The 72,089-nt window shown below is 39.5% G+C and overlaps 1 protein-coding gene across 1 annotated transcript; it reads left to right on the forward strand.

The window, feature by feature from the left end:
• On the forward strand, positions 204–25,344 carry NMI (N-myc and STAT interactor). The gene is given in 11 exon segments (XM_003359414.4): positions 204–329; positions 423–548; positions 7,769–7,858; positions 9,103–9,142; positions 9,145–9,197; positions 11,475–11,637; positions 14,537–14,643; positions 14,731–14,917; positions 17,323–17,429; positions 24,084–24,237; positions 24,240–25,344. Coding segments are annotated over 9 exon segments (924 nt in total). The 5' UTR covers positions 204–329; positions 423–548; positions 7,769–7,774; the 3' UTR covers positions 24,269–25,344.

Genomic DNA, 72,089 nt, shown 5'->3' on the forward strand with positions numbered 1-72,089 from the left:
CTGGGAAGTTGCAAAAGAAATGCACAAAAGTGGACCTTGCTGGCTGCAAACACTTGTAGATTAAGGTTATAAAGACCAGCAAATTACAGGGAGAGTTATACCATCGTGTGAGAGACTCTCACTTTTGTTTTCTATCCACTTTTCCAAAAATACGTCCTGTAATACACATACAAAGGAGTGGTTTTTAAAACATGTTCTAAAATCAGCATCTAGGGAAACTACAGGAATACTCTAGGAAGAGATTCTCAAAACAAAAACAAAACCACCACGTTTTAAATATCGAAAGTGAAAATAAGTATAACTTAGTGACCAATCATTGGAGACAACAGGTTTGGCATTCGAGCAGTGGCTAGATTGAAAGGCATTATTTGAGTAGTTTACTTCTCTTTTAATTCATTCTTTCTTACTTTTTTTTTTTAAAGCATCAAATTGTTGAGCCCGAGGACACCCACTTGAAAAAGGTACAAGGTACTTCCGACCAGGCAGCCCCAGCGCGCAGCCAGGGAGTTTTCCGGAAGCGGGTCGCCGCGCTTGGCCGCCCGAGGCGGGTAAGTGGGCGCCTTGTTCCCCCGCTGCCGGGCTCTTCTTAGTCATGGGCTGGACGGGCCATGCGTGGCATCCCGGCGAGTTCTGCGGGGCCGGGGACCTCGTGGTGGGAGGAGGGTGGGGAATGCCGGGCCGAGAGCAGGCGTGGCGGGGCGGGGGTGGTGGCGGGGCGCGGGTGGTCAGCGGCTCTGCGGGACCCCTAGCCCCAGCCCCACCGCCGTGCTCCTGCGCAGCCCGCAGCCGGGGTCGCGGGGACCGCCCTGCAAGCGAGCGGACGCGCCTGCCCGGCCCACGAGGCCTTCTCTGTGCCGTACCGGCCTCTGACCCAGTTTCCTTTGCTTTGCTTCATTTCGGAAATTGAAACTTAACACGGTTTGTGTTTCCCCACTGTTCTTCTAGTGTCTCTGGAGATGGTTCTTCGGAAAAAGAATCCCTTAATGAGATTTACGCTCTTGGCAGGCTCAGGGTTTGGCAGTCGTGCCTCACTTTTACGAATACGCAGGGACTTTTAGAAAGAGACATCCACAAAAGAAGGCGGTGTTTCCTTGTCTATAAAACAAGCATAAGGTTTTTTTTTTTAATTATTTATATCATCATTAATCACCACCTCTGTTTCCCCTTCACCTCGTTCCTTTCTTTTTGCTGCCAGGCATGCGTGTGGGAAGATTTAATTCTATTAGGCCGGGCACCAGAGTGATACGAGTATATTAGGGAAATAGGTAATAAATTGGTGGAGGCGGTTTGTATTAGTTTTTTCATTCACTGCCATACATTCCTACGGACTTGAAGGCTTTAAGAGCCCTAAGTATATTCTATTAAAATTCTATACGTTAGATGTCCAGTTGGGGGTCCTTGGGTTAAAATCAAGGTGTCTGTAGGCTGCCTTCCCTTCTGGAGGCTAATGGGATGAATCTGCTTTCTTTCTCTCTTCCAGCTTCTTTAGATTGCTCACCTTCTTTGGCTCCGTCGTCTCTTTCTCTGTCTTCAGAGCCAGCAATGTTGCATCTCTGATCATTCTTCTCTTGTCACATTTCACTCAGATTCTGCTCTTCTGCTTTCCTCTTTCTCTTTGAAGAAGGACGCTGTGATTACATTTGTCCTCACCAAGAATCCAGGAAAATCTTTATATTTTAAATCTACCTGATTATCAACCTTCATTCAGTCAACAGCCTTAATTCTCCTTTGTAAGTAACCTAACATATTCACAGATTCTTGAGGTTAGGATATGGGCATCTTTAAGGGAAGCCATTATTCTGCCCACCATCTGATTGCATAAAAGAAAAACTATTCCCATTCATGCCAAGAGGGAAAGTATCCAGATGCTAGATATGCTGTAAGAAGTTTTGAGGATCTTATGTAGTAGACCATTTATATGAATTAAATATATTATCGAGAGCCTTTACTACAAGGTCTTAAGAGTATAGACCTAAAAAAAAAAAATGCAAATAATGTTACAGCTTCTGTTTTTTGGAAGCATAATAAGAGAACCTCATATACTTGGGATGTACTGAGCATAACAGATATCTGGATCAAGATATCACACAATTCTATAAATATTGAGTGTTTTCTGAGTGTGAACTTGTGCTCTGAATGGATACAAGGAGTGGACATGGTCCCTGTCCTTAAGGTCATGACACAGTCATGGACAATGATGCAGATGCACAAATAATTAAAGTTCCCCCAAAGAGGTAATAGGGAGAGAAGTAACGTCCTTTGGGGGAATCAGAAGAAGCTTCAAGAACTTGGGGGGGGGGTTGGGATGAATGTTGAATCTCAGGTGGAGATTAAGGTTGGGAGGGGAGAAAGGATGTGACACTGAGGGACAGGAAGGAGAAGAGAAACCCTTAGAGACATCAATGTGGTTAAGGGACTTAGTCCAGGAGTTGTATAAATGGACTAGGAAGACTGGGAAGTAAGTTGGGGTTAGATTGTGTACGACCTTGGGTGAACACTATTGTAAGGACTATGCAGTTGTTGATGCAATCAAGAGCTACTAATATATCTTTTAAATTATTTTATTTATTAAAGTTGTTTTATTTTTATTTTTTGGGGAGGGGAGGCCACAGGGGTTGAACTTGTGCCACAGCAGCAACCACTGCTGCGGTGAAAACGCAACGTCCTTAACCTGCTATGCCATGCGGGAACTCCCATCTTTTTAATTTATTTTGTTTTATTTTATTTTATTTTATTTTATTTTTTGTCTTTTTAGGGTCACACCCATGGCATATGGAGGTTCCCAGGCTAGGGGTCGAATTGAAGCTACAGCTCCCAGCCTATACCACAGCCACAGCAACTTGGAATCCTTAACCCACTGAGCGAGGCCAGGGATCGAACCTGCAACCTCATGGTAATTAGTCAGATTTGTTTCTGCTCCCCATCTTTTTTATTATTGAACCCTCTCAAATTTACAGAAAAGTTGCAAGTAACAACTTTTCTTTTTCCTGAGTTATTTGAGAGTAGGTTTTCAACTTTATGACCCATTGCCCTGGAATTCTGAATGTTTATTTCTACAGAAAAGATGTACAGTGGTCAAAATCAGGAAATTAATGTTGATACATTACTGCCACCTAATCTTTGGATCCAACTCAAATTTTGCAATTTGTCCCTATGATATCTTATATGAGAAAAGGACCCAGTTCAGAATTATGTGTTGTGTTTAGTTGTGATGTCTCTTTAAGTGTACTGTCTGGGACAGTTTCTCAGTCTTTCCTTGGCTTTCATGAACTTGACGCTTTTGAAGAGGACAGGCCAGTTAGTCTCTTGTTTCCTCATGTTTGGATTCAGATTATGCATCTTTTGCAGGAATATCATAAAAGTCATGCTGTGTTCTCAGTGTGCCTATCACCTATCAGATGATTTTGATGTATCTCATTATTTACTTTGATTACTTCATTATGATGGTGTCTGCCTGGCTTCTTCACGGTAAAGTTACTCTTTTTGCCCTTTGAAATTAGTAAGTGCTTTGTGGGGAAGTATTTCTTTTGTTTGTTTTTGTTTTGTTTTGGGAAGCTTTATTCATAGCAGCTCCAAACTGAAAACAACCAAATATCCATCAATAAGAGAATGGATAAACAAATTGTGATGATTCACTTTTTTATTACCACACAGCAATAAAAAGGAACAACCTACTAATACATGCAATAACATGGGAAAATCTCCAAAACATGCTAAGCTTAAAACTCTAGCACATGAAATTGGATTTTTCTGATCATTTTACAACTATAGATGTGATAAATTCATGTGAGTAATAAAAAATTTTTTTTTAAAAAACAACAAAAAAACTCTAGCACAATAGGGAATTATATCCAATCACTTGGGATAGACCATGATAGAAGATAATATGAGAAAAAGAATGTATATATATGTATGGCTGGGTCAGTTTGCTGTACAGCTGAAACTGGCACAACATTGTAGGTCAACTATACTTAAATACAAAAGTTTTAAAAAACTGCTAGCACATATAAAAGGGTACGTTCTAAATGACTCCACTTATATGAAGTTCAAGAACAGGTTGTTCCCTGTAAGGAAATTTTAACTCAATTAGAAAGAATCATTTACTGAGTACAAATAATGTTCCTGTAACTCTTTGGGTACTGTTCTAGTAACATTCCTAAGGAACTAGAGCATACTTCAGAGCACAAAACAAAATGTCAGCCCTCGCAGGTTTTTGTATTCTTGTAGGTCAGCTTGACATATTCAATGCAAAAAGGCAAGCAGATATTTATCCCCGCTGAAGGTGTTGCTCTCCTTCAAGGGCTTGTCAATGCCAGGACTGGTGAGTGCTCAAAATGCGTAACCAAGTAATTGGGATTGCACTGGAATTTGGTTAGCAGTACTTGTGGGTAAGTATTTTGAAACTAACCAAATGGTTCTTTCCTCACCAAAATATCTATGTATCTAAGATATCTATGTATCTATGTATCTCTCTATCTATCTAGCTACACTGGTGTGGACTCACAGTTCTCCATTTTACTCAGTGAATCATTGTTTATTTTTATGCTTCATTGATTCCCAGATTTGGCCAGTGAGAACCTTATTAAGCTGGACTCTAAGCTCTTGTGACATATCCTCATCATTCTTCGAGCACTTCTTGTGTTCCGGCATCATAAATGCTTATCTTGTGCTTTCCTGTCCCAGTTCTAGAATCAGCCATTTCTCTGAATAGCCTTGGTTCCTGGCAGCTGAGAATAGTATTAGAAACCAAATTCTGGTGCTTGATGTGCTCATTGCTATTGTCTTTGTTTCCAGGCCCTTTTAGCAGATAGGACTAGGGAATATGACACCCACCCCCAGCCTCCTGCCACACACACACAAACTTCGTGTGTGTGTGTGTGTGTGTGTGTGTGTGTGTGTGTGTGTGTATTTTGGTTTTTTTAGGACCGGACCCAAGGCATATTCAACCCCACCATTCCCAGGCTAGGGGTTGAATTGGAGCTGCAGCTTCAGACCTACACCTCAGGCACAACAACGCCGGATCCTTAACCCATTGAACAGGGCCAGGGATCAAACCCACATTCTCATAGATATTAGTTACATTCATTACTGCTGAGCCACAAAGGGAACTCCTTAAATCTATATTTAAATGTTTGTACTTTTCTATCAATTTATCAGAAATAAGGAGATTATACTGCTATCTCCAGTTTCGATCCATAGCATTCATTCTATTTTTCTCCCTTTCTGTATTTACAATCATCTTACCTGAGAGTGAAAAAGTTGGCTCTTATTATCCCCCATATATTTACTTACTTGATAAATCCTGTTTATGTACCTTTGGCCATTGGGAGCTGCAGGCTCATCTTGGATATTTCCTGTCCCAGCAGTGTAGTCAGGCTCAAAGGAGCCCTAGTCCTTTTACTGGAGAATAGATTAGAAACTAAGATCTGCCCCACATTGGTAACCCCCATCTTTAAGAGATAGAACCTCTATAGGACAGTGGGGGCGGGGGGACTCTTCTTCCCCTCCCAGCTGTCCTGGGAGCTATTTGCTTTCCTGTAATAAAGACTTTGCTTGCTTGCAAAAAGAAAAAGAAAAAGAAACCAAGATCTGGGTGCTACATGACTGCTTCTTTTTTTTCCAGTCTTATTGAGAAATAATGGACATGCACCACTGTATAAGCATGATGATTTACAGCATGATGGTTTGACTCACACATATTATGAAATGATCACCATAGTAGGTTCAGCTAACATCTGTCTTGTCATATAGCTATAATAAAAAGAAAAGACAAAAAAAGAAAAAAAATTCTCCTTGTAATGAGAACACCTAGGATTTACTCTCTTAACAACTTCCCTGCAGATCATATAGTAATGTTAGCTATAATCATCATGTTATAGGTGACAGCCCTACTACTTATGACTAGAAATTTGTTCCTTTTGACTACCTTCCTCCAATTCTCCCTCCTATTACCCTCTGACTCTGGTAACTACAAATAGTAAGTGAAATAATACAGTATTTTTCTTTTTTTGATCTAACTAATTTAACTTAGCATAATGCTATGAAGGTCCTTCCATGTTGCAAATGGTAGAATTTCCTTTTTTTTTTTTTTTTTTTTTTGGTCTTTTTGCCATTTCTTGGGCTGCTCCCGTGGCATATATGGAGGTTCCCAGGCTAGGGGTCTAATCGGAGCTGTAGCTGCCAGCCTACGCCAGAGCCACAGCAACGCGGGATCTGAGCCCCGTCTGCGACCTACACCACGGCTCATGGCAACGCCAGATCCTTAACCCACTGAGCAAGGGCAGGGATCGAACCCACAACCTCATGGTTCCTAATCGGATTTGTTAACCACTGCGCCGCGACAGGAACTCCAAATTTCCTAATTTTTTAATGGCTGAATAATGTAATATATTAACATTATATATATCATTATATTTACTATGTAATATAATTATTACATTATAATAATATAATGTTATATATTATATTTACTATATGATTATTATAATTGTTAGTGTTATATAATAATATAATTTTTATAATTGTATTTTTGTGTTATTTTATATAATTATAATTACTTTATATAATTACATATTATTATATTATTATATAATTATATTACCTAAGTGTTGGTGTGCGTGTATATATATTTATGTACACACACACCACCACTTCCTTATCCATTCATCCATTGGTGGACACTTAGGTTATTTCCATGTGCCTTATTGCCTGTACTCATATTTGAAGAGAATGCTGCTTCAGTCAGAGGTTATTGGAAATAAAGGAGGAGTTCCCATCATGGTTCAGCAGAAACGAGTCTGACTAGTATCCCTGAAGATGCGGATTCGATCCCTGGCCTTGTTCAGTGGGCTGAGGATCCAGCGTTGCTGTGAGCTATGGTGTAGGTGGCAGACATGGCTCGGTCTGGCATTGCTGTGGCTGTGGTGTAGGACAGTGGCTACAGCTCTGATCAGATCCCTAGCTTGGGAACCTCCGTATACCTCAGGTATGGCCCTAAAAGACAAAAAAAAAAGAAAAGAAAAAAAGAAAGAAAAAGAAAAAAAAGAAAAGTAAAGGAGTAATTTTTTTCCTGTCCAAGTATGGTCTCAGGGGCAGGGTTTGTGAAATCTCCAGGTAAGAACCCCAGTACACATAGAGGAAGTGTGTTTGGAGGTCTTTTTACTCCAGTTACAGTTGGGGACTGTAATAGGGAAAATTAAATATTTAAATAAAAACCTTAGAAAATCTAGGAGTTCTCACTGTGGTGCAGTGGGATTGGCAGCGTCTCTGCAGCACCGGCATGCGTGTTCGATCCCTAGCCCAACACAGTGGGTTAAAGGATCTGGTGTTGCCACAGCTTTTGGCATGGGTCACACCCGAAGCTGGGATATGATCCCTGGCCCGGGAACTCCTTATGCCATGGGGTGGCAAAAAAGAGAGGAAAAACAAAAAACCTTTGAAAAAGTCTAGAAGACCAAAATAATAATCCTTTAAAATGGAGCAATAATTGATTGAGATGTGAACTACAAAGGAATATTAACACTCATCATTTTATATTACAGTGTTAAAGAGCAAAGGATTTTTAGAACCCTTTTATATATTTATAGATGTGAAAATTATTTGAAATATACTTTGTATATAAGCCACATAATAATAAAGACTTGGATGATAGGAAAAAAGATAGAGCAAAGAAGAGATGTTTCTTCCATAAGAGAACAAAAGTTATTTTTTCTTCTTGAATTTATGTGTTTATACTATTTTTAAATTATTTGTTTTTTTATAATATTAGGGAATCATGGCAACGGATGAAAAGGAAAAAAAACAAGATCTTAAGGAGGAATGGCCAGCTGAAGAAGTTATGAAAGATGAACAAAACCAGGTAAAAAGGGAAAAATACTAAGTACTATTAAAAATTAATTTATATAAGGAGTCCCTGTTGTGGCACAGTGGAAACGAATCTGACTAGGAACCATGAGGTTGCGGGTTCGATCCTTGACCTTGCTCAGTGGGTTAAGGATCTGGTGTTGCCATGAGCTGTGGTGTAGGTTGCAGATGCAGCTCGGATCTGGCATTGCTGTGGCTGTGGTGTAGGCCAGCAGCTGTAGCTCTGGTTAGACCCCTAGCCTGGGAACCTCCATATGCCATGGGTGCGGCCCTTAAAAAAAAAAAAAAAATTATGAGATTTCTGCTGTGGTGCAGTGGGTTAAGGATCTAATGTTGTCTCTGAGGCTGCAAGGGTTCAATCCCCAGCCTGGTGCAGTGAAGCTTCCAATATTACCACAGCTGTGCTGATGTAGGTCATAGCTGCAGCTCAGATTTGATCCCCAGCTGGGAAATTCCATATACTGTGGGTACTACTGAAAAAGAAAAAAGAAAATTAGCTTATCTCTAAGTTTTGCAGCAAGACATGTTTTATATGTCTTTCTCCAACATTAACTTGAATTTAGGAGAATACTAGGGTTTTCAAAATATTTTTACTTCCGTTATTCACGAGTTACAAGAAGAATCATGTTTCTCTTCTTTCTCTTATATAGCTTACAACATTAGCTGCTTTTTCCTTCCTTTCTCATTTCTTTGATTTGCACCTAGAAGATAAGAGCTTAGCAATTATCTGATCAGGCCCAAGGGGGAATGGAGGCTCAGGTAACTCAAATCACTTACCCAAAGCCATCTGTCTGGCATGTCAAGGCAGCTATACTATGGGAACCACAGCAAAATGATTTTTTAAAAAATTGCCCCAGCCTACTATAAGTGCAATTTAGAAGTCATGTTCTGGTCACAAATAGCCAAGGAGTTCATAGAGCACTGACCTAAGATTTAGAAGATACGTGTCTCAGTCATTGCCCTACCACAAACATTTCTCTGATTTTGGTTTGGTGTTTAAGGTGGTTTCCTTGTGTGTATAATGGAGATAATAATCCTTGGCAATGATAGGAAAATCTGACAGGTGATGATATAAAACCTTCAACAATTTATTATTCATGTGATCAGATTTACTTTGAGACTGTCAGTGTCTTTCTTTGCCTTGTTCAGAGTGAGAGAAATTTTGCTTCTTTCGAGTTCATTTAGAAAAATTAGGTCAGGGCTGTTTAAATTTTTGGTGTTATTTTGTTTTATTTTTAGAAATTAATTGATGAACTTGAAAAGGAAAATATTCAGTTAAAGAAGAGCTCCAAAAACTTGAAGCTGAGTTACAAGAGACCACCACAAACTCCCAGGTACCCCTTTAATTATTTTGTGTATCACATTTTTAACAGATTTCATTTTTCAGAAAAAGCAATTTAATTATACAGAATTCATTTCTAAAACATTATGGTCATCTGTGGCACCATTTGTAGCATTCCAAACTGAAAACCCAACTGTTCCTCCAAAGTAGAATGAATTAATAAATTGGGGTGTATTTGCACAATGGAATACTACACAGCAATGAGAATGAACAAACTACAATTACATGCAATAACGTGGATGAATTTCATAAACACAATATTGAGCCAAAAAAGGTAAAAGCAGGCATAACATGCTTCCATGTAAATAGAGCACAAAAGAAGGATGTTAGATGTTAGTATGGTGGTTACTAGAGGCAGGTGAAGGGGACCCAAGAGGGCCTCTGGGATGTTGGTCTTGTTCTGATTATTGATTTGGGTGCTGGTCGCAGATGTGTGATCACTTTGGAAAACTGCCTCTTGTTTATGCTAATGCATATTTGAATATTCACGTATATGTTAATACAAAAACCAAAAAAATGATGGTCATTATCAATCACTTTTGGATCAGATTCCTGGTCTTCTCACTAAGTTCTTTCATTGTTCTCCTCGTCCAAGTAATTTAAGTGAGTTTCACTTAAAAAAAAAAAAAAAGTTGGATGAATATCTTCACCATTTAAATTCTCTCTTAAGTTTTCCTGTGTTGAATTAGACATAACTTTTATTCCTTTTTTCTTCATAACAGTTCACACTGTTAAAAAATACTTACTTTAAACAATTTAAATACTAAAAGCATTGTCACTTTTTGTTTCTGTAATGGGGGATAGGGTATTGAATATCAGAAAATGAGGTTTCCTGTGTTTGTGAGACTTAGAGAAGTCTCTGTTAAGATTCTGTTTACTTCTCAGACTGGAGCCAGAAATATTGAGACCTGCAATTCAAAGGGCCTTGGGAACCCAGTCAGCTCAGTTGATCTACTTTAGAGAGGACTGAAACTGGGGTCCAGAGAGCATAAGTGAATTGCCCTCTGCCACAGTGTGCCCGAGACTAGAAGCAGGAACTCTCACTGTCACTCCAGAAAGCTCCTGACATCTCAGGGTATACTGGCTATTTCTACATTATTGGGAAACACTCTGCGAAACAACATTGCTGATCATTTTGAAATCAGACTTTTGGAATCAGAAATTCTACGAAAGTTACATGTAGAGATGTAGAATAAATATCAGATTAGATCAAATGACTCATTGGATATTTCTAATCTCGTTGCAACTTTTGCTTTCAACATATAGAATAACCTTGGGAAATAGAAATCCAAAAGCTAACTCATGGAGTTCCTATTGTGAGTTGCAGTGGCTAACGAATCTAACTAGGAACCATGAGGTTGCAGGTTCAATCCCTGGCCTCGCTCAGTGGTTTAAGGATCCAGAGTTGCCGTGAGCTTTAGTGTAGGTTGCAGACTCGGCTCGGATCCCACATTGCTGTGGCTCTGGTGTAGGCCGGCGGCTACAGCTCTGATTAGAACCCTAGCCTGGGAACCTCCATATGTGGCGGATGTGGCCCTAGAAAAGACCAAAAAAAAAAAGGAAAAAGAAAAAAAGACAAAACCTGACTCTTTGTGCATTTATGTGTAGTTGTTATGTGTCTGTTAATCTCAGTGAGTCTAAGCAGCTAAGTACAACCACTTAACTTCATCTTCCACACTACCAATCTTGTTGATAGTGTCCTTTCACATTTTTATAAACCCAAGTTTTGGTAAAGGTTAAGAAGTTGGTGGATGGCAGGTGTTTAAATGTGATGAGTTTAAGTCACTGAATTCAAGAGTCTTTCCTTTGGATAAAATGATCTGAGTTTGCTGTCAAAATAACTGTACTATACACTTCATTCTATTTCATACCTCTGGCAGTGACGGGAAACATACTGTGTGATGATTCACTTGTGAGATAGCCTATTATGGGCACCGTTGCTTAAAAGCTACTTTTCTACAGAAAAGATGTAGGCTTTAGAATCAAACACCAGACAATATTGACCAGTTTAAACATTGATTAGAAAAAATAAGAGATTACGTACTTACAGTTTCATCTGTGAAATAATACGAAAGGATCAGCATCTGACTATATGACTGAGTACTTACCTGGAAAATTCCCAGGATATTAAATAAAACCATACTCAGTATTCTGTGGGGTTCTGAAGTCAATGGAGAGTGAATTATTGGATGATCAAATCACATTATTATTGGAAGGACTTAGGTTATTTCTTGTCTTGATTTTAATCGCACATTTCTGTTTGAATTAGATTCACGAGGATATTCCTGAAACAAAGATAAAGTTCACATCCTTAGAGAATCCTGAGAGTGACAGACAGTTTTCAAATATCTCCTATTCATGTCAAGTGAGCTCAAAAGTCCCTTATGAGCTACAAAAAGGACAAGCACTTATCACCTTTGAAAAAGAAGAAGGTATGACTATTGTTCAAAAATTGGATGGTGTAACCTCTGGAAAACACTGCGACTTTCCAAGAGTTTTCATAGATGCTTAATGATTGCTTTACAGTTTTTCCATCTATCATTCCATCTCATCCTCCTAGCAACACCCTGAGGTAGGTATAATTATCCCCTTTTCACAGATGAGAAAACTGACTCTGAGATGTTAAGTGACTTAAAATGATCACTCATTCAGAACATGATGACTCTGGGACTCAAGGCCAGGTATTGTGATGTCCAATAGGAGCATCTTTCCCCTTCACCTGCTCCCTGTAAATGATAATACCGGGAATAATGTTTCAAGCTAACAGAGCTCTACACACTTCTCAAGAGGGGTCTCATAGACATTATCTCATTTTGTATTCAGATGACTCTGTAAAGCAATAGGATAGGAGAGTTACACAATGGAATGTATTCGCACAATGGAATACTATACAGCAATGAGTTCTCTTAGCTCTATTTTTGTTTTAGAGCTAAGAGAATGTGTTCTCAAGTGTTTGAGTGATTTACCTAAGGGCATAAGGCCTGTGAATAGAAGGAGCTCTGGAGTCAGAAATTCAGGTGAGATCTGATGTTTGCTGTGTCCGCCCTGGTGTGGGACCCTCTTGAGAGCTGGGGGCACCTAATGAGAAGCACCTGGCTTTGAGCAGCAGCTTTGCCCCTTTCCCAAAGTGTGATTTGGGTTGGGTTCTTTATAAATCTCAGATTTATTTTATGATAGGCTTTGTGGCAGTACTTACCTCGTGGAGTTGCTTTGAGTAGTAAATGAGAAATGTTGGAAAATACTTAGTGCAGTGTCTGTACTCATAACACTTAATAAATGTTAGCTGTCATTGTTCCATATTAGGATTTTTTTTTTTTTTGAGGGGGGTTGCTGCACCTGCAGCATATGGAAGTTTCCAGGCTAGGGATTGAATAGAGCTGCAGGTGCGAGCCTACACACAGCCACAGCGACACCAGCTCCGAGCCATATCTACCACCTATGCTGCAGCCTGCAGTAACATTGCATTCTTAACCAAGTGAGCAAGGCCAAGGATCAAACCGCATCCTATGGATATGATTCAGGTTCTTAACCACTGAGCCACAATGGGAACTTCCACATTAGGAATTTTTCAGATAAGGAAACAGAAGCTTATATAAGATAAGGAACTTGCTCAAGGTCAATACAAGTGATAAATTGCAGAGCTGAGAGCCAAACCTTTAGTACCCTTGTGTTTTCTCCTGGATCAGCATTCCTCTGAGGCAGGCCACCATCTGGGCCTTTATTCTCATCTTTGTAGAGTAAATTCAAGTTTGGTGGTCTTCACAAGCCCTTTGGTACTCAGATTCTGGAAATCTATGATTATGACTCCGGTCTCCTGAGGCCTGGTTTGTTGCTATAGCTTGAAAATCAGTGTTAAAAAGAAGGCCTTCTGGCAGGTCAGTGTTGCACATACTCTTTGTCCACCCTGGGTCCACCCCTGCAGCTGAGGGAAGAGTGGGGAGCCGTGTTGGCAGCTGGCAGTGGTAATTGGGTTACACTGAAGGATGGATTTGGGAAGCAAGGATTCTGCATAGGAACTGCCTTGGGAACGCCAGGATTAGGATTTTCTTCAGAAACAGCTGCATCCCTGCTTCCACCCTTGTCATGACTCTGAGGTCCTATTCTTCTAGGACACCTTTGGGCTTCTGTGCAATTAGACAGGAGTTGGCTTTTGACAGAGTCACAAAAGTTGAAACGCAAGCGGTCCCTCTCAGCTACATCAGATCACTGCGTCAAGTTTGAGGGGCAGGGGGTGGGGATTGGGAGGGAAAGATCATCATCTAAGTATTAGTTGATATTCTCTGCTGTTGTGCCTATTGTCATGAACCAAAAAAAATGTTATATAATTCAAGTTATAGAGTCATATCATGGTACGGCGAGTCTGAATTCCCACATGACAGTGCCCTGTTTTCTAACCCCGTTTCTGTCTTTCTGTGGTGTGCTATCTGGTTGTCATAAACACATTCAAGGTTTATAAGACCGGGAGTGGGCATCTCTTGTCTTCATGACAAATTGGAGTAAACAGCTCCAAATATCAACAACTGAAGTGTTATAAACTCTCATGTCACACAAAAATAAACACACACCTACATGCATTTTAAACTAACATATAGTTGCTGTTGGATTTCTAATGATTTTTGGCATAATTATATTACTGAGCTTCTTCCATTTGCATGGATAAATTAGACTTGATAGTTTTGTGATCAGTATTTCAAAGCTATTGACTTTTTAATGAATGATCTCAAGAGCATTTTCAGGAAAGTAAAATTCGTCATTAAATATGACCCCCGCATCCAGCCCCTGCAAAAGGCTCATTCTTTGATATTCAGGCCTATGCAGTCTTTGTTATGTAATCCTTAGTAAAGACAGGGACAAGAAGAAATGTTTATTTCTATGGTACATATAACATATTAAGGAGGAATGAAAATGATAAATAAGATTGTCAGAATAACACTGACCTATGAAAGTTTTTCCAGCTTACTCACATGCAAGAAATTTCTGGCTGTGCTTTAATACATGGGGGGAATTTGCTGATAATTCTGTCAACAGTGGAAAGGAAGGGCATGTTGTGGTACTGAAATATATGAATTTCTGAAGAATTATCAGACTTACCTCTTGAGAGGTCAATCTAGAACTTGAGAATTTCTGCACTGTAATTTTTGCTGATGTATTTTGACATGAACATATCCTATATAGTGGCAAGACCATTATCACTTAGAAATCCTATGAAAAATTTAAAAATTAGATTCTTTAAAATGAAAGAAAATTTAAAATATTCAGAATAATTTGTTGTTAAACCGAACATGGAAAAGTGTACTGAAATATTGGAAATATTCCCAAATTATTTTCCAGTTGCCCAAAATGTGATCAGAATGGAGAGCCATCACGTGCAGATGCAGGGTGTCAAGGTGAAGGTTATGGCCAAGCCGGTTTCATTAAAGTCTGGAGTCAGATTCCAGGTAACACGGTGATTAAAGCTTTTTAGAATTCTGCTAAACACGGGTACTTTTCTTATCTGTATTTCTGAATGTGAAATGATTTCCCAGGTTCACGTAGAAGTGTCTAAAATGAAGATCAACGTTACTGAAATTCCTGATGAACTGCCTGAAAGTCAGATGAGAGATAAGCTAGAACTGAGTTTTTCTAAGTCCCGCTACGGAGGTGGAGAAGTGGAGAGCGTGGAGTATGACAGGCAGGCCCGGAACGCTGTCGTCACATTTGTGGAAAGTGGAGGTATTCACGCGCTGGGAAAGTTAAACAGAACTCTAACATTCAGATTGTGTTCTGCTGTGTCTGAAAGTATTCCTTTTCTCCGTCTCTTATTTGGAATGGTATTAGGCAGCATCAAGACAGGATTTTGTTTAAAACTTTATATAATGGTAGAGTCCTGAGAATGATTTCTTTGAATGCTGCTGAGGTTGGTGATTATAAATAACAAGTCCCTGTCGCGGCTCAGAGGAAACGAATCTGACCTGCATCTGTGAGGCCGCAGTTTCCATCCCTGGCTTGCTCAGTGGGTTAAGGATCCAGAGTTGCAGTGAGCTGTGGTGTAGGTCACAGACGTGGCCCAGATCCCGTGTTGCTGTGGCTGCGGTGGTGTAGGCCAGCAGCTACAGCTCTGATTCGACCCCTAGCCAGGGACTCTCCGTATGCTGTGAGTGTGGCCCTAAAAAGACCAAAACAAGCAAACAAACAAAAACCAAAAACCTTCAAGTCCCTACGTCTTAGTGCAGTCTTATCAGGCGCCAGGCATGGGCCAGATGCTTTAGATATGTATCTCCTCTGATCCAAAGCACAACTCTGGGAGTTCCTTTCCTGGCGTGTCGCAGTGGAAATGAATCCAAGAACCATGAGGTTGCTGGTTAAATCCCTGGCCTCACTCAGTGGGTTAAGGACCCAGCCTTGCTGTGAGCTGTGGTGTAGGTCGAAGATCCAGCTTGGATCTGGTGTGGCTGTGAAGCAGGCTGGCATCTGTAGCTCCGATTTGACCCCTAGCCTGGGAACCTCCATATGCCCTGAGGTGCGGCCCTAAAAAAGCCAAAAACAAAACAAAACAAAACAAAAAAGCAAAGCACCACTCTGGATATGTTATATACCGTTCTATTGATGAGGAAACTGAGGTTTAGGCAAGGTAAGTAGCCTACCCAAGATCATACAGTGGATGTGTGGAAGAGGAGTGTTTTAAAATGTATATAGGGAGTTCCTGTCGTGGCGCAGTGGGTTAAAAATCCGGCATTGCCACAGCTGTGGTGGGGCCCAACTGCAGCATGGGTTCAATCCCTCCCCCAGGAACTTCCATGTGCCTCAGTGCAGCCAAAAAAGTAAATAAAGTAAAATAGAATAAAAGTATAAAACTGTCTCTTCCATCCCACTTATTGTGATTGACAAGGGTCTCTTAGGTGGAGGGAATTGATTGCAGGAAGTCAAGGGGGTGAGTAGAACAGCTATTCCCTTTTTAGGCAGAAATGGACTTTTTATCAAATCATCTTAGGAAGGTTTACATTCTTATGATTAAAATAGAAATTCTGCTTTTGGTAATATGTTCAAGTGATTTTCAGTGTAAAAATCTCTTGCTCTAGTTGATCTAGTTCTTAAGGCTTCTCCTGGGTTTGCACATATGATAGAAATCCATTTTAAAATGTTGGCTGATAGGTTTTTTCATAATAAAATATATCTTTTAAAATAAAATTAGAATAATAGAGAACAACATTAATTTAATAAACATAGAGACATTTCTCTAACTTTCCAAACTTCCCTTTTTATTTATGGTTAGTTGAGTATCTTTCCACATTTTTTTGGAATTGCTAGAAAATACGGTAATTCTATGTTTAATGTTTTGAGGGAGCACCATACTGTTTTCCACAGTGGCCCTCTCCACCCATATTGCTGATTCAAGGTGGACTGGTATGAGGAGGAAAAAAACAGTGAGTGGACATTCTTAAGAACTGTTTCTGTTAAACACTATGCAGTCTTGACACATCACCTTTTTCTCTCCAGGAGAAAAATGTGGCTGTGAATAAATCTGATTATTTTTTGTGTTGGAGAAAATGTATGAATTTTTTGTTATTTGCCTTCACTTTCTCTAGATGACATTCAACATCCCCCATCTTTGATGAACATCATTAGGAGTTCCCTGGTAGCTCAATAGTTTAGGGATATGGCATTGTCACCGCTGTGGCTCAGGTTGCTGCTGTGGCTCAGGTTGCTGCTGTGGCTCAGGTTCAGTTTCTGGCTAGAGAACTTCTGCATACCATGAGAGAGTATTCTAATTGTAGTTTTCATGTGTATGTCTTGAGAGATTGGGCAATACTAGACCGCATTAGGATCGCTGGGTTACTTTTTGCAGATGGTTATCGCATTTTATGTAGCTCGAGTTAGGTCTATCTGAGGACATTGCAGCCCACTGTACATTGATTGATAGCTCAAAAAACATCCAGCTATTTAAATTTCATTATCCTTTAGCCTTATATTTTTCAAAATTATGTATTGTGAAGTCTTTAAGTTGGACCGTAGGGTTTCTTAAAAATTAATCACTTAAGTCACTGTTTATTGTGATATTCTGTTTGAAGGAAGTTTTAACTTTGGTTAAAATGATTATGATATAAGAAATAAAATAACATTTCAAAATTGACTTCCAGTTGCTGACAGAATTTTGAAAATGAAAGACTACGCTCTTTATATAAATGAAAACTGCCATAGAGTTATGGTGGCTCCATTCATGGAAACACATTTGGAAAAATTTCAGGTAAAGTCATTTCTTTTCTTCCATTTTGGGAGCTTACTGCCTGCCCCTCCCAACACGCACAAAAAATAAAAAGGTATGAGTTTTGTTACTTTTTGAATCTTATTATTATGGGGTATCAAAATAGTATCTTCATATCTGCTTGGTGTGGAATGAATTTATCTTGTTAAAGAATATTTTAATATAAAACCATACCTTATTTAGTTTACTGTACACTTGTTTTTTTAAAAAAAAACTGAAGTCATTTGGCTTATGGCACAGTATTTTTGTATGTGGAGACATAGATACATTTTTCTCATGTGTCAGCTATCATTAGGCATCAAAAATGACTCTTCCTGCTCCTTTTCTCTGAACTCATTGTCTTTAGTCCAAACCTGCTCCTTCCTTTGTTCCTACTCAAGTATTAAATGGCATCACTATCTACCCAGTCCACCATCCTGAAAGCTCTGTAATTTTGGCTTTGCCTCACCTCCAACACTCATTTGGTTACTCAATCCTGTCACTTCCACCTCTGACTACCTCTCTAATTGGTCTTTCTGTCTGTAGAGTTCTTTCCTTTCCTCTATTTGTCACAATGCCACCAGGTCATTTTTCTGAAACTCAGATCTGACTAACATTCTCTTGCTTGAAAAATCTTCCTGAAGCCCCTTGTCACTCCTAAGATAACATCCAAAATATTAAGCAGAACTGGTAAGATATAAAGTTTTGCAATTCAAAACTCTTAGGAAACCTTTCTTTTTTTTTCATTTTTTTATTACTCAAATGAATTTATCACATCTGTAGTTGTATAATGATCATAACAATCTGATTTCACAGGACTTCCATCCCACAGCCCAAGCACATCCCCCCACCCCCCAAACTGTCTCCTCCAGAGACCATAAGTTTTTCAATGTCTGTGAGTCAGCATCTGTTCTACAAATGAGTTCAGTCTGTCCTTTTTCCAGATTCCACATGTCAGTGAAAGCATTTGATGTTGGTGTCTCATTGTATGGTTGACTTCACTTAGCGTGATAGTTTCTAGGTCCATCCATGTTGCTAAAAATGCTGGTATTTCATTCTTTTTGATGGCTGAGTAATATTCCATTGTGTGAACTTACCACATCTTCTGGATCCACTCCTCTGTTGATGGACATTTAGGTTGTTTCCATGTCTTGGCTATTGTAAATAGTGCTGCAATGAACATTGGAGTACATGTGTCTTTGCGAGTCGTGGTTTTCTCTGGATAGATGCCAGGAGTGGGATTGCTGGGTCAATGGTAGTTCTATGTTTAGTTTTCTGAGGAATCTCCATACTGCTTCCACAGTGGTTGCACCAATTTACAATCCACCAACAGTGTACTAGGGTTCCTTTTTCTCCAGACCCTCTCCAGCACTTATTGTTTGTAGACTTTTTGATGATGGCCATTCTGGCTGGTGTAAGGTGGACCTCAGGTGGTTTTGATGTGCATTTCTCTAATAATGAGTGACGTTGAACCTCTTTTCATGTGTCTTTTGGCCATCTGTATGTCTTCTTTGGAGAACTGTCTGTTTAGATCTTCTGCCCATTTTTTGATGGGGTTGTTTGTTTTGTTGGTATGGAGCTGCAGAAGGTGTTTGTAAATATTGGAGATTAATCCCTTGTCAGTCGATTCACTTGCAAAGATTTTCTCCCATTCTGTGGGTTGTCTTTTTGTGTTGTTTAGGGTTTCCTTTGCTGTGCAGAAACTTTGAAGTTTGAGTAGGTCCCATTTGTTTATTTTTCTTTTTATTGTCAATACTCTGATAGGTGGATTGGAGAAGATGTTGCTGTCGTTTATGTCAGAGAGTGTATGGCCTATGTTTTCCTCTAGGAGTTTTATAGTGTCTGGTCGTATATCTAGGTCTTTCATCCATTTAGAGTTTATTTTTGTGTATGGTGTTAGGGAGTGTTCTAATTTCTTTCTTTTCCATGTGGCCGTCCAGTTTTCCCAGCACCACTTATTGAACAAGCTGTCCTTTCTCCATTGTATAGTCTTGCTTCCTTTGTCATAGATTAGTTGGCTGTATGTGTATGGATTTAATTCTGGGCTTTCTATCCTGTTCCACTGATCTATATGTCTATCTTTGTGCCAGTACCATGCAGTTTTGATGACTGTTGTTTGTAGTGTAGTCTGAAGTCCAGGAGCCTGATTCCTCCAGCTCCATTTTTCTTTTTCAGGATGTCTTTGGCTATTCTGGGTTGTTTGTGCTTCCAAACAAACTTTAAAATATTTTGTTCAAGTTCTGTGAAAAATGTCCTTGGTAATTTGATAGGGATTGCATTGAATCTGTAGATTCCTTGGGTAGTATAGTCATTTTGATAATATTAACTCTTCCAATCCATGAGCATGGTATATTTTTCCATCTATTTGTGTCATCTTTGATTTCTTTCATCAGTGGCTTGTAGTTTTCAGAGTACAGGTCTTTTGTCTCTTTAGGTAGGTTTACTCCTAGGTATTTTATTCTTTTGGATGCGATGGTAAACAGGATTGCTTCACTAATTTCCTTTTCTGCTTTTTCATTGTTAGTATATAGAAACGCTATCGACTTCTGTGTATTGATTTTGTATCCTGCAACTTTGCCAAATTCGTGGATAAGCTCTAACAGTTTTCTGGTAGAGTCTTTAGGATTCTCTAGGTATAGTATCATGTCATCTGCAAATAGCGATAGTTTTACTTCTTCCTTTCCAATTTGGATTCCTTTTATTTCTTTTACTTCTCTGATTACTGTGGCTAGGACTTCCAGAACTATGTTGAAGAGTAGTGGCGAGAGCGGACATCCTTGTCTTGTTCCTGATCTCAGTGGGAATTCTTTCAGTTTTTCACCATTGGAATGACGTTTGATGTAGGTTTGTCATATATGGCCTTTATCATGTTGAGGTAGGTTCCTGTTATGCCCACTTTCTGAAGGTTTTTTATCAGAAATAGGTGTTGGATTTTGTCAAAGGCTTTTTCCATGTCTATTGAGAGGATCATATGGTTTTTATTCTTCAGTTTGTAATGTGGTGTATCACACTGATGGATTTGCGGATATTGAAGAACCCTTGCATCCCTGGGATAAATCCCACTTGATCATGATGTACAATCCTTTTAATGTATTGTTGGATGTGGTTTGCTAGTATTTTGTTGAGGATTTTTGCATTGATGTTCATCAGTGATATTGGCCTGTAGTTTTCTTTTTTTGTGGAGTCTTTGTCTGGTTTTGGTAGCAGGGTGATGGTGGCCTCATAAAATGAGTTTGGGAGTATCCCTTCCTCTGCAATTTTTTGAAATAGTTTCAGAAGGAGAGGTGTTAGCTCTTCTCTAAATGTTTGTAGAATTTGCCTGTGAAGCCATCTGGTCCTGGACTTTTGTTTGTGGAAGTCTTTTAATCACAGTTTCAATTTCAGAACTTGTGATTGGTCCATTCATCTTTTCTACTTCATCTTGGTTTAGTCTTGGAAGATTGTACTTTTCTAAGAATTTGTCCATTTCTTCTAGGTTTTTCATTTTATTGGCATATAGTTGCATATAATATTCTCTTATGTTCCTTTGTATTTCTGTGGTGTCCGTTGTTACTTCTTTTTCATTTCTAATTTTATTGATTAGAGTCCTCTCTCTTTTTTGCTTGATAAGTCTGGCTAGGGGTTTATCAATTTTGTTGATCTTTCAAGGAACCAACTTTTCGTTTCATTGATCTTTTCTATGGTTTTCTTTGTTTCTATTTCATTGATTTCTGCTCTGATCTTTATGATTTCTTTCCTTCAACTACTTTAGATCTTGTCTGTTCTTCTCTCTCAAGCTGCTTTAGATGTAAAGTTAGCTTGTTTATTTGGGCTTTTTCTTGTTTCCTGAGGCGGGCTTGTATTGCTGTAACCTTTCCTCTTAGAATGGCTTTTGCATCCTATAGGTTTTGGAGTGTTGTATCTTCGTTGTCATTTGCTTCTAGGTATTTTTTAATTTCCTCTTTGATTTCTTCAGTGATCCATTGGTTGTTTAGTAGCATGTTGTTAGTCTCCACGTGTTTGTGTTTTTTGCAGTTTTTTTCTTGTTGATTTCCAGTCGTATAGCATTGTGGTCAGAAAAGATGCTTGATATGATTTCAATTTTCTTAAAGTTACTGAGGTTGGATTTGTAGCCCAGAATATGGTCAATCTTAGAGAATGTTCCATGTGCACTTGAGAAGAACGTGTATTCTGTTGCTTTTGGATGAAATGTCCTATAAATATCTATTAAGTCCATCTGGTTTAATGCTTCATTCAGGGCCTGTGTTTCCTTATTGATTTTTTGTCTGGTTGATCTATCCATTGCTGTAAGTGGGGTGTTAAATCCCCCACTATGATTGTGTTATTGTCAATTTCTACTTTTAAGGTTGTTAGCAGTTGCCTTATATATTGTGGTGAAACTGTGTTGGGCACGTAGATATTTAAAATTGTTATAACATCTTCTTGGATTGATCCTTTGATCATTATGTAATGTCCTGCTTTGTCCCTAAAATATTCTTCATTTTAAAGTCTATTTTGTCTGATATGAGTATTGCTACTCCAGCTTTCTTTTGATCCCCGTTTGCATGAAATATTTTCTTCCATCCTCTCACTTTCAATTTGTATGTGTCCCTAGAAGTGAAGTGGGTCTCTTCAAGACAGCATATGTATGGGTCTTGTTTTTGTATCCATTCAGCCAGTCTATGTCTTTTGGTTGGGGCGTTTAGTCCATTCACATTTAAGGTGATTATTGATATGTATGTTCTTATTGCCATTTTATTAATTACTTTGGATTTGTTTTTGTTGATCTTTTCCTTTCCTTCTTCTCTTGTTCTTTTCTGCCTATAGAAGTTCCTTTAGTATTTGTTTAGTGTTGTTGAATTCTCTCAGCTTTTGCTTATCTGTGAGGGTTTTGATTTCTCCTTCAAATCTGAATGAGAGCCTTGCTGGGTAGAGTAATCTTGGTTGGAGGTTTTTTCCTTTCATCACGTTGAGTATATCATGCCACTCCCTTCTGGACTGCAGAGTTTCTGTTGAAAAAGATGCTGATAGCCTTATGGGGTTCCCTTGTATGTTACTTGTTTCTTTTCCCTAGCTGCTTTCAAGATTTTCTCTTTGTCTTTAATTTTGGTCAGTTTCATTAGTATGTATCTCGGTGTATTCCTCCTTGGGTTTATTTTGTATGGTACTCGTTGTGCTTCCCGGATTTGAGTGAGTGGTTCTTTCCCCATATGAGGGAAGTTTTCGGCTATTATCTCTTGGAATATTTTTTCTGTCTCCTTCTCTCTCTCTTCTCCTTCTGGCACCCCTATAATATGGATGTTGGTGCGTTTCACATTGTCCCAGAGTTCTCTGAGACTCTCTTCATTTGTTTTCAATCTTTTTTCTCTTTTCTGTTCTGTATCTGCAATTTCCACTAATCTGTCCTCTACCTTGCTTATTCGTTCTTCTGCCTCCTGTATTCTGCTGTTAGCTGCTTCTAGTGAATTTTTATTTCAGTTATTGTATTTTGCATCTCTTCTTGTTTAACTTGTATATCTTGTATCTCTTTGGTCAGTGTTTCCTGTAAGTTATCCATCTTTGCCTCCAGTTTATTTCCAATGTCTCATATCTTCTTCAGCATCAACAATCTAAAGTCTTTTTCCTGGAGGCTGAGAATCTCCTCATGGCTTAGCTGTTTTTCTGGGGTTTTTCCTTTCTCCTCATCTGAGTTATAGTTCTCTGTCTTTTCATTTTTATAGGTTTTTGGTGTGGTGACCTTTTTACAGATAATAGAGTTGTAGCCTCTCTTACTTCTGGTGTCTGTGCCCCTTGTGGCTGAAGTCAGTATGGGGGCTTGCTGTAGGCTTCCTGATGGGTGGGGCTGATGCCTGCCCACTGGTAGGTGGAGCTGATTCCTATCCCTCTGGTGGGCGGGAGGCAACTGTGTGCCTGAGGGTCTTTAGGTAGCCTGTTTACTGAGGGGTGGGGCTGTGATCTCACCTGGATTGTTGTTTGCCCTGGGGCATCTCAGCAGCTGGCTGACAGGTAGGGCCAGATTTTCCCAAAATGGCCACCTCCAGAGAAAGGCATGGCTGCTGAATATTCCTGAGCTTTGCCTTCAATGTCCTTCCCTCAGAACAAGCCACATTCACCCCTGTTTTCCCAGGATGTCATCCAATAACTGCAGTCAGTTTTGACCCAGATTCCCTTGGAGACTTTGCTTTGCCCTGGGACCAGTGCACGTGAAAGTCTGTGTGCACCTTTTAAGAATGGGGTCTCCGTTTCCCCCAGTCCCGTGGAGCTCTTGCGCAGAAGCCCCACTGGCCTTCAATGCTGATGCTCTGGGGCTCTTACTCCCTGTGCCAGATCCCCACACGTGAGAGCTTGAAGTGTGGCTCAGAACTCGCACTCTGTAGGTGAGTCTCTGTGAACCAGTTAGTTTTCAGTCTATGGAGCTTCCCACCCTGGAGCTATGGGGTGTTTATAACTGAAATTGCCCCTCCTACCTCTTGATGTGTCCTCCTCTTTTTCTTTGGAGGAGGGTATGTTTTTTAAGGTTTCGGTCCATTTGGGTCATGATTGCTCAGCCTTTAGTTGTGAATTTTGTTGTTTTTTAGGAGAGAAGTTGAGCTCCAGTCCTTCTATTCCGCCATCTTAATCCCATCTGTGCCGGATCCTAGGAAATCTTTCTATTTATCTTTTTATTTTCCTTCTTAGGTATTTTCAGGAGTATCTAAGAAGACAGTGCTTCTGAGTGGACTGGAAGACCTTCAGATAACAGATGAAGAAACTGTGGAGGATTTCATTAGCATTCACTTTCAGCGGGAGAAGAATGGAGGTGGAGAAGTCGAGGTGGTCAGATGTTCCCTCGGCAACCTCACATAGTATACTTTGAAGAATAGAATCTTGGAACCTTATGAAAATTAGAGCTTCTAAACCAAATAACTGTCAGTGCTTGACAAAAATGAATATTTTTTTCCTTAAAGGAATGAGAAATTTAATTCTTTAGTGTTCCATTATTCTTATATACAAAATACACTTCTATACAAAACACATTTCTATGCAAAATGTATTTCTATGTTTTTGAATTCTTTTTTTCCAACTGTGCTGCATGTTGACAAATCCAGAAAGGGCACCGTATTAAAAACAATTTTGTTCGTGAATGTGAATAGGTGCCATGCCGATGGAAACTAACCATAAGGGATCCAATTGTTTGCCTGCCATGTTGGCTCATTCTGTCATGGTCTTGTGGGCCAATTCTCTTTTGGCTCCAGGTCCACCAATATGCAGACTTGACTCTTAGCATTTCCCCAAAGAAATTTTGATTCTGTAGACTTTATTGAATTTTTAAGGGACTTCAAGAACAATACTCTTCACTTTGCCCAGCATTTCATTCCACATCTTCTAAGCTATTTCTCAGAGCCAAATGTGGTCTTTTTCTTGAACTTTCCTTCACCCAGAGTGCCAAGTGTACCCCAGTTCCTTTCAAGACATGCCCTTTCCAAATTGAACTTGTAAAGACCAGAATTTTCTTTTACACTTACAATAGAAAGAGTCAGTTTAAGGGATTGAAAACCTTGGAATAAAGATAGAGGTGAGTGCAAACTAGTGGCTCTTCACACATCTTGCCGATGATGATGGATAAATGCCTAAAGGTAAAAACGCTATACCTGCCTGTTAGGGGTTTAAAATTTAGTTGGAGAGGGACTGCATTTATTAGCATCCCATTGTTTTTAACTTGCAGAAACTTTAAGTGGTAAAAGTCAAGGTTCCTATCAGAGAAGCTGAAGTTCTCTTTGGTAGGAACTTTTGGATAGTTTTTATCCTAATACAGTATGTTTCATGAAGCGCCAAAAACAGAGTTGAATTCATATTAAAATGCTGGCAGAAATGAAATACTTTTAGAAGAGATTCTAAACCTAAACCTATCCAATGCTGCCTGCCATCTAAAATAAATAAAGGGAAAAGCTAAAGAAAAGGAGGGGCTTGTTTTTGCTTCTGATATTTTATGTTTAGGTTGTAAAGTTGTTAGACTACCATTAGAAATACTCATTACTTTCACATTTTTCTTTGGAATAAGAAATCCTGTCTCCAAACTGGGCAATTTGTGATAAATCTTCATATTCACTGTTTTAGAAAAAAAAAATCTCATTGTGTGAGTTGTTCTTGAAAATAGTAGGATTATTTCAAGCTCCCCAAAGCATTAAGACAAAAAATTTAAAGAACCTTATTTAATTTCCATTGGTACAGTCTCACTAAACAGAGGGTGTCATTTTTAGTCTGTGTCAGACTGCTGCCAATCAGAATTTTTTTTTTTTTTTTTTGGCTATTTCTTGGACTGCTCCCACAGTATATGGAGGTTCCCAGGCTAGGGGTCTAATTGGAGCTGTAGCCACCGGCTTACCCCATAGCCACAGCAACACCAGATCCAAGCCGTGTCTCGACCTACACCACAGCTCACGGCACCACCGGATCCTTAACCCACTGTGCAGGGGCAGGGATCAAACCCGCAACCTCATGGTTTCTAGTCAGATCTGTTAACCACTGTGCCACAACGGGAACTCCAGAAATAATTTTTTCCTAATATTTAAGGCAAAGTTGGAAACAGTCATTTTTGTTTCTTTTGGGGGCCTTCTTCTGGCAGTAAAAGAGATAATTTGGTTCTATTTTAAATTTTCACAATGGCTTTGATAAATGTTACTTATTCTAGAAAATTATACTTTCTCTTTGGGTTCCTTTCACCATCCCACCTATGTGTGATCTGACTAAAACTCAGAAATCAAGCACTGGCTTCCTGCTTATTTCCAGAGTTTTGAGATTTTATAGGAGGAAAGTTTTCCAAAATTTATCAAAAGATACTGTATCATCTATTTAACATATTGCATATTATGTTAGGAAGCCTTCAATTGTGTGACAGGTTGAGATCACTCCACCTATTAATGTGTGAAAAAGTTCTGTCAATATATAAGTCAGGAAAGACATATTTGGAATTGCAAGTCCCTTCTGCTGTTGTAGACTTATCAGTCCAGAGGTTAGGTTACTCTGGGATAACACACAACCTTCTGTCTTAGAGGCCTAACAAAATCAAAGTTTAATTCTCACTCATGCTGAATGGCCAGTGAAGGTTGGTGCATCACTTTAGGCTCTGTCTTGAGACATGCTTCCAGAATCATGGAAGTAGGGAGGAATGAAGTCTGGAGAGTCTTGCACCAGCAATTCAATGCTGTCATATCCATGTCATTACCTCACACATCTCAATGGCCAGAAATACTCACATGACCTCATTGAAACATAAGGGGGGAGTTCCCATCGTGGCGCAGTGGTTAACGAATCCGACTAGGAACCATGAGGTTGCGGGTTCGGTCCCTGCCCTTGCTCAGTGGGTTAACGATCCGGCGTTGCCGTGAGCTGTGGTGTAGGTTGCAGACGCGGCTCGGATCCTGTGTTGCTGTGGCTCTGGCGTAGGCCGGTGGCTACAGCTCCGATTCAACCCCTAGCCTGGGAACCTCCATATGCGCGGGAGCGCCCAAGAAATAGCAACAACAACAACAACAACAAAAAGACAAAAAAAAAAAAAAAAAAAAAAAAAGAAACATAAGGGGGCTAGAGAATTCTGTCTTGTAAAAATGAGAAGAACCAGATATAGTTGAGCCAGAGTAATAATTGTAGTCTGCCCTGTCTTACTGGTCATCAACATTTGGATCAATCTTCTTCACACACAAAATACATTCACACTCACCCCATCCCCAAGGGAGAAAACTCCCAAATTTTACCCAATCATGACATCAAACTCAAAGTGCATGAACTCTAGGTGACATGTACAAGTTTCTATATCAGGTCTGCATGTTACTCTCTTTATTCAGAGGCCCCCAATATACATAGTGGGACCAGAACAAGATTCCTGCAATCACCTCTCTTGCATTTGGAAAAGGAAAGCATGGGAGACACATAGCAGTCATGGGGTCAAAGCCATTTTGAAATCCCATGGAGTTTTTTAGGCTAGTTTCCACCCCCTGGAAATTCTTCTCTTGCTCCGTGTCCTCATAGCTCCTGGACATTCTTTTTCCACTATTCTCCTGGGCCATACCTAGAATGAACATTCATAACATTTTTCTTGGAGACTGTAAATCTTCCTCACTTGGCATATATACTTCCTATGAATAGTGTTTGGGAACAACGTTTTTAAAGTTTTGAACAGTCCTAATTTCTTTACTTGGGCTAGTGGCTATTAGGTGGTCCAATTCAAAAACTTAATAGACTTCGTATCTATTCTAGTCTGCTCAGACATGTGTCAATGGCCACACTTACAGTTTTTTGCCGGACTTCTCTTTTTAGAGTAGCTATGATTCTCTGCTTTCTTGGCACCATTTTTCTCTCCCGCTCTTCACTTGTCTGTGTGTACTTTGACTTTATCAGGCCATTTATAGTTTCTTTTCCCTGAGTTAGTTTGGAGTGTCACACTGGTATCACATATGTTATCGCAATTGATACAGAAATTGATATTCTGAAATGGAGTATAACTATAGCCAAAAGGAAAAAAAAAAAAAAAGACCACAACACAATCTAAAATACATAGCTTTGACTTAAGGGCTGAGTGGCAAGTAATTGGAAAGTGGTTATTAGAGATTAGAAGGATGGTGATCTGTATTACGTTGTGGGAAAACATTTGGTAATACTGTCACACATGATAGTTTGGAAGGCAGATAATGTACTTAATTAGCTGGTACTTGTTTTTTTTTTTTTTTTTTTTTTTTTAAGTGTGAAAATCAAAATTAGTAGCATGATGTCTGAGTGCATTTAACACAGTAAGATAAGAAAGAAATAAGCTTAGGAAAGAATGGGCCCGCTTGATAGCAAGAATAACGGAATGGAGAAAGTCTAGAAATAGAGGATCTTGAAGTGTTGGATGCAAAACACTTCATTCTCAAATGATAAAACTGAGAAAACTTTTTTGAGTAACAAAGACTGTTAAACTCTGCTTTATGACAGGATCAAATCAATGATTCAATCAAGGACAAATTTAGACTGAGGGATCAGAAACAGCTAAGTCTCTAATGACAGCAATGAGCCAGTTAAGTGAATTTTAGGGAGGAGCCATCCAGGCCAAAAGTAGCCTGGAAAATCCCCCTAGGTGGATTCCCTATGGGGAATGTAAATTTTATTCAAAGTGCAGTGGAAAAACAATGATGTGTTCAAACGGGGATCAAGCCTGATTTACATTTTAAAAATATCGTCCTGGGGGTGGTATCCAGAATGAATTGACGGGGAACTAGGCGGAAGGCAGAGTTGATCTAGGGGTGGAGATAAAGTTGGAGAGAGTGTTTGGATTACAGAATGTAATATAAAGAAAAGAAGAGTTAGGGAAGACAAGTGAGTTAGGAATTTAAGCTCTTAGGTGGGTGAGAGTGCTAATTATTTACTGAGGGAGAAATGGGAGGAAGTTCCTGTTACACTTAACAGGTTTATCAAACATTTGAGTGGGCATATAAATGTAGGAATCTGAATATAAAATAGAAATTAGAGCATTATAGATCTACCTCATTGTTTAAAAATCGTCATAGCCTTTGTGCCATCCACCATATAAGCAATAGTTTAACTGGGTGGATCTCAGTCTTTCTAAAAAATTATATTACAAGCAACGCACAATTAAAATTTCTGTAGAGTATCTTAGTTCTACTTGTGACCTGTAATTTCAGTTCTGTTCTGAAAGTGGAGCTGATAATTCTAAGAATATATACATTTTTACATTTTTTTGCACTTTACATTTTTGAGAAGGGCCCAAATCCTTAGAAATGTTTGCCCTGTCTACACTTGCAGGAACACTGATTTCGTGGTCAGGTCACTCAGGGTAGCTGTTGTTTTGCTCTCTGTACATCTCTTGCTTGACCAGTGCTTGTTTCACCTGTACCCTATGCACATGACTGAACTCCCTATCTACTTTTCCCAGGCCCTAGCTAGTGACAGCGTATTAAAGGGGCAATGAGGGGTGTGTGCCTCCTTGGTTTCCCTGGTAACTGATGAGCTGAATGAATTCCCCCTATAACTGAAAATCTCTATGCCCCACCCACCAAGACCAAGACTGCCACCAGAGTTGCCACCACACACACACACACACACACACACACACACACACACACACACACCCCGTGGGAGTGTCGCTCCAATGACCTTCCTCAGAGGTGTGAGCTCACCCATCCATTAAACCATTGAAGTCTCTGTTGCTGACTCTGGGCTCTTTTTTCTATCTTGAAGCTGGGCAAGCACAGGCCTTATAGGCCACCCAAAAATTGATGCTTCCTTGCTCTCTGGTTAACACTGAGTAACCGGTAAATTTTACCATACTTTAAAATTTTTACCAATCTAATTGTGTGAAGAAGGGATCCTGTTATGCTTTCAATTTGTATTTCTTAGGAGTGGAATTGAACTTCTGCGTATTAGCCAGCCATTTGCCTTTCTTATTCAGGCTCTCTTTGATTCTGAAGCTATGTATGTGTAGTCCCGTGTCTCTGTAGATGCCAGACTCAGGAATCTAAGCCTGGTGTGGACAGGATGTTGCGTTCTCTCGGCAAGAATCTTGCTCCTTTGGATCCCATGCCCTGCGCACCTGGCCACTCTTGCCAGGCAGGTGCCGAGAGGAGAAACAGGTGCGGTGAGGACACGACTAGGCAGATAACGAAAGTATAGGAAGAAGAATCTGGATTCCACCGCGCATAGGACACACATAGCACCCAGAGAATTCCCGCATTTCTGCCGGGGAATCCCTCTGGCCTCTCTCCAGCGTAGTTTCACAAGTTGAGAAACTACCGAGGGCATCCTGGCAGCAGTCTTCCTAGATCCGGGCTCCCACCCCGATGCTCCGAGGCCGCAGAACTGCTGGGTGGATGGACCGGCCGCCCCTTTCTCACAAAGTTTTCAAATGAGCGGGAACAGAAAACAGGAAACCAAAACCTTCCGGCCGCAGAGAGCGCGCCTCTCCTCAGCCATGGCAAGTTGCTTTTGCTGTGGATTTTGCAGGGCACAGAAGCCCGTGTCCAGTTGCCATGGTCCCCCAGGAAGACGCGGGGCGGGGCGGGGCGGACGAGGGTGAGCGGTGCTGGCTCCCCTGCAAGCAAGCCCCGCCCTGCCTTTCTGCACCTGCCGGAGGTGGGGGTGGCGGGGGTGCGGTGCTGCAGTTCGGGAATTCACTGCAGGCTTTCGAGAGGGGCCAGCTCCAAAAAAAGCCCCGCCTTGGCCACCTTCTGCACCTAACGCTTTAAAGTCGGGGGCACAGCTGCTTCGTCGAGGGGTGGCCTCGCGGCCTGTCTTAGGACTTAGCTGTGGTCCTCCTACGCTACGGGGGACAGGAGCGGAGAAAACTGCCCAGCAATGGACTCCACTGTTTGCTTTTGAAAGGGCCAGTACCCTGGCTCGGCAACTTCTACATGCCACTGGTGAGGCCGAGAAAAAAGGGAGGGAGAAAGAGAGAAGAAAGGAAAGAAAGAGGAAGGAGAAAAGGAAGGAAGTGACGGAATAGAGGGAGAGTGAGAAGCCAGAAAGGATTTGAGCCAAGGACACAAGTTGGGAAAGCATCCTGATGCCTTGTCTGCATGAGCGAGAATTCTCTCCTGTGGCCTTAATTCTTTGTCTAGACACAAAGGGCTCGGTGTTGTCACCATCTGTGCCGCCTAGCAAGAACAGTTAGCAAATTTCAGATGTAGCTCTCCATGTTCTTAACATCAAGCGCTTGAAAACAGTGACAGAGCCTTCAATTCCTGGTCAGAAAAGATAGGGTCCCGGAAATGCCAAAGCTTTGGTGAGATGCAAATGCGATTTTGTTTGCCGGTGGCGGTAAAGACGACGCGAATGAAAATAAATAATTGATTTTAAGAAAAGAAATATAACCGTATTGAATGAGTTTAGTTTTTTCTCCCAAGTGCTTTACTTACAAAAATAAGCTCACAGTTTTCCTTTATGTCTTTTTGCTATCTGATATGAAGGTCGAAGGTAAAATATATCATTGATATGGGGGAAATGCTTTTGGCCAAGATGCTACTCTTGTTTCAAAATCCTGTACTGCTAACTCTTGAAAGGCGTCTGAGGCATCGGGATCCCGAGATATCTTTTTCTTCTTAATTGTGGATAGAAAGGTAAAGTTTCTTTGATGTCAAAGATAACTATAGTCACTTTAATAAAGAAATATGGCATTGGGATTGATTGAGGACAGAGGCGGGGTAGGTTTCCTGAGTTTAAATTGATTAAAGTTTTTCTTTGACACTGATGTAGAACAAAAAGGAAGCTAATTCACTGTCTACTTACCCACTGAGGTTGGTGTGGACTGTGGGGACCAGACATTGCATAGTAAATCAAGAAAGATCTCTTATGGAACAAAATTTCCTGAAAGTTTGAAAATCTGTCTTTTTTTTTTTTTTTTTTTTTTTCCTTTTTTGGAGCTATTTTGGTATAAGTACATCTTACCACTTGGGGCTAGGATGGTGAAACACATTTATCTATTTTTACTGTTTCCTATGCACTCTAGTTCTCCTTGATTATTTTAAGGAAGTGTTTTCCTCCATTAAAGGTAACTTCCGTAACAAATAGTCAAACAATGAAAAACAGGTAAAAGAGCTCACTGAGAATTATTCACACACTCTTCACTTTGAGCTTAGAAAGGAAACATTTATTTTGGAAGGAAAGTAGAAAAGAACTATTAAGTTGGCCTGTGAACAACTAAGTTTGAGGTATGTTCAGGTACTGGTTAATTTTTCTAAAACACACATCAATGTTATAGGATCTTCTGACATGTCCTTATGAGGTTGTGAGATTAATAAGGCAAAAATTTAGGTAATAAATCTCAGCAATAGTAACACTAATGTCTGCTGCCTCCCTTTACTGAGCAGTGGTGATGCCATGTGTGATCTTTATAAAGATTATCTAATTTAATTCTTGTGACTAGCTTTCATCATAGGCATTGCCATCCTCACGTTGTAGGGGAAGAAACCAGGATGCGAAGAGGTTAAAACATTTGTCTGAAGTCATCCAGCTGGCAAAAAATGGGGCTAGAGGTAAACCCAGTCTGATTACAAAGATAATATCTAGGTATAAAACTTTGAAAAAAGTCTCACTAAACTCTGAGGAAACCTCACTTTCTCTGTAACCCCAATTTTTAGAAAAGAGAGGTAGCTTTAATTGTAATGTATAAACAAATTGGACTATTATTATGCCACTGGCAATTTCTTTTTTTTCAGAGCCACCCCTGTAGCACATGGAAGTTCCCAGGATAGGGGTGGGATCAGAGCTGCAGCTGAGGCCTGAACCACAGCCACAGCAACACAGGATCTGAGCTGTATCTGTGACCTACATCACAGCTCGTGGCAATGACAGATCCTTAACCCACTGAGCAGGGCCAGGGATCAAACCTGCATTCTCATGGGTACTAGTCAGGTTTGTTTCCTCTGAGCCACAACTGGAACTCTGGCAATATCTTAAACATTTACAAAGTTTGTGTTTACTCCAAATAGAATGCTGGAAAATTGATTTGAGAAGCTGCTTAGATGGAAAGTATTTCTTTTTCTTTATTTCTTTTTAGGGCCACACCTGCTGCATATGGAAGTTGCTGGGCTAGGGGTAGAATAGGATCTGCAGCTGCCAGCCTACACCACAGTCACAGCCACTCAGGATCTGAGCCACATCTGTGACCTACACCACAGCTTGTTCCTTAACCCACTGAACAAGGCCAGGGATCAAACCCATGTCCTCATGGATACCAGTCAGGTTTGTTACCGCTGAGCCACAATGGAAACTCACAGATGGTAAGTATTTCTGATGCAGGTAGTCAGAAATACTTACTTGACTGAATTCCATTGGTTTAAGGCTACTGGCCATTTTTACTTTTGTTTACTAAGCCTAACTAAGTGCTCACATAAAATGTTGGTTATGTTGGAATTATGAAGGAAGTATTGTGTCTGTTTTATAATTGTATTCTTCAAGAAATAGCATTTCAGGAATGAGCTCGTGAATGAAGAGATAACAGCAAACACTTACTTGCCAGGCATAGTTTCAAGTGCATTACATATCTTCATTCAGTCCTGACAGCAAGCAACCTTGTGAGGTGAGTGCTGTCTTTATCCCCCTTTCACAGATGAGGAAACTGAAGCCTGGTGATGTAATATAACTTACTGATACTCTTAGTTACTGAACTGTTCTTCTTCCTGCCATAGTCTACCACAGTTCCACTCAGACGATTGAGAAATGTTTCCTTAAAGATGACAGGAAGAGCTGAAAATTCTTTACTGAAGAAGGGAAGCCAGACCAAGTCATTTGGTTGGCTATGATTGCCCTGCGTGTAACTTTAGATTAATCCAATTTTAAGTATCCGAGGCACTGCAGAGACCCTTCCAGGATAATAAAATGTATACATCTTGCTCATCTCAAAGTAAACATGATTCTGATTATTTGAACTATTATCAGTAGACAAGCATATGAAAAATTTCTATGCTTTCATTTTTCTTAGCCATCTAAATCCCAAATACGTAAATGCTTTAGATTTCTTTGTATTATTTCATTACTGTATGACTAAACTTTTTGTCATGGGAAACTTCTGTTCATATCAAGTGCCCAATAAAGTATCTTTAAAAAGGTGTTTGATTTTCATGTTGCTTCATGGGATTTGTCAGTCTGAGTCCAGTCAGAAGAGAGAAGGCATGAAATAACATGAACAGGGAAAGTTCAATATAAAGAGTTGTTAACTATAACAGGGGATTGGGATAATGAGGGATTGGCTAGAAGTAGAACTCTACTAAATATAGAAATAAAAGCTATAAGGAGTAGTTTAGATAGAGCATCCAAGGAGGAAACCACCTCTTCCCTCCCCCTCCCCGCCAGATCTGAGATCTAGACTTTGCCAGAGGGTTTGTGCCAGGGGATCTTGCTGGAAACTCTTGGTCTAGGGTACTGGAGGAATCTGTTCAGAGGAGGTGTCTCACCAGGGGCCCCACCGTTACAACGTGCCCAAAGGGGTTGCCAGGGTGAGCTGCTAGCCAGTGTGTACTAACAGATGCTGAGTGCTTGGGAGGCCTCATGTGTGCCGGCTGGACGCTGGAACAGCTGAGCCTGCTGCACGAGCCTAAAGCCTAACCTTGGAGAAGCTGCGGGTGCTGAAGAAGCTGGGTGTGGGGGAAGCATCCTCGGCAGAGCAGCTGCATTCTGAGGAGCCTGCCAGTTGAACGCACTGTAGTTGGAAGGACGCTTTGTCCCGTAACGCCTCTCCAGCGCCCTCTACTGAGAAAGCTTGATATTCTGTTTGCTACAAAGGAAACCTATTTAAAGGGCCCATACTTATTTTTACTGAGTAAACATGTAGGATGAATTTAAAGCTGCGTCAATAAACTAACTGGCAGGGATATATTTGCCACCGACCAAGGCTTTCATTATTACCACTAATTTATTTATTTATTTTTATTTTTGTCTTTTTAGGGCCGCACCTGTGGCATATGGAAGTTCCCAGGCTAGGCATCGAATCCGAGCAACAGCTGCGGGCGCCACGGGCCGATCCCAGCCTCGTCTGCGACCTATACCACCGCTCACTGTCAATGCCAGATCCTTAACACTCTGAACGTGGCCAGGGATTGAACCTTCGTACTCATGGATGCTAGTCAGATTTGTTTCCGTTGAGCCAGGACGGGAACTTCCTATTACTGCAAATTTAATATCAGTAGAATAGTCTTTCAACAAAAAGCTGAATCAGGAGAGTGAGGCTCATTCCTCAATTGGATAAAGTGTTAATTGGCTTTCAGGTATGAATATAGCATCTTCTACTTGAGAAGATAATGTGTTTCAGGCGTGGTTTTACATATTGTTGTCCACTTTAAAGTTTATTTAACGGCATTTTCTTTGTAATATGCTAGTTGTTTAACCAATTTCTATCCTTAATAAAAAAACTGACATTTTTATTTTTAAAGTAGTAGTAGTGATTTTTAATTAAAATTTGTATTTGAAGTTTACTGATGCCCAGGAAAATAATGTGAATTCTATCCTGTTGTCAAGCCTAAACCCTGTTGTGTGTCTGCCATTGGGAGAAAAACCTATCATTTAATTAGATAATAACTTGATATTTTTCGAAGAGCCTGCAGGTGGTGAAGAGAGCCATTATCAAGTTAAAAAAGAAGATGTGGGGGTTTTAGCTCACAAGGAATAAAGCAGAAGAAGAGTGGGAGAAAGGACTCTGAGGTGTGTGGATAAGAAACTCATTCAGGGATTTATTTTTTTGAGCTTATCCTCTGGGTTCTGGAGACAACAGTTGGATGTAAGACAGAGATGTTCCTGACTCCTTAGACGTCATTGTCCAGTCTGGCAGAGAAGGTAGGCAGACAGGCATTACAATAGGGCTTGCTCTATAAGTACTTGGGGGTACAGATGGGTGATTAATTTCTAGCTAGGATATGTTAGTTATTTACCAATTATTAGCATAATTCTCACAGAAAAAAGGTAGCAATCATGTATTAAAGTTTTATTTCCCATATTATTGAGGAGGAGTCTAGCAGAATGACAAAACTGGTTCAAAAGAACATAAGAAATGGAATTTAAAAAGTCAATAGGAGGAGTTCCTGTCGTGGCACAGTGGTTAACGAATCCGACTGGGAACCATGAGGTTGCGGGTTCGATCCCTGCCCTTGCTCAGTGGGTTAAGGATCTGGCATTGCCGTGAGCTGTGGTGTAGGTTGCAGACACAGCTCGGATCCCGAGTTGCTGTGGCTGAGGCGTAGGCCGGCGGCTACACCTCCGATTAGACCCCTAGTCTGGGAACCTCCATATGTCTCTGGAGCGGCCCTAGAAAAGGCAAATAAAAATTAAAATAAATAAAATAAAAAAAAGAAAAACTCAATAGGAAAAAGCATGTTAGTAAAAATTCCTAAATTAGAAGCCAACTGGTGAATGTGCTATGATGGCATAAAACTGATTTGGGAGGTTATTTTCTCTGTTGGACGGAAAAGAAAATAATCACACTTCAGCACCTTTTTAAGAAGTTAAACTTCTAATTTTACAGAGGTGTAAAATGTCATTGCCCTCATAAATTGTGATATTAAGTGAAAAGCACTTACATTCCTCAAAAGAGATGACCCACTAGTGAGCTTGTTAGAGCTTGCTTGGCATGACATTAAAAGGTCATGGAATTATTTTGTGTGTTATTTCTGTGTTTGAGTCATGTTCTTTAACAGGTTGTTAGAAGCTCCCAAAGGCAGAGAGCCTATGGATGGATACTAGCCCAATGACGGGATAAGGAGGGAGGGCAATTCAGTGCTTGGTTTGGTAGATGAATGCCAAGTTTAGGGATGGCTGAATTTTGACAGCTTAGTTTTTACAATTTTTAACTGAGGGACAAGCTTCCTTGGATTCTTCAATAGGAAACTCACACAAAGGTGTAGAGGGAAGGGGACATGGAAATGTCCTTGTGAATTTCTCCATATAAACCATGTTAGTGATAGTGTATGGAGTTCCTAAAAAACAGTGATTTAAGGGACATAACTATCCTGCCAAGATTTCATTACTCTAGGACCATTTCTTGGTATACATACTGGCTTAGGAAACTTGTGGAAACTCTTTTCCACATTCTCCATACACCCCTTCTCTCTCATTTTCACCTCTTCTGAGGAGACGTAGCGGTCTCCTTGAGGACAGGACTTTTGTCTTTTTTCTACTTTATATATCCCCTGTTTAAAACAGAGTGCCTGGCCCATAGTCAGTGTTCCACAAATATTTATGGCATACATGAACGGATTTTGTGCTTCTCACAGAATTTAGTACAGGGCTTTGCACTGAAACCAGCATCTTATAATGGTATGTTCCTTGGAAATTTCTCTCTTTTTATACAGTTTTCTTTTTTGCCACCATCCTAAAACTAATATTAATCTCTTATTCTCTCTTTAGAATGTGTCCTCATTTCTTACTTGTTATCATTTTCTCCAGTGTAGGAAATTCTGGCAAGACAGACTTTAGCAATTTGGCCAGTTCTTGCTCTGGGAGGAAGCTACGGGGCATGTCCCCTGAATTCCTTCCATTTGCTTAGTTCCTGATTAGGTTTTACCAGTGAGATAAAAGTCCTTTGTGATTTAATGTGATAGTTATGAAGATTCACTAGGTCTGTCTATGCCGCTGTCTGGTTTTTGTCAGCTATAGGAGGTGACTGAGGAATCCTCAATTTGTATAAGCCATCTACTCATTAGTGCTTGAGATATTAAAACATTTATTCAGAAGAAAATACTATATAGCATGTGTAAGTGTGTTAAGATTATCCTGCAGTTAACATATTTCTGACAATGCTGAGAAAAGCAGTAGAAATAGAATACGCCTCCTTTTTTTTAATATAATGATTTTCATTTTTTTCATTAAAACTAGTTTACAGTGTTCTGTCAGTTTTCTACTGTACAACGTGGTGACCCAGTTTCACATACAAATATACATTCTTAAATATGCCTCCTTTTGATTTTTCTTTGAAATTTAGTGTTGGAGGAAATTAGTCTGATAAATATTTTACTGATTCAGAACAGATACGATAAGGGGATTATCTTAAAGAATAGGGACTTTCAGGGAGTGGGTAGGAAGAGGGATCTAGAATATTTAAAAAATTCTTTTTGTTGTTGGAGAAATTTGTTTAAAATAAGTGATCTCATGAGGGAAATAAAAAGATAAAATATAAAAATGGTAGTGTTTTCCAGGGATGTAGCTGCAAGAAGCAACTTGCTCCTGGTGAAGATAGATGTTTATGGGCCAATTGTCTGAAGTTTATCAAAAATGGTCTAAAGTTTATCCTAAGCGGATAGCTCACTCCCCTCCTTTTTCCCTGGCAAGATGCCTCTTAGACTGAAAACCTCACAATTTCCTTCCCTCACCAAGTGTTCAGATTCTGTCTCCATATCATCCCTAGTCTTTGTTTCCTCTTTTCCATTCTTTATGCCACTGCTGTCATGAGCTTGTATTTGAGCTGTTTCAATATTCTCCTAACTGGCTTTTTATGACCCTGCTCTACCCACACCCATGCCCTCAATACGCCCTGTGTGCTGCCACCAGATTAATGTGTCAACAATGATTAGTGGAATTTGGGAGGCTTTAACTATCTGGCTGGTGTTAATTGTCCTACCCTGAAATTTTTTTGCAACATTTAATCTTATGTTCTCCTTCTTATCCATTTACAGCATGTGTTTTCTGATAGGTACAGCCTACCCATGCTCATAAAAGATTAGTGTTTATTAATTAGTGATATATTAATAAATATTCTCTGGTTTTTTAATGTCTAATATTTAGAATGTCTAATATTCAGAAGTATGTTTTCCTGCTTTCTTTCCTCCCTCTCTCCCTTCCTCCCTTTCTCCCTTTCTTTCTTCCTTTCATTCATTCTTTTTTTTTTTTTTTTTTTTTTTTAAAGCTAGAGCATCACTTACTTATAGGTAGCACTGTGCTAGAACACTGCCTATGTGGTAGTCAAATGGCACAGAGAGGGAGAGCATGGGCTTTGCAGCTTGATAGTCTAAGATTGAATTTTATCAGCACTATCTAATGACTTATGACACTGGGTCTTCAGTTTCCACCTTTATGAAATGAGAATAATAACTCTGACCTCATAAGATTTTTGTGATGCCATGATGAATTTCCCAGCCTGAAGCTTCTCGCTCCCTGTAGCAAATGGGAGTCGTTTCTGCCACTCCTGTCAGTCAGAGAAGAGAACTTGCCACGGTTTAGAGTAAATATGGTAAGATGATTTGAAAAATATCCCCTATATTTGCTTTTGCTTCAGGCCTTTATCTATAATGGGGGAACATGGGAAGGAAGACACTGCTTGATGTTATGAAACATCTCTTTTTAAAAAGAGAATGCCCTCCAAAGAGGTCTCCCCATAGTTACAGAGGTATAACGAAAGCAGACTTTAGTAATGCCAGAGTGCATAATTTTGGGAGGGAACATTAGAATTTTGTCTTGATCTTTTTCAAGTGGGGTGGGAGGGAGGAAGAGAGGAAGTGGTTTCTGTCCAGCATGATAATAGGTGACTCCACTTTTCAACGCCCCTGAGTGCTGAGCTCTGGCTTTATTATGTTAAGGGACGCTCCAGGAGCCTTGGATCAGCTGAGAGAAGATTCTTTTCAAATTTCCTCCTTGATTCCTCACCCCTCCACCCCCGCCCCCAGGGCAGGGGACAGAGGGACAGGGAGTACACACGCAGTTTGCTGTATGTTATCAACCATGACACATAGGAAACTGCTTTAAACCGTTTTAAGTGTTCTATTTCATCACATTGGGGTACTTTTTTTTTTTTTTTTTTGGTCTTTTTAGGGCTGCACCCTCCTTATGTGGAATTTCCCAGGCTAGGGGTCAATCACAGCTACAGCGGCCAGCCTATACCACAGCCACAACAATGCCAGATCCCAGGCGCCTCTGCTACCTACACTGCAGCTCACAGCAACGCTGGATCGTTAACCCACTGATCAAGGTCAGGAATCCAGCCCCGACCCTCGTGGATCCTAGTCGGGTTAGTTTCCGCTGAGCCATGTTGGGAACTCTTAAGATTAGATTATTTTGAAATAATAAAATGAATGACTCCAATACTTTCCCCCCCCACCCATTGTGAGCAGGCCTTTCTTCTTTTTGGGGGGTCCCTAAGGAGACTTTCTCAACCAGAAGGGTCAGGTCTGAAGTAAAGACACCTGGTAAGTCTGCCCGATTTCCCAAGGCATCATCCTGGTTAACGAGTTTCCCCAAGTGGTCTATCCTTTCAGTGTGTCAGCCTAAATAAAGACGAAAACTGAGGCAAGCTCACATCACCAGAAGCTGAATTTATTCAGGAATAGCCGAGGAATTGCAACTGGAGAAACACATGCTACAGCAAGTGACAGTACAGTGAGGGTTTAGAGCTGGCTGTTATTTACTGGCAAAGAACCAGAGTCCGACCAGGGAGTTCGCTGGCTTGAGAAGGGGAGAGAACCTTGCGGAGGCTCCTCGGTCAGCTGATGTCTCCGTCTTGGTGTAAATTGGGAGGTGATGGGAGATCAGTCTCAGCTGGGAAGGTCCGTCCTTCCGCGGGCGCATGCGTGAGAGCCTCCATGTCCTCGGTTCTGGGACATTTTTCGATGCACACCCGTTTACAAGTGTGGTCCGTGTCCTCCAGGGGTCAAGGTCAGTGCCCACCACTGATGTGGGAGCAGTTTCTGCAGGTGAAGAAAGAAGCCCGGCGGGTGTCTGCTTGGCCGTCTTCACCCCGCTCAGGTAGGCCGGCTCCCGGGGAAGGCGCTTCTTTAGGGACTGACCTCTCTCCTCTCACATATAGTCAGTTGTCGTTATTCATGGTTTCTGTGTTTACAAATTCATCTCCCCGGTAAAATTTATCTGTCGCCCCCATTCCCAGACATGCGCAAAAGTCACGCAGTTTGAGTCACTGACAGGTGCGTTCCCAGCTGCGCAGAACAAAGTGGCTAGTGCCTATGTCAGCAGTCACTGTCAGCAAGTGTCTTTTTCGGGGTATTGAGCGCCCGGTTTATCACGTCTCTGCTTTTCAGGGTATTTAGCGCCCGGTTTATCATTCGCTGCTTTTGGGAGGGGTGATTGAGCCTTGAACATGGTCCCCAGGTGAGAGCTGCTGGGCTGTGTTGTGTCCATAGGTGTAGGTCTGAGAAGGCTGCGATGGGCTTTTCCAGGAAGAGACATGTGGTGATACACTGGGTTCAAGATGGCTTAGAGCTGTGGGACCCGTTCACTATTCGCGAATCCGAGGCCGACCTTGAGTAGGGCATCTCTGTGCAGAAGCACACATAAAGCAAGGCCATGTAGTGATGGGTTGATGAACATGTTGTGACCAGAGGGTTGAGGGAATCCGACCCTGTAGCTCCCTGGGAGCGGTGGCTCTGTTCTGTCAGGAATGTCATTTTTCAGGGCAACTTCATCAGACAAAACCACCCTTAGTAGTGAGAATCCACGGTCTACACAGCTATTTCCCTAAAATGTGCCGATGAGGCCAGGAAGATGCTTTGGAAATTGTCTTCTGTAAGACCTTGTGGAAGGACCAGATTCTCCCAGTTTCCAAAGGGTCAACCCTGGCCCTCTTGCTGTTCTCCATGGGGCTGGAAAACACATGGGGGCTGTGGCTTCCTTGTCACTGCCACTGTCTGGGCTTGGGTTGTGGGGGTGTGGCCCAGAGTGGAACAGGAAGCTGGAAATGTGACAGTGCTACTCATCCCACACATGCCTCTCGGCACAGCCTTCCACCAGCCCCATGCGTGTTGTCTCTCCTTTGAAACCAGCTGTGGGGAAAATTCCTCATTCTTGCCTCAGCCTGAATTGTAGTGAGAATATATACTGTCTTGCTCTCATTCCCTCAACATGTAAATCAAAAAATAAGGCAATCAGATGCTCATCCATTTTGCAAGACCTGAGCTATCCATCTGTAGCCAAGGTCACCCTGGCAGAGAATAAGGTAAACACCGAAAACAGTTTTCCATCAGTCCTGTTTCTGTCATTTCTAGAATAAAACCTGTGGCTTCAGTGGAGAGTGAGGAGTAAATCACTGTGCGCAGTCAAGTCAGGTTTGAGCTGGGCTGGAGATTGACTTCATGTTTAATCAAAATTGTATTGGATTTTGTTGTTGAATCTTGGCTTTTCATGAGGAATTCAAAAAGGGCAATGTTTTCCTAAATTTGGCATTCTCTTGATACAGTAAAAGATTTCTCACATGCATAAGATTTCTCACATGTGGAGTTCCCGCCGTGGCTCAGTGGTTAACGAATCCGACTAGGAATCATGTGGTTGCGGGTTTGATCCCTGGCCTCGCTCAGTGGGTTGAGGGTCTGGTGTTGCCCTAGGCTGTGGTGTAGGTCACAGATGCAGCTCGGATCCCTTGTTGCTGTGACTGTGGTGTAGGCTGGTGGCTACAGGTCCATTTAGACCCCTAGTCTGGGAACCTCCATATGCTGTGGGTGTGGCCCTACAAAGACAAAAAGACCAAAAAAAAAAAAAGATTTCTCACATGTATTGAATAGCTAAGTTATTACTATCCCTGAGAATTTCTATATGTGGGATTTTATAATTTGTACCCTACCTCTTTTTCACTTTTATTCGGCTTTACTTTCTTTTTTCTGGAATGTATTTTTAAAAAATGGTTTGTGGAGTTCCTGTTGTGGCTCAGTGGGTTACGAAATGCATATAGTGTCCATGAGGATGCACTTTCAATCCCTGGCCTCATTCAGTGGGTTAAGAATTTGGTGTTGCAGCAAGAGCTGCACCATAGGCCTCAGATGCGGCTCCGATATGGTATAGCCATGTCTGTGGCACAGGCAGGCAGTTGCAGCTCTAATTTGACCCCTAGCCTGAAAACTTCCATATGCCACAGGTCAGGCTGTTAAAAAAAGAATAAAAAGGGAGTTCCCATCGTGGCGCAGCAGAAACAAATCCGACTAGGAATCATGAGGTTGTGGGTTCAATCCCTGGCCTCATTCAGTAGGTTAGGGATCCATTGTTGCCTTGAGCTATGGTGTAGGTGGCAGACATGGCTTGGATCTGATGTTGCTGTGGCTGTGGTATAGGCCAGCAGCTATAGCCCTGATTCGACCCCTAGCCTGGGAACCTCCATATGCCACAGTGGTGGCCCTAAAAACAAAAAAACCAACAAAGGTTCGTGGCAGAATAATGACAATTTTAAACATAAACAAAAACATCTTTAAAGCCTAATTTTTTAAAATTATTATTATTATTTTTTTTAGGTTCAGATGTGGGGCATATGGAAGTTTCCAGGCTAGGCTGCACCTGCCAGCCTACATACACCACAGCCACAGCTACGCAGGATCCTTAACTCCCTGAGGGAGGCCAGGGATTGAACTCTCAGTCCTCATGGATACTGGTCGAGTTTGTTACCACTAAGCCAAAACGGGAACTCCTAAAACTTAACATTTTGGCAGAAATTGCATGTACTTACAGATGTGAAAATTGTTCAGGGCAAACAAATCTTGCTTGATTGGACAAATCTTTTCTTGCCTTGGTTTCTCTTTTCTACATCAGTTATAACACTTTTGTATAATCAGTTATTATTTTCAAATGTATTAATTTAGCATATGTTGATTAGACATAATAGTGTCTATGCCTTTCTTTTCTGGTGCTACCTGATGCTGTCTCCCAGTTTTAAGGGTTGTTATAATCTGTTTTTCTTTCATCATATTTCTCTTTTCTGTTCTTTCATCATCCTATGCAATGACAAAAACAACTATGAGACATCAAAATGCTTTTAGAGAAACCCCTGTGTACCCCCCCAAATACAAATATGAATAGGATGAAACAATAGCAGTTTCAAGATATGCCTATTGTTTCAAGGTGCTATTGAAACAATAGGGGTATCTTGGAAATAGCAGCAAGACATTCTGTTCTAAGCATTGGTAATGTTACTTTGAAAGATGAATTATGATATCTTCTGTGATAGAATATATCATGAGGACTCTGTACTCCGCATTCAGTAATTCTGTTATCTTTCATTATTAAAAAGAAGAAATAATTCCTTATTGTCCAGTGGTGTGATGTAAGAAATATGCAGCTACAAGCTTGTAGAGCATGGTACTATTTACATGAGGATTATTTTTCCACTGGGTTGAGAATCAGACAGTTACAATTTGAGAAAAGCACTAGAGGGAGCCAGACACCTTTCTGATAAATTCTTCTTTGTCCTGGAGCTGGAGCATAACTCCAGCCCACATTTGGATCAGCTTGAAAACTAGTGAATTTAGTGTTCATCTCAGTCCAAAGACAGTAGTACATGTATATTTGAAATTTAAAAATCACAGATTTTAGAGAGCAAACTTTTACACATTAAAAGGGACTTGAGACCTATTCTCTAAATACAATCTATGGACCTTGTTTGGATCCTGATTCAAAGAAACCAACCTAAAAAGATGTTTCGGGGAATTCTCCTTTGGTGCAGTGGGTTAAGTATCTGGCATTGTCCCTGCAGCAGCTTGAGTCTTTGCTGCAGCATGGGTTGGATTCCTCGCCTGGGAATTTACACATGCTGAGGGAGTGGCAAAAAAAAAAAAAAGAAAAAAAGAAAAAGAAAAAAGAAAGGAAAAAAAAAGATGTTTGTAGGACAACTAGGGAAATTTGAACAGGCATAAATATTACATTAGGGAACTATTGTTAATTTTATTAGGTGTGATAATGGTATCTTGGTAATGCTAAAAAAGTTCCTTTTAAAATCCTGTTAGAGATACATGCAGGATTTTTGCTTGAAATTATATGATGCCTATAATGTATTATAAAATATTCCACAATAAGAAAAGTATGTGATGTGTGCATGTGTGAGATAACAGATGAAACAAGATTGACAACATCATGATAATTGCTGGAATTGTGGTTCATTATATTGTTCGTCGTACTTTTGTGTTTGAAATTTTTTAATGAAAGTAAAAATAAAAAAGCACAGATATTATTTTCTCACAGTTTATAATCATTTATGACTAAAGCATCTTTCTTTGGTTACAGGTTTAAGTATACAAGAAAATATTATCCCCCCCCCCCCCGAAGGGTGGCAAAATCTGCCATTCCAAACTGACTGTAGGATTTTAGGACATTCTACCCCAGGATATGCTGCTTTGGCTTTTTGATTGTTTTGAGCTGTAGGCACTTAGAAAAATAGCGAATGCAGGGAGAGGCTTTCTCCTAACTCCCCTTGTCTGTTTAAAGACAGATTCTCCCAAAGGAACTCAGTTATCTCTGGGAGTTTCATCCAGAGGCCTAGATTGACTCTTATCAAAGGAGAAAACTAGAAGTCAGCAAGACACCCAGATGGACTTTGTCAGAAACCATTATACCTCCCATCTATCCTTCAAAGGCCCATTCATCCTTCCAAAACATCATTTGCTCCCCCCCCCCAAAAAAGAGGCCTACATGCCCCCTCCCCCTTTTCAACAGTAAGATGGACTTTAATCTTGAATTCTTTTTTTTTTTCTTTTTAGGGCCACATCTGTGGTATATGAAAGTTACCAGGCTAGGAGTCAAATCAGAGCCATAGCTGTCAGCCTTTATCACAGCTTGAGGCAAAGCTGGATCCTTAACCCACTGAGCAAGGCCAGGGTTTGAACCCGCATCCTCATGGAGACTGTGTTGAGTGCTTAACCTGCTGAGCCACAATGGGAACTCCTCATCTTGATTTCTGAGCCATCTTGGAGAGTTACTCATTTTCCCCTGGTTTCTCCCAGGTATATGTGAATATACAGTTAATAAATGTCACTGTTTCTCTTGTTAATCTGTCTTTTATTACAGAGGTCTCAGCTAAGAACTCAGAATGGTAGAGGGAAAATTACTTTTCCTTCCCTATACCCCTAATAATTTAATTTATATTTTGAGTTTCTATTCTATTAGATATCAGAAACTAAATATCATTTAAATCAGCACAGTCTTCCTTTGCACTGAGTCAAAAACTTAATTCAAGATAATCTCAGTCAATTTCGGTTCCACCTCCATCTGCACAGCAGGGTCAACATCCGGAGGAACTGGCGAATGAAAGCCAGTGAGTGGGAGGTGGTGATGGTGAGGTGAGGGCTGGTCCTTGCTTGTCACTTCTGCGGTCAGACATCCAGAAGGACAGCTTCTCTCTTCTCTCTCGTCAGTTTGTCCTGCAGATGACAGCTGTGTTGTCAGGCAAATTTTGTAAGGCCACTCCAGGTCTGCCTCTCCCTAGTATGGTCACACCTCTTGGAATGGGGGAAATACCCAGAAGTTTTCCTATCCCACATCGACTTTCTCAGCCCAGCCTGCGTAGCCATTTCAGCTCTACTTCTTCTATACCATGTTTTCACAGAAGGTTCTGGAAGACTTCTCTGGGACACTTGCCTAGAGAAGGCTCTATCTGGGGACAAAAGCATAGGTACTTTCTGCTCTCAAGACCATTAGCAAATCTGGGGGCTTCAGGGCATACTCAGAAAAGAGGGGTGCACACAGGCTACCTTCCTAAGGAAGTGTCACAATATCTAATATCTCTCCCTGAAGCCTGTGGCATCTTTCTGGTCTGATGAAAAGGCCAGCACATAATCTTCTGTAATGATTGCTGATGGCATGAACATGCCCAAGCCCTTCAGAGCTCCGGATGCAGGAAAGGGTGCAGGAACAGGAATCATGAGGAATCTTTTTCATCAAATTAATATAATAAAATATTATCCCACTGCATTATTAAAAAATTTTTTTTTGGCTTCATAACTTGGTTATCCAATATATAATAAATATCTTTTTTGTGAAATTTATTTTAAATATAGAATAATATAAAGACGTATTATTTTTAAAAAGTTAGAACATTATAGATAAAGCTAAAGTCTCCTTTGGCCACCACTTTTAATCCTGGTCTTCTCCCCTGTGCTTTTAGATAACCATTAATTGAATAAGTATGTATCTTTCCAGATTTATTTTTAAATTAAAAAAAATTTAGGTAATTTATTATTTTTTTATTAAAGTATAATTGGTTTACAATTATCCAGGGGCAGTCTATGCTATACAGCAGAAATTGCCACTGGATGATTTTAATTCTAAACTTACCATTTGCTTCTCATGCAAAAACAAGCTAGAGAAGCAGTAGATAACTGGTGGTTAGGAATGTGTGTCCTGGGCTTAGATAGACCAGTGTTCTAATCCTGCCTCTGTGTCTTTTTAGTAGGGATCGACATGAATTTGTTAAGGTTTTTAAACTTCCCAATTTCTCATAAATAAAGCAGAAACAATAATGTCTAAAATATTTCAGGGAGAGTTAAACAAGAATATATAGAGAGAATGCACAAAGAGAATTTGTACCCCCTCCCTTTTTTTGCTTTCCTGGGCCACTCCTGAGGGATATGGAAGTTCCCAAGATATGGGTCGAATCAGAGCTGTAGCTGTTGGCCTATACTACAGTTCATGGCAACACAGATTCTTAATCCATTGAGCAAGGCCAGGGATTGAGCCTGCATCCTCATGGATACTAGTTAGGTTTGTTAACCGCTGAGCCACAATGGGAACTCCTGGCTCTTTGTATAAAACCAATAAATGGCAGCTATTTTTATTAAGAATAATAACATAAGCACAAAAAGCCCCATATACAATTTTTACATCTGGTTAGTGGACCTTTTTCCTTGGAGTTTCCAGGTTATTAAATCAAGTCTTACACATGGGAATTTGGGTGCTGCCCCAGAAAACTGAAACTGCTACAGCTTAGAAAAAAAAAATCATTTCCGGTATACAAAGCCTAAATTCTGTTGGTATTTTAAGAGTAAATGCTTAGTTTTCATTCCCAGTGTGGCTCATCCTTTATGAACTGTCAGTGGAAAGGAAGCAGATGAAAGGAGGAATTCCAAGAGCATATTATCACCATGGCCTCATGAAACAGGGGAAAAGAAACCAAACAGTTTATAGTTGGCAACCTTCCAGATGTTTATTGCCAGGACCTTCTGCTCAGAGAGAAAAGAAAATCCAAACAAATGCCATGTCTCAGTCCTGCACTATAAGAAAAATCAAAGTTACTTTACTCACACTTTTGTTTTTACTTTCTTTTTATCCATTGGATTACTTTGGTATTCTGGATAGGAGAGGAAGGTAAATTGCTCCTCTGTTTTCCTGGGAGGCCTTGACAGTGATTCTTTGTTGAATTGATTTCTGGTTCCTCTTTGCTCTTGGACACTGGATTCTAACCCCCTTGGTAGAGATGTCCAGCTTTGTAATTAGCCTCCTTTCAGAGGTAATATGGTGCTGGTGAGGTGCCAAGAATTGGCTTGGAGTTAGAAACTGCAGTATTATATATATTATATATTGTATATATATATATAGGCTCTTAATTCAGATACAATCTATTAATTAATATTGTACACCCAGAGTGTTACATTAAGTTTTAATGCTTTATTGTTTAAAGTCAATGCTTTATTGAATAAATGTGACTCATATGCAGAAATGAGTTGTTCTCACACTTATGTTTAACACAAAGCTCTTAGGACCAGCACATTTTAAAAAAGTGTCTTTGGTAGGCACTTGTATTTGTTTCTATTCCTGCTGTAACTGTTATGATGTGTCCATTCAGATAATTCCTCCATTTCAAGATACTTAACATAATCATATATACAAAGTTGCTGTTTTCTTATAACATATTCACAGGTTTTGAGGATTAATAAGGATATCTTTGAGGGCTGTTATTCTACCTATCATAGTCCACCTTCTGTCCCACCCAAATTTATTTCTATCCCACATGTTAAATACATTCACCTCCATCCCAGCATCTCCAGAGGTGGCAGCCCATTGCACTGTCAACTCAAAGTCCAAAAATCTCATCTAATTCTCATCAGATTGAAAGTCCCAAATCCCGTCAGATACGGGTGACATTCTGGGTAATCATAAAGCACGAATAATCTCCACTTGTGAACCTGTGAAATGGAAAAAACAAATTTTCTGCTCCCCAAACACAGTGATGGCCTAGGCTTGGGACAGATATAAACATTCCAGTTCAAAAGGGGAGAGAATGGAAGGAATAAAGGAGTCACCAGTCCCAGGTAACTTTGAAATACATCCATGCAAATTCATTCATCCATGAAATTAGGTTTCAAGGCCTGGGAACAATTCTCTGTGATTGGTAGCTCCACCCTCTGGGCTTGAGGCTCTCCCCTTGGAGTCATCCTTCTTCATGAAGAATAGCATATGTTTGCAGATGAGTAGTTTTATTGGCCTTTTTCTGTTTCTTGCCTATATAATTTTGGGAATGTGAAAATCTTCTTTTATTTCATCCTTTTCTGTCCCCTTAGTTCAAACAGGCAGTGTTTCTGTTGCTTTTCATATTCCTGAGAACCTAGTAGATCTCCTGTGTATGTCACGGGAATTTACTCTATTAGACCAGAAGCTTCTCTGCGGATCTTTCCTGGATGATGTCTCTGTTCCCTATTCCTGATTTCTGTTGAGACAGTTGAGAAGATCCCGAGTTACATGCCTAATCTCTTCTAAGAACTCTCTGTGTGCCTGAGTATTCTGACCTTTTGTTTCTTCTGAAATCCTAGCAAAAGGTGATCCAGCACAGCCTCAGCTTTCTCTCTAGAAGGCAACTTCCTGACAATGAATCTCCTAATTTTAGTGTCACTTGAAATCCGGATAGGTTAAGAGTTTCCCAGATCATCAAGTCAGAGTTGTTCTTTGGCATAACAGTTCTTTCATGAATCTGTATTTTTCTTCTAGCATTTAATTTTTATTTATTTATTTATTTATTTTTGCTTTTTAGGGCCGCGCTGGTGGCATATGGAGGTTCCCAGGTTAGGGGTCTAATTGGAGCTGTTGCTGCTGGCCTGTGCCACAGCCACTGCAATGCAGGTCTGAGCCACGTCTGCGACCTACACCACAGCTCACAGCAACTCTGGATCCTTAACCCACTGAGCATGGCCAAGGATTGAACCTGCAGCCTCATGGATGCTAGTCAGATTCATTAACCACTGAGCCACGAAGGGAACTCCTAGCATTTTACCGTAAGCATCAAGAAAGCTATACATTCAGCACTTGGCTTGGAAATCTCAGCTTCATATCCAAGTTCATTTACGAGTTTGTTTTATGCATAATTTTAGGGTCCAATCATCTAAACTTGTGGATACTGTGTAATAAAGATCTCTTTTCCTCTTATCTTCAATAACATGTTCCTAATTTCTATCTGAGCTCTCACCCAGCAGTACCTTTAATGTCCAAAAATCTTTTTTATGACAATTTAGATATTCTTGTAGACAATATGTTTTTTCCTACCATGTTTTTCACTTCCTTCTGAGTCTTCACTAGCAAAATAATTGACATTCATTTTCTTTCTTTCTTTCTTTCTTTCTTTCTCTCTCTCTCTCTTCTCTTTCTTTCTTTCTTTCTTTCTTTCTTTCTCTCTCTCTCTCTCTCTCTCTCTTTCTCTTTCTTTTTTTTTTGCTTTTTTTAGGGCTGCACCCATGGCACATGGAGGTTCCTAGGCTAGGGGTCTAATCGGAGCTGCAGCTGGTGGCCTACACCACAGCCATAGCAACGTGGGATCTGAGCCAAGTCTGTGACCTACAACACAGCTCACAGCAACACAGGTGGAACCAGGGAGTGGAGCCAGGGATAGAACCCGCATCTTCATGCATAGTGGTCAGGTTTGTTACTACGGAGCCACAACGGGAACTCGTCTAACATCCATAATTCTCTCAACAGTTTGAGGCAGTCTAAGCTATTTCTATCCTATGCCTCAAATTTCTTCCAGCTGCTGTCCATTGCCCAATTCCAAAGCCACATTTTTAGATTTTTTTTTTCCAGCAGCACCTCACTTGTAAGTACAAAAATCTATTCATTTCCTATTGTAACAAGTTGCCGAAAACCTAGTGACTTAAAACAACACAAATTTATTATCTTGTATTTCTGGAAGTGAATATTAAATATATCTCATGGGGCTAAAATCAAGGTATCATTAGTGGCACATTTCTTATGGGCTGTATGGAAGATTTTATTCTTTAATTTTTTCCAGCTTCTAAAGGCTCCCCACATTCCTTGGCTTTTGGCTCCCTTCTAATATCTCTCTCTCTCTCTTTTTTTTTTTTTTTTTTTTGCTTTTTAGGGCTGCACTTGCAGCATATGGAAGTTCCCAAGCTAGGGGTCGAATTGGAGCTGTAGCTGCTGTCTTACACCACAGCCACAGCAGTGCGGGATGCGAGCTGAGTCTGTAACCTATACCACAGCTCATGACAGTATTGAAACCCTGATCCACTGAGTGAGGCCAGAGATCGAACCTACATCCTCATGGATGCTAGTTTGTTTCCACTGTGCCACAACGGGAACTCCCATATCACTCTAATTTTTGCTTTCATTGTCACCTCTCCTATTTGACACTCCTTTCTTCATCTTTCACTTGTAAAGATCCTTATGATGATATTGGTCCCGCCTGTATAATCCATTTCAAAACCCTTAACTTAATCACATTTGAAAGTCCCTTTTGCTATGTAAGTAACATGTTCACAGGTTCTGAGGACTAGAACATGGGCATCTCTGGGGGCTATCATTTTGCCTCTCATAGAATCCAAACCACCCCAGGTTGGGTTCTCTAGAATTGCACACCACAAGTCGTTTGGGCTGCAAAATTATATAAAGGTTAATACCGGAGGAAGGAAGCATGGGTAGAGAAAATATTTGGACTTTGATGCAGACCTGATAAAACCTTGGTCAACTCAAGACTAATTGCTGTCAGAGTTTTCCTGTGTTGGGCTAAAGTGGTCCAGCTTTTATACCCCCACCTTGCTCAGCCACAGAATAGATGTTACTACAGTAAGGCAGCTTTCTCTAGCTGAGGCAGTCTGTGAAAAAGCCAACAGTTGGAGCTATCTGCTGATCAAGAGAAAGTTCTCATATGAAGAGCGATCTGGACCATGCATCTTTGTATTTATCATATGCATTGGGTCTTGATGAATATGAGAGAGATTAGAAGATAAGCTTATAGTTCCTACAACATTTGAGTGTTGAGTTGGAAGCCTCTCCTGGACCAGCTCTCAGAAACAGTAGTGGTAGAACTATCACGGTATTTAGGGCAGCCAATTAGCTTAGGAATGAGATCACTTGTGTTTCAGGGACCAAAGGCCATTATGGACGTTTTCCCTCTAGGCTTAGCCCTTCCACTTGGAGGTAAGTTGCTGGGGAAGTCTAGTTTATTTAGGCTCATACACAATCTTCTATCTCCATGCCAGTATTATCGTCATCATCCAGTTCCACATTGCTGTTGTTTATTGAACACTTACTCTATATCAAGCACTGTGCTAAGTATTTTACTTGTAGCATGTTGTTTAATCATTTCGGTGTACCTTGGAACAATTCAAGGAGTAGTTGTGGGTTAAGTAAAGGAGTATAATGTTTTTCAGTTCTGTGCTAGTGATCCTTCCTGAGAAGTCATATCATAGCTCAGCAACAGTAACCTTCTCCTGCTCAGCATTTACTTTTGCCCAAGTCCGTGAGTTAACTGCAGCATGTTACATCATGGCCTTGCGGAGGGGTGGTCACTGAGACAAGCTGTTTGCATTCTGGAACACTTCAATTCCTTGCCATTTAAACAACTGAGTCTACAGTTCCAGTATTCTCTAGAAGGTGCTGAATAGTCTCTTTCATTCTACATTTAGATTTGGCCCTCTGTTTTTGGTGAGGTTGAGGCCAAATGGGAAGAAAAGATTTGTCATGCTACTTGTACCATTAAAGTTTGATTGCATACTGGAAGTGATAGGTAAGACTACCAATCCAGAAGCTATAGCCAAAAGTAACAGTCCCAGTTTTGTCTGTTGCCATGACATTTTTTGGGGTATTTTTCCCTATGTTCAGTAATTATGGTGATCAGAAAAACAAGTCACATTATGTGGCACATCTTATATAAAGATATTTGCAAACATGTACACATTTTATGTATGACATAGTGTCTTTTTTTGACGTTCTGGGCTCAGCTATGAAAATCTGTTCCATTCTAGTATTTTTGTATAACTAAAATTTTGACTCTTTTTAGGCTATGGCAGAGTGTAAGTGAAACACAAATCCTCTCATTTTGTAATTTTGGACTTAGCTTTTTAGGCTAACATGTTTGAAGTCTCTTGCATGATTATAAACTGCATGCATAATTTCTCCTCAGTGTGAGATTTCTGAATTCTCAAAATAATCAATAACTTTCCAAAGCATGTTCCTGTAAACAGGATTTTAAGTTCTAAATGCATATGGGCTTTCACTTGGTTCTTATCAGGATTTTGAGTTTTCTGGCAACAAGTAAACTTGAGACAGCAGCTTTATTACAGAAATGGAATTCTCTGGTTAAATCATTAATTCAGTCCTTGAAAGAGAAGGTAAGCACAAAAAACTATCTTAATTTTCGTGAGTGTCTTCTGCGTTACATAGGAAAAAAAAACCTTGTAATTGGTTTTCTTGACCTCAGGCTTTTACTATATCTATCCTGTATTAGTTTCCTGTTGCTGCTGTAATGAATTACCACCAATTTGTGGCTTACAACAACACAGATATATTATAATTCTTGAGAAGTCCAAAATCTGTCTTATGGGGCTAAAGTCAAGACCTTAGCAGGACTGGTTCCTTTTGGAGCGTCTAGGGGAGAATCCATTCCTTGCCATTCAACTTCTAGAGACTGCCTGTATTCCTTAGCCCATGCTATTTCCTTTGTCATGTCTGTTTCTCTGGCTCTGACTCTCTCGCTTCCCTCTTATAAGAACCCCATGATGACACTGGACCCAGCTGGATAAGGATGGTCTCTCCCCACACTGAGTTCCTTCGCATAATCACATGTGCAGAGTTCCTTCTGTGGTATATGGTGAAATAGTCCAGGTTCCAGGGATTGGGACGTGGCCTTTTTTTGGTAGGCCATTATTCACCTTCCCATGTACTCATTCATATTGAGCCTCCCAACTAAAACGGCTCCAGCTAGACATCTTCAACGGCTTCCTACTTCTTCCCACATCAAATTTATATTTGGGAATGCCTATTCAGTCTCTTTAAATCTTACTAAACCTCATTTAAGGTTCGTGCTCAAATTTTGCCTCTTATCTGAGGCTTACCCTGATAACCCCATCTTCTTTGGTTTTCTCTTCATGGTCTTCTAAAGCATGTGTGGATTTTGTGTACAACTTTTTATGTATGTTTATATATACAATATTAGTCCTTTACTGCTACTTCACTTGTATTTCCCATGCTTCATTTTGACTACAAACTCTTTGAAAGTAGGAAAAATGTCATATTTCTTTTGCATGTTGAATCACTCTTAGCATGGTGCTAAGCACATATGGGAATGTCAAATAAATATTTACTGCCTCATTTGGAGTTCTCTTTTGGTAAGTCTGTGACTTTCAGAAATTTCCGCTTAGAATATAATAAAATAGATCTCAACTTATGATCTATTTAATAAACAATAGGGGATTCTGTATGGATCCATTCCATAATTCATTCATTCCATAATTCATTTGTTGTTTTTTTTTTCATTTGCGTTTTAAGATCTGGATTTATAACCTTTTTAGCCAGACTTTTTCCACATTGTGATAAAAGGTATCTAATATACAGCACAAATGAACCTTTCCACAGAAAAGAAAAGCATGGACTTGGAGAATAGATTTGTGGTTGCCCAGGGGGAGGGGAAGGCAGTGGAAGGGATTGGGAGCTTGGGGTTAACGGACACAAACTATTGCTCTTGGAATGGATTAACAATGAGATCCTGCTGTGTAGCACTGAGAACTATGTCTAGACAACAACACAGCACGACAATGGGAGAAAAAATTATGTATATGTGTATGTGTAACTGGGTCACCATACTGTACAGTGGGGGGAAAAGTGTGTTGGGGGAAATGACAATAATAAATAAAGAAAGAAAGAAAGCTAACTGGCATGCAATGCGGAGTGCATTCTCTGTCTCAAACTGACTTAGTTTTGTGTATTATTGTCGTATCCCTTTGGTTTATGCAGGACTCTGTTGCCTTTCCTAAGCAGATAGTGTCCTGCCATCAGAAGCTGTTGTGTTGTCCTCACCTTGGGCCTTTCATAGAAGGGAAATTCTGGAGGCTGGAACACAGGCCTTTCTCAAACTTAAAATAATGGATTATGTGGCTTTCCTTGTGTTTGCTTGCTAATAATTGCTGGTGCATTTGGAAGAATTTTGCCTAAGACTTGCTTTCATTATAATACTCCACCAAGAAGGAAATTCTGAAGAAGTGAAAAACGTTCCCTTTAACTTCTAATGGTAGTCTATCAAGGAAGCTTTCATTATTTGTCAAAAGAACTTGATGAGTGCTGAATGGCCAGATTGGCTTGGGTAAGTCTGCAATAACAAACCTAGGAGAAAAATTTTATTACTAATTATTATTATTGCCTTAATTTTGTTGATGAGTACACTAAGGTATATGAAATTAAGTAACTGGGCAATGACAGAGCTAGGCTTTGAATCCAGGCAGACTGACTTGAAGGTATTTGCTTATATCTTTACACCAATCAACTGGGGTATGTTTAGGTAATTGGCAAACCTGATACATGAAGAATATAAACTATCATAGAGAAGGGAAGAAAATGTTTAAAGACTTGAGTGTTGAAATAAAAATGGATTCTCTTCTAGACTAGAAACATTTAAAAGCAAGGTACATCTTTTGGAGTTCCTGGCATGGCTCAGTGGTTAATGAATCCAACTAGGAACCATGAGGTTGTGGGTTCGATCCCTGGCCTCGCCCAATGGGTTAAGGATCTGGCATTGCCGAGAGCTGTGGTGTAGGTTCCATATGCGGCTCAGATCCGTGTTGCTGTGGCTATGGCATAGGCTGGCAGCTACAGCTCTCCTTAGCCCTAGCCTGGGAACCTCCAGATGCCTTGGGAGCGGCTCTAGAAAAGGCAAAAAGACAATAAATAAATAAATAAATAAAAGCAAGGTACATCTTTTGCAAGTTAAGTGGGCCCATTTTGTTTCTTGCTTCTGTCGCCATGGAAGAGAGAGAGGGTAAGTAGAAAGGAAGTTATTGATTTCTTTCAAGGCAAACTTAATTGTTGCACTTTCCTTAGAAGAAATTTATGCCCAGATTTCCCAAGTGGTATAAAGGACTGTTGGCCTGTGTAGACAGCATAATTGTTTACATAGTAATTGAGTCCTGAATGTATAAACCATAGAATATATATATGGATAAAACTTTTGATTCATTTCAATCAGTTCATTGTTCCCTATCTTTTTTTTTTTTTTGTCTTTTCTAGGGCCACACCTGCAGCATATGGAGGTTCCCAGACTAGGGGTCTAATCGGAGCTTATCCTTACCCACTGAGCGAGGCCAGGGATCAAACCTGCCACCTCATGGTTCCCAGTCAGATTCGTTAACCACTGAGCCATGACAGGAACTCCCTATTTGAAGTCTCAAATTATAGAACTATTTCACTTATTTTTTTAAGCCAGAAAAACTTTGAGGAATACAAATATTGACTATAATGAAATACTAGCATGTTGTTTCTACATTTATACTAATTAGGATGGATATTTAATAATAATTTTAACCAAAGCTGTTTACATTGGGGTATCATTTTCAGTAAAATTTATGAAATACTTTACATAGCAAAATAAAGAATTTGGCTTTTAGTGGTAATTACTGATGTTTGATTTATGCCCTGTGAACAAAATATGATACAACTAACTCCATTGCTATAGCTTATGGAAGACTGGAATAATAATTAAAAAAACAAAACAAAACAGAGTTCCCATTGTGGCTCAGCACCCAGCATAGTCTCCATGAGGATGTGGGTTTGATCCTTGGCCTCACTCAGTGGGTTAAGGATCTGGCATTGCAGCAAGCTGCAGTGTAGTTCACAGATGCATCTTGTATCTGGTGTTGCTGTGGTTGTGGTGTAGGCCTCAGCTGCAGCTCCCATTTGACCCCTAGCCCCAGAACTTCCATATGCTATAGGCGAGGCCATAAAAAGAAAAAACAAAACAAAACAAAAAACCTACTTTTTAGAAAAGGTGCAACAATGCAAAGTGTCTGTCTTAATTTTTTTTTTTTTTTTTTAACTGGCTGATGGAGTCATCTCGGCTAGGCAAAACTTTAATCATCATCAAATGAATAAATCCCTGCTGTTACTTATCTTGGAGCACAATTCATAGGGTTTTCCCACATGACAAGCAGCTGTCTCACAAATGAATGCTTATATTATACACACTGTTTGCCTTTATAACTTTTGATTTATGGTTCATATTTGAAACCATAGTTTATTTTCTCTGTTCAAAGAATTTTAATATGTATATGATGTTTTTTCAGACCATTACTCAACTTAGTATCTTATGCTACAGTTTCAGCTGTTTTTAAGCATTGTAGTCTGTATTTTTGCTCTGCTTTCTGGGTTCTTCCCAAACACATTTAATGAACACTATCACAGAGCATTTTTTTATGTCGAGATGAATCCAAACATAACTCCAAATTTAGTAAGAGTTTGATCAGGTCTTTTTTGCTTAACAGAGCAATAAAAAAAAGGTAAAAATTTAACTATATAAAGGAAAAAATGATAAATAGGGACTTACAAAGACAAAGCAATACGATAATAATAATTAATTCCCAAGTTTGCTTGTCTTTTCTCTTTTTTTTTTTTTTTTTTTTTGTCTTTTTAGGGCCATGCCTGCAGCATACAGAATTTTCCAGGCTAGGGAATCAAATTGGCAGCTTCAGCAGCTGTCATGGCTTATGATAACACCGGATGCCTAACCCGCTGAGCGAGGCCGGGGATCGAACCTGCGTCCTCATGGATGCTGGTCAGATTCATCTCCACTGAGCCACTCCCAGAACTCCCTTTTTGCTTTCTTAATGATGCACTTTAGTGAACAGAAATTTTAAAATAAAATGAAATATAGTTTATTGATCTTTTGCTTTATACCTAGTGTTTTTTGTATTCCTCTGAAAAATATCTTTGCCTGACCTAAGATCAGGAGCACATTTTCCTATGTGATCTTCTGGGGAGTTTAGTGCTTTGTCTTTCATATTTAGATCTATGATTCATTTGGAATGGATATTCACACTCATATATATGATATGAGGTGGACACCAAAATTCCCCCATCTATTGATGTAGAACCATTTATTGATAAAATCACTCTTATTCTGTAGTATTACAAATGTCTGGGTCTATTTCTGGACTCAATTATTTCCCTTGGTTTATTTATTTATTCTTGTACTAATAACATTTAATTTTCTATAACTTTGTCATATGTTTTGATACCTGGTAGTGAAGTCCTTCAACTTTTTTCCTCTTCTTGAAGATGATCGTAGCTAGTTTATAATCAGGTTGTTAATTACCCCCTACCCTACCCTAATTGGTAGCATTTTGATTAAGGTTACATTGAATTTATTGATCAATTTGAAGAGAATTGACATCTTTATAACATCAAATCCTCTAAACCGTACACATGGTACTTTTTGCAAGGCGGTCTTGACTCTATTATTAGATTTATTTTTAGGCATTTGATTTTTTTTTATTATTTTTTATTTTTTTATTTTCCAACTGTACAGCAAGGGGGTCAGGTTATCCTTCCATGTATACATTACAATTACTTTTTTCCCCCAGCCTTTTTTTTTGATGCTAGTGCAAATCATGTTTTTAAAAGGTTTATTTTCTGATTTTATATGAGTTTACCACTCATATAAAAAAAAGTACAGTTGATTTTAAAATACTCATCTTGTCACCTTTTCTTGGATGGCATCAGTTTGCAGACAATGTCCTCCATGCTGTATTGGCCAGTGAAAGTGGGCAACAACTATCTTGGGTTTGTTTGGTGATTGTAATTTTAGGTCTGTCACTCTTGTTACATTGTGTACTTTCAAAAGGAACAGAGAAAATATATGTTTTTTTTTTTTTTTTTTTTTGTCTTTTTAAGGCTGTACCTGTGGCACATGGAGATTTCCAGGCTAGGGGTCCAATCCAAGCTGTAGCCGCCTGCCAACACCACAGCCACAGCAAGGCAAAATCCGAGCCTCGTCTGTGACCTACACCACAGCTCACGGCAATGAGGTTTGTTAACTGCTGAGCCACAATGGGAACTCCTTTTTTTTTTGGTCTTTTTTTTTAACTGTATATGATAATCATTTCCACTTAACTAATTTTTACTTCTAGCAGGTAAGTGTAGGTAGCAGTGCAGGGGTAGTCCCTAGACATGCGAAAGATCTCCTAATACTCCACATTCAAACTGTAGAGGAAAATTGAAATTTCTAAAGAAGCTGCTTTGTGTATTTATGAATACTAATGAATAAAGACTGCTTGGATGGTTTAAAACTATTGATTTTGTATCTTGTGACCTTGCTAAATACCTTTTTTTTTTTTTTTTTTTTTTCCTGCTTTTTAGGGTCATGCCTGCTGCATATATGGAAGTTCCCAGGCTAGTGGTCAGATCAGAGCTGCAGTTGCCAGCCTATGCCACAGCCACAGCAACACAGGATCCAAGCAGTGTCTGCGACCTAATACCACAGCTCATGACAATGTTGGATCCTTAACTCACTAAGTGAGGCCAGGGATCAAATCCGCATCCTCATGGATACTATTCGGGTTTGTAACCTGCTGAGCCACAGCCGGAACTCCCTTAAATACTTTTAAAATTTCTGTTCACACACAATTATATATATAAATTATAATTTTTTTTGGATAGTCTATGTAGTAGCTTTTTTTTTAGTTATTCTGTTTGTGATTTTGTTACATTTCTCCAAACTAAGGCAACATGCCTTTTATCAGTTCTGGAAAATTTTCTGCTTTTGTTTTAGTTGAATATAGCTCCTCTGTTTTCCTAATTTTTGTATTTCTCTCTTTCATCTAGAAATAATATTGTAAATTTGCACATTGCCAAAGACAAAGAGAAAAACCTGCAAAGCAATCTGAAAGAAAAAGGTTACTTAACAAAAGGCAATGGATTTTTATATTACCAAAAATAGAAGCCAGAGACATTGAGCAGTATATTTAAAGGGCTGAGAGAAACTGTCAACCTAGAATTCTTTTTTTCCTTTTTTTTTTTATTACTCAAATGAACTTATCATATCTGTAGTTGTATAATGATCATAACAATCTGATTTCACAGGATTTCCATCCCACAGCCCAGGCACATCCCCCCACCCCCCAAACTGTCTCCTCCAGAGACCATAAGTTTTTCAATGTCTGTGAGTCAGCATCTGTTCTGCAAAGAAGTTGTCTGTCCTTTTTCCAGATTCCACATGTCAGTGAAAGCATTTGATGTTGGCATCTCATTGTATGGCTGACTTCACTTAGCATGATAGTTTCTAGGTCCATCCATGTTGCAAAAAATGCTGGTATTTCATTCTTTTTAATGGCTGAGTAATATTCCATTGTGTGAACTTACCACATCTTCTTGATCCACTCCTCTGTCAATGGACATTTATCAACATAGAATTCTATATCAAGCTAAACTTTCATTCAAGAGAGAGGGTGAAATAAAGACTTTTTCAGAGAAAGACTCATAACTTAATTCTCCTAAAATATCACTGAGAATTACTAAATGATATATGTCAGTAAGAGGACAGAATGCAGAATAAAACAATGTTAGAGGAACAGGGGAGATATAACTCCTGATGCTGAAAAGATTTAAACAGTTATTAGAGATTATCATGAACAGTTTTCTACCAATGCATTTGAAGGCTTATATAAAAGGAACAACTTTCTTAAAAATAAACATTTTCAAATTAAAGATGAAATAGAATACTGGAATTGACCAAGACACATGAACAACATTGAATAAAATAAAATTACCCCATATATAAAATACAAACACAAATTCTAACAACCCTCAGGAAACAGATTACCTGTATACAAATTATTGCAATGAATAAAGAGGAATTTTCTAGTCTTAAACTCATTTTATGATACTTGTATAACTTTAATTATAAAATGTTCAAGGAGAATACAAGAAAATTATAGATATAAAAATACAAAATAAAATATCAGCAAAAAAATTTGCAAGTGCTTCTTGTGATCAAATACATCATGTCTAAGTTAATTTTACTCTAAGAATAAAAGACGTTAATATCAGATAAAATGAAATTGCAAACCAGGAGCACTTCCTAAGCTGAAAAAGTATATCTGTCAAATGCACAGCAAGTATCATGCTTAGGAGTGTTATATTTGAAAAGAAAACAGACTGTGCTCTGCTCAGCAGATGTGTTTATTTGGGGGTTTATTAGGATGATTGAAGAATGATCTCTTTTGTATTTTGAAGAACTACATATTTGAAAACTTTTATACTAAGTGATAAACTGCAGTTCATGTCAGAAGAGCTATGATCTACAAGTAATTTTTTTTTTTTTTTTGTCTTTTTGCCATTTCTTGGGCCGATCCCACAGCATACGGAGGTTCCCAGGAAAGGGGTCTAATCGGAGCTGTGGCTGCCAACCTATGCCAGAGCCACAGCAACTCGGGATCCGAGCTGTATCTGCTATCTACACCGCAGCTCACAGCAACGCCGGATCCTTAACCCACTGAGCAAGGGCAGGGATCGAACCCACAATCTCACGGTTCCTAGTCGGATTCGTTAACCACTGCTCCACGACGGGAACTCCTCTACAAGTAATTTATTCTTAAGTGTCAAACAGTTCATTCAAGCACTTCCAATATCAGTGCTAGGTGTTTGGTTTCGACATTTAGAAAAAGGCTGCTTATATTTTAGAGCATTCCAACTTAAACTCATCCTTAAATCTGACTATATATACATTTTATACAAGCTCTTAAGCTCTTTTCCATACACAAATAAAATACAAATGCATTGGAAAAACCCATAGCAGAGGTATTGCTATTAACTTAGGTAATGACAATGATTGCTATATAAACATTATACTAAGACTTCTTCTGTTCCATGCCATAAGAAAGACATATAACAGGTATAAAGACTGGAAAAAAATGAGCAAAATAGTTGGCATTCATAGATTATGTGATTGTCTATGCAGAGGATCCAAGAAAATTGAAACTTAAGAAAATGCAGTAAGTTACTAGATACAATAAAATTATAGAACAGCTAATGATTTTTATTCAGAGACAAAGAGCAGTTAGAAAATGTAATTACAATAGAGCTCTCATATTCAGTGGCAACAACAATGATAAGGAATCTAGGAATAACTTTAATTAAAAATATATGACCTTATTTCTAAAATTGTTGAATTTTTATTGAAAAGTAGGAAAGAAGATCTAAATAAATGAGGTGTATTCTCTGTTTGTGGATGAGGTTACCCAGTACCATGTAGCAGTGGTCCCTAAATTAATTTATAAACAATGAAATTCATATGAAAATATCAATAGTTGTATTTTCATGAAACCTGTGATCTTGAGTCAAGAAAATTTTGAGGAAGAGTAAAGATACCAGTACTGCTAATAAGTACCAAAAGTTAATTACCTTAAGTATATTTTAATATAGTAATTAAAACAAACTATTAGTTCAGGGATAGACTGACCTTTGGAACAAACTTAAAAGCCCAGATATATAGCCATACAAATATGAAACTGGATGCATTTATTCATTCAATAATTGATAAGTACTTTGTGGTGGGGGCTTCTTCAAATTGTCTGCAGATATTTTTGATGTGATCCTAGGAGTCATTAATAGCTTCCTTACTACTGCTGTGACAGAATTTTCCAGCCTCACCTGGTACATTTCCTGCTCCTAACGTGAATCAGCCATTTCTCCAAGAATCCTTGGTTTGTCTTATGGGAAACAGACTTTCAAGACCATATGCCTTAGGGATGCTCATTGTTGCTTGGTTGGTCAGTACGTTGGGGCTTTTCAGTTGACAGAGCTAAAAAATTAAGTGAATATAATACTATATGTATATACATGTATAGGATATACAAATATATTTAATCTATATTTATATATTAATATAGAGTTATATATAATATTAATATATATTTAAGTATATATATTTAAAGATAAAAACCTCCTGAGTTCATATTGATACTTCCAATTCAAATTTAGAAATACAAGACTTTTATTTATATTCTCATTTTTTTTCCTTTGGTGGAAAATTTGCTTTATTTCAGAGGCTGGCAACTGGTGGGGAAGGCAGATTTGTGTTCAAAATTGATTCCCCCACCCCTACCCCGCTGACAATCAGTGGGTAAGAGCTTTTATTATAGGCAAAGGGAGGGGACCACATACAGAAACAGCACAGTCAACTCTGACAGTCATCTTGAAATTGGTCATGCGTCAACTCTGATCATTGTCATCTTGATTGTTTAGTGCAGTTTAGCCTTCAGTTCCAGGATTGGTTTGTTCCCATTTCCTTGAGGCTAATTCTTGGAATTATGGTAGTTTATGTCATGGCTAGTCTGGTCATCAGCTTCTTCCACTTAGTCTTGAAGCTTGTCAGCTTGTCCAGATGCATCTTTCCTTTCCATCAAGGGAAAGCATAAGTTGGCAGCAGTGCTGATTAGGGGGAAAAGAGGGAGGATCCCCCAAACATGGTTTTGGCAGCTGCAAGGAACATCCTTCCAGGTCCCCCTCAAGGCCAGCTAGCCATGAGCAGTAGGCTCATCACAGCCATCCTGGTGCATTGCCTATGTTCTCCTATATTAAATCTTTATCTCCTTTGACATTTGCAAATCATGTTTGTCCAGGACATGAGGGATGAGAAAATTACAGTTTACTTTCATTACCAGTGTTACATGTTATTACACACAGAGTCATCTCATAATAATAATAATGCTAATACAACTACTGTCAATATGTTCATGGATAATACTTTATTTTGTTGTAAATATCGTCTGTGGCCTGTTTTTGTTTTTGTTTTGGTATGTGTGTAGTTGTTTTGTCTATTTTCCTGTGGGGATTTGGGGGGATTAAAATCTATGGTAGCATATATTAGCTCAGAACCCTCTCTTGAAAAGTTTTGAAATCTTCCATGGATAATTAAAACTATTTAAAAAGTAATCCAACTGGCTAATCATTGTTTAGTTTTGCCTAGAATCTACTTTGTGGTTTATTTCTAAAGGCCATTGTTGTGCTGTGACTCTGTGTGGTGGTTAACTCCACTGGTGATTCCAGAACAAGGTCAAGCAAACTATAATGGCAATCAGGGAGTGTCTTTGCGGTTGTGGTCAGTAGAGGAGCCAAGGTGTGGCTTGGAGAAGTTTAATTCAGCCAGTAATTTTCAGTAACCCTTCAAAACTACTAAGATGAAGATGCAATCTAAGTCAGAGTTATGTGATAGCTATCAAAATATAGCATTAAAAAACACCCTATTATCTCCTTTCAACCAGATTGCTACTTCTGTGTAGAAATTCTGGAGTTGGCGCTAGTGGTAGTAAGACATGTATTTTGTTTTAGTTCCCCATCTTTAGCATAAGCTCACTAATTTTCTTTCTTCCTTTCTTTCTTTTTCTTTCTTTTCCTTTTTTTTTTTTTTTAAAGTTAAAAGCTTTATTTCTTACAGCAGTTTTAGGTTACAACAGAATTGAGGAGGAAGGTACAAAGATTTCCTGTAAATTCCTTGCCCCCACATGTACATAGTCTACCTCATTATCAACATCCCCACTGAGTGGTACTGTTATGACTGTTGATGAACCTACATTCATACACCATAATCACCCAAAGTCCGTGGGTTACATTACACAGTACAGTTAACTCTTGGTGTTGGACATTCAGTGGGTTTGGATAAATGTATAATGACATACATACATCGTATATAGTACTTTCACTGCCCTAAAAATCTTTCGTGCTCTGCCTCTTCATCTTTCCCTCTCCCCCTCCCATTGAGCTCTGGCAACCACTGATCTTTTTACTGTTTCCATAGTTTTGCCTTTTCCAGATATCATGTAGTCGGAATCTTAGCATATGTAGCTAATTTCCTTCTGAAAAATTATCTCTCTCTCTAGAAATTTTCTTCCTTTTGGAAATATATATCCACTAGCAGTAGGCATGTGACACTAGCTAGATTAATCAGACTCTTGCAGAGCTTCCAATATTGATTGGACTAATGCAGAAAGGTTACAACATGGTAGATCATTCATTCCAGTGATGGTATTGTGGTAAGAATGTTGATTAAATCCACCTGCTTTGGAGCTGTCCTTATTCTTGACCTTTTCCAGCTTGTTTCTCCTGTCTTACTGTCAATTTTGTGCATTTTCTGGCATACACTTAATATATTCAGTTTTTGTTTAGGGTAGGTTTCTGTTACTTATAACTAAACAGCTATAGCTGATTCAGTGATGATTCTCAGAATCTATTAAAAATGCTCAATCTATAGCCCTACCTTGGAGATACTGCAGGTTTGATTTCAGACTACTGTAATATAGTGAATATTACAATAAAGAGAGTCACACAAATATTTTGGTTTCCCAATACATACTGAAGATATGTTTATGCTATACTGTAGTCTATTGTGCAATAGCCTTATGTCTAAAGACAATGTACACGCTTTAATTAAAAAGTACTTTATTGCTAAAAAATGGTAACCATCATCTGATCCTTCAGTGAGTTATAATCTTTCTGCCATATTAATGTTAAAGATCACTGATTACAAGTCACTATAACAAATACAGTGTAATGAATATATTTGAAATATTGCAAGAATTACCGAAATATGACATAGAGACATGAAGTGAGCAAATGCTGTTGGAAAAATGGTGCCAATGGACTTCCTAGATGCAGGGTTGCCACAAACATTCACATTTGTAAAAAATGCAATATCTGAGAAGTACAGTAAAGTACAATAAAATGAGGTATGCCTGTATTTGAATTGCAACCTCCCTTCCAACAGTTCTCCTGATCTTCCTTTCCTTGTTCTATTAAAAGATACATTTTATAATTTGCTTATGTTTGTCTGTCTACCCACTAGCATATAAGCTCTATGAGGGCAAGAATTTTTTATTTAAATCTGTTTCTGTGGATCCTGTATCCCAAATAACTAGGACAATTCCTAGAATATAACAAGTGCTTAAGAAATATTTTTGTTGTGGAACAGCAGAAAGTAATCCGACTAGTATTCGTGAGGACGTGGGTTCAATCCCTGGCCTCACTTAGTGGATTGGGGATCTGGCATTGCCATGAGCTGTGGTGTAGGTCGCAGACTTGGCTTGGATCTGGTGTTTCTTTGGCTGTGGCCAGCAGCTGTAGCTCTGATTCGACTCCTAGCCTGGGAACTTCCGTATGCCACAGGTGTGGCCCTAAAAAGCTAAAAAAAAAAAAAAAGGCAAAAACCAAATATTTATAAATTTAATTACTAATTAAATCTAAGCCACTGTTTTTTCAATTTCTTGATTGTCTATGTGGAGCAATGATTAGTCCCAGTTCATTGTAAAATGTTGGCATGCTTTTGCTGAAGATGGTTTTGTCTTGTTATCACTCTGAGAGTTGGTAGAAAATGTAATTACATGGAGGGCAGTAAGCAGCTGCTCTCTACCTCCAAGGATGTGAACAATACTATGGGCTCCTCAGATGGTTAAAGTTCTACATGGTCTTCCAGATCTTGATATCTAACCTAACCTAAGCTCATTTTGTTTTTAAAGGGAAGTTTTGAATTTCCTTGGTCATAATAATGTAAAAGCAAGATTTGATTAAAAGATTCAAAAATAATGCATTCTTTTTTTTGAAATTTTATTTTTTTTACAGAATAAAATGCATATATTTAAACATGTACATTCACACAGATTATTATATCATGGATCTTAAGAATCAGATTAAGTGTCTCCCTCTGGAGAAGTGGAATGGAAAATATGCTGACAAATAGGAAATTTATTCTATACTTTATCCCATTTTGTATGGCTTTCATCTTTACTATTTAGTATTACCTATTATATTTCAATTTTGCTTTAAAAATTAGCATTTTATTAAAATTGTGTATATTATGCAACTAAAATTTATAAAGAAGAAAGCCTTATGTGCCATTAAATATTTTATATAGCATAATAAAAAGAACTTAACTGGGAAGAATAACAGAAATAATACACCCTCTGAAAATAAGTAAAATATAAAATGCATAACTTGGTTAAAAAACAGTGTAACTATATAAATATGTCCTCACAATTTGTTACATCTTATTGATTCTTCAATATAGGCATTACATCATTCTAAGTGATGTGATAAATAAGACATTATAGACCTTACATTGTACCATGGAGAGAAATGGTTATTAATAATACAATGGTAGAACTGTATTATTTAATTGTAAAGTTGTATTATTTAGTTATAATTATCATAAATTCTTTGATGGAGAGGAAATCAGAATCAGATCTAAGGAGACTTCAGCATTCCAAGAATGATGTCCAATGACCCCCTTCATGGTGGATTATGCACTTATTTACTATGAGATATATTTCTTCTCCAGAGATTCCTTGTTTGTGTATCAATTATAGATTTTTGGTTTGCAGTTATTCTGAAGTTTTGATATAGGAGTCTATATGTATATGAGATTGTTTTAAGTTGTTGTTCTCGTAATTGCAAGTGCATCTCCAGTGTCTTGCACTTGTACCCACCTCTTATTATGATTTCTGATTTTGGTGGTATAATTGTGCATGGATGATTTTGTATCTTTACTGTATATATACCTTTACTGGTGAGCCTTGTCATTCGTGGAATTTTTGTTTCCTGTTGCTCTCTTTTCTTTTCTGCCTAGAGAAGTTCCTTTAGTATTTGTTGTAAGGCTGGTTTAGTGTTGCTGAATTCTCTCAGCTTTTGCTTATCTGTGAGGGTTTTGATTTCTCCTTCAAATCTGAACGAGAGCCTTGCTGGGTAAAGTAATCTTGGTTGGAGGTTTTTTCCTTTCATCACGTTGAGTATATCATGCCACTCCCTTCTGGCCTGCAGAGTTTCTGTTGAAAAATCTGCTGATAGCCTTATCTGGGTTCCCTTGTATGTTACTTGTTTCTTTTCCCTAGCTGCTTTCAAGATTTTCTCTTTGTCTTTAATTTTGGTCAGTTTGATTAATATGTGTCTCGGGGTGTTCCTCCTTGGGTTTATTTTATATGGTACTCGTTGTGCTACCTGGATTTGAGTGAGTGGTTCCTTTCCCATGTGAGGGAAGTTTTTGGCTATTATCTCTTGGAATATTTTTTCCATCCCCTTCTCTCTCCCTTGTCCTTCTGGCACCCCCATAATATGGATGTTGGTGCGTTTCACGTTGTCCCAGATTTCTCTGAGACTCTCTCCATTTGTTTTCAATCTTTTTTCTCTTTTCTGTTCTGTATCTGTAATTTCCACTAATCTGTCCTCTACCTTGCTTATTCGTTCTTCTGCCTCCTGTATTCTGCTGTTAGCTGCTTCTAGTGAATGTTTTATTTCAGTTATTGTATTTTGCATCTCCTCTTGTTTAAGTTTTATATCTTGTATCTCTTTGGTCAGTGTTTCCTGTAAGTTATCCATCTTTGCCTCCAGTTTATTTCCAATGTCTTGCATCATCTTCAGCATTGACAGTCTAAAGTCTTTTTCCTGGAGGCTGAGATCTCCTCATGCTTAGCTGTTTTCTGGTTTTTCCTTTCTCCTCATCTGAGTTATAGTCTCTGCTTTTCATTTTTATAGGTTTTTGGTGTGGTGACCTTTTATAGATAATGGAGCTGTAGCCTCTCTTACTTCTGATGTCTGCCCCCTTGTGGCTGAAGTCAGTATGGGGGGCTTGCTGTAGGCTTTCTGATGGGAGGGCCTGATGCCTGCCCACTGGTAGGTGGAGCTGATTCTAATCCCTCTGGTGGGTGGGGCTTAGTCTCTGGATGGGATTAGAGGTGGCTGTGTGCCTGAGGGGTCTTTAGGTAGCCTGTTTACTGAGGGGTGGGGCTGTGATCCCACCTGGATTGTTGTTTGCCCTGGGGCTTCTCAGCACTGACTGACAGGTGGGGCCACATTTTCCCAAAATGGCCACCTCCGGAGAAAGGCAGCTGCTGAATATTCCTGAGAGCTTTGCCTTCAATGTCCTTCCCTCACAACAAGCCACATTCACCCCTGTTTTCCCAGGATGTCCTCCAAGAACTGCAGTCAGGTTTGACCCAGATTCCTATGGAGACCTCGCTCTGCCCTGGGACCCAGTGCACGTGAGAGTCCATGTGCACCTTTTAAGAATGGGGTCTCCGTTTCCCCCATTCCTGTGGAGCTCCTGTGCACAATCCCCACTGGCCTCCAATGCCAGATGCTCCAGGGGTTCTTTCTCCCAGTGCCGATCCCCACACATGAGGGTTTGATGTGGGGCTCAGAACGCTCACTCCTGTAGGTGAGTCTCTGTGAACCCGTTAGTTTTCAGTCTATGGAGCTTCCCACCCAGGAGGTGTGGGGGTGTTTATATCCTGAAATTGCCCCTCCTACCTCTTGATGTGGCCTCCTCTTTTTCTTCTGGAGGAGGGTATCTTTTTTAAGGTTTCCGGTCCATTTGGGGGAAGATTGCTCAGCCTTTAGTTGTGAATTTTGTTGTTTTTTAGGAGAGAAGTTGAGCTCCAGTCCTTCTATTCCACCATCTTAATCCTCTCTCCTTCCAAAAATAATGCATTCATTTTTATAAAAAATATAAAAAACTAAAATTTGCAGTATCCCAGCTAAATGGCATAGTACGCAAATGAGACACAGATCCAACTGAGACTGATCAGAGGGAGGACCTCAGGTTGGACAAGGAAGGGGAATTAGTATTTATAAATAAGTCTAATGTTTCACATAAGCATTACATACATTGTTTTACATACGCTTTTCATATTATCCTCAAAATAAGCCCATATCTTAGCACCTTCATTTTATAAAAAGAAAAGCAAAAGCTGAGAATAAAAAAATGTTAGTTAACTTATAACAAGAAAGTTTCAGACTCAAAATCTGACTAAGGCTGGTCGAAATCTTCTGTTCTTTCCATTACGCTATCCTAACACAGGAAACAACCCGAAACTAGAAGAGCAAGCCACTTTTTCTAGGTAAAGTTGGTGGACTGAATATATGCAATAGCTCCATTTCACTTGGCAGCTACCAAACCTCATTAAAACAAAAGTAACTTTTTATTTTTTTTAATTTTTTTATTTTTTGTCTTTTTAGGGCTGCACCTATGGCTTGTGGAGGTTCCCAGGCTAGGGGTTGAATCAGAGCTGTAGCTGCTGGCCTACACTACAGCCACACAGGATCCAAACCACGTCTGTGACCTATACCACAGCTCCTGGCAACGCCAGATCCTTAAGCCACTGAGCAAGGCCAGGGATTGAACCCGAAACCTCATGGTTCCTAGTCAGGTTCGTTTCCACTGCGTCACAACAGGAACGCCAGTAACTATTCTTTTTTTTTTTAAAGGTGTAAGCACACGAAGACAAAAAACAGGAGAGGAAGTGAATAATAAAACGCGAGAAAATGATACGTAAAAGGAAGAGTGGGAATTAACTCAGCAGACTTGAGATAACTAATTAAATCTCAAGCTGGCAATAAAGAAAGCTGAGTAAGAAATTGATTTGCCCCATTGAATCCCCAAGGCTCAAGAATTAGAGCTAATGCCTGTGCAAGGGCAAGGAAAGTGGTCTGATTTTGAAGCAGTTAAGTTCCTGAGATCAATAGACACATATGATGGCTTGTTCCTCTCACATCCGGGAAGATGTATTCTTTGGAGACTGTAATGCTGAAAGTCACTGGAGGATACCCAGCACAACTAAGGACAGGGGACCAAGAATACTGAAAGCAGGAGGAAAGAGTTAAAGTTTGCACACTCAACGCTGAAATCATTGATTGTCTTTCCCTATACCCCTCATAGATAGCTGGCAGCCAGGCCCATATCTTATAGAAGAATTTGGGCAATCATTATCTGAGGATATGAGCAGCCCATGACTCTCCAAGAGGAAAGCTCTTATCACATTAACACTAGGAATTCTTTACAGAAATAGCTCATTTTACCATTGGGAACTGAAGTCCATGGCAAACCAGTCCTGCCTTTGGGCTCAGAGCATCTAGCCAACATTTAAAAAATTATTTTAAAAATAATGTATTCGGTAAATAAAAAAAATATATATATAAATAAATAAAAATTAAAATTTATTGGCAAATAAAAAACCAAAAAATCGTGGTACAAAATGCACAATGTAAAATTTACTGTCTAAATCATCAAGTACATTCACAATAGTACATTCTCCAGACCCTATTTATCTTGAGAAACTGAAACTCTATACCCACTGAACAACTCCTCACTTTCCCTTTCTCCCAGCCCCTGGAAACCATCATTCTTCTCTTGTTTCTGAGTTTGACCACTTTAGATGTCTCACATCGGTGGAATCATTTAAAAAAAAAAGCCACTTGTCTTATTGTGACTGGTTTATTTCACTTACCATAACGTCCTCAAGGTTCATGTCATAACATGTGACAAGATTTTCTTCTTTTTTAAGTCTGAATAATATTCCAGTTTCTAATCAACTTCTAACATTCCAGTCTTAAATATGTGCAGACCACCAGACGTCAGAGGAAAACCTATAAGAGACAGAGAGACGTAAACATGCAAACATGGGATACCAGACTATTTGAGGATAAGATAACTTTTTGAAAACTATCAATTAGGAGTTCCCGTCATGGCACAGTGGTTAACGAATCCGACTAGGAACCATGAGGTTGCGGGTTCGGTCCCTGCCCTTGCTCAGTGGGTTAACGATCCGGCGTTGCCGTGAGCTGTGGTGTAGGTTGCAGACGCGGCTCGGATCCGTGTTGCTGTGGCTCTGACGTAGGCCAGTGGCTATGGCTCCGATTCGACCCCTAGCCTGAGAACCTCCATATGCCGCAGGGGCGGCCCAAGAAATAGCAAAAAGACAGAAAAAACAAACAAACAAACAAAAAAAACTATCAATTAAAATGTCGGAGAGTAGGAGTTCCCATTGTGGCGGAGTGGAAATGAATCCGACTAATAACTATGAGGTTGAGGGTTCAATCCCTGGCCTCGCTCAGAGGGTTGAGGATCTGGCTTTGCTGTGAGCTGTGGTATAGGTTGCAGACTCAGCTCGGATCCTGTGTTGCTGTGGCTGTGGCCTAGGCTGGCAGCTGTAGCTCCGATTTGGCCCCTAGCCTGGGCATCTCCATATGCCATGAATGTGGCCCTAAAAAAAAAAAAGGCAAAAAAAAAAAATTTTCAGAGAATAGAAGATATCATATAGGAAGCAAGAACAGGATAATTATTTTTTAAAAAAAGGAACAGTAAAAACAATGAAGAAACAAAACAAAGAGTTCTTGGAAAAACAAATGGTAGGGATTTTAAGTTGGGGAAATTTCTCAGAAAGTTGAAAAAAAAAGAACAAATGGAAAATGGGAGAAATAAGATAAAATTAGGGTGACAGGTCAGAAAAT

This window comes from Sus scrofa, chromosome 15 (assembly GCF_000003025.6).
Source record: "Sus scrofa isolate TJ Tabasco breed Duroc chromosome 15, Sscrofa11.1, whole genome shotgun sequence".
Taxonomy (NCBI): domain Eukaryota; kingdom Metazoa; phylum Chordata; class Mammalia; order Artiodactyla; family Suidae; genus Sus; species Sus scrofa.